This window comes from Somniosus microcephalus, chromosome 22 (genome assembly GCF_052327205.1).
Source record: "Somniosus microcephalus isolate GS21.2 chromosome 22, FLI_Smic_1.0, whole genome shotgun sequence".
NCBI classification, from domain to species: Eukaryota; Metazoa; Chordata; class Chondrichthyes; order Squaliformes; family Somniosidae; genus Somniosus; species Somniosus microcephalus.
In genome coordinates, this window is record NC_141008.1 from 47,270,539 (window position 1) to 47,342,171 (window position 71,633).

Below are 71,633 nucleotides of genomic sequence, written 5' to 3' on the forward strand. Positions count from 1 at the left end.
AACAGAGTACTAACCAACACCACGCAGAGTACTGGAACAGGGTACTAACGCACACCACGCAGAGCACTCGAACAGGGTACTAACACACACCACGCAGAGCACTCGAACAGGGTACTAACACACACCACGCAAAGTACTGGAACAGTGTACTAACACACCACGCAGAGTACGGGAACAGAGTACAAACGCACACCACGCAGAGTACTGGAACAGAGTACAAACGCAGGCCATGCAGAGTACTGGAACAATGTACTAACGCACACTACGCAGAGTACTGGAACAGGGTACTAACACACGCCACGCAGAGTATTCGAACAGAGTACTAACGTGCACCACGCAGCGTATTCGAACAGAGTACCAACGCACGCCATGCAGACTACTCGAACAAGGAAGTAACACCACGCAGAGCACTGGAACAGCGTACTAACGCACGCCATGCAGAGTACTGGAACAGGGTACCAACGCACACTACGCAGAGTACTCGAACAGGTAATAACGCATACCACGCAGAGTACTGGGACAGAGTACTAACGCAGGCCACGCAGAGTACTGGAACAGGTAATAACGCACACCACGCAGAGTACTGGAACAGGGTACTAACACACCACGCAGAGTGACATGAATCAGTCATTCATGAAAGACTTATTAAATAATACTGAGCGGCCGGCGGGTGGTGCTGTCCATGGAGAGTATAAATACTCGGGCACGGGCCCAGCTTGCGCAGGACATTTTTAACAGGAATTAGTGAAGGACACAACTAGACAGCCATGTGTTGTAAAAGAGTTGATTAAAGCTTTAACACTTAGTCCAAGTGACTAGTAGTTTTATGTCACAGAGTACTAACACACGCCACGCAGAGTACTCGAACAAGGAACTAACGCAGAGTACTGGAACAGAGTATCAACAAAAGCCACGCAGAGTACGCGAACAAGGAACTAATGCACACCACGCAGCGTACTCAGAGTACTAACGCACACCACACAGAGTACTCGAACAGAGTACAAACACACACCACGCAGAGTACTCGAACAGGGTACTAACGCACGCCACGCAGACTACTCGAACAGAGTACTAACACACACCATGCAGAGCACTGGAACAGAGTACAAACACACACCACGCAGAGTACTCGAACAGGGTACTAACGCACGCCACGCAGACTACTCGAACAGAGTACTAACACACACCATGCAGAGCACTGGAACAGAGTACTAACGCAGGCCACGCAGAGTACTGGAACAGGGTACTAACACACCACGCAGAGTGACATGAATCAGTCATTCATGAAAGACTTATTAAATAATACTGAGCGGCCAGCGGGTGGTGCTGTCCATGGAGAATATAAATACTCGGGCACGGGCCCAGCTTGTGCAGGACATTTTTAACAGGAATTAGTGAAGAACACAACTAGACAGCCATTTGTTGTAAAAGAGTTGATTAAAGCTTTAATGCTTAGTCCAAGTGACTAGTAGCTTTATGTCACAGAGTACTAACGCACGCCACGCAGAGTACTCGAACAAGGAACTAACGCAGAGTACTGGAACAGAGTATCAACAAAAGCCACGCAGAGTACGCGAACAAGGAACTAACGCACACCACGCAGCGTATTCAGAGTACTAACGCACACCACACAGAGTACTCGAACAGGGTATTAACACACGCCACGCAGACTACGCAGAGTACTAACACACACCACGCAGAGTACTGGAACAGAGTACTAACGCACGCCACACAGTGTACTCGAACAGAGTACAAACACACGCCACGCAGAGTACTCGAACAGAGTACTAACGCACGCCACGCAGAGTACTGGAACAGAGTACTAATGCACACCACGCAGAGTAATGGAACAGGTTAATAACACACCACGCAGAGTACTCGAACAGGGTACTGACGCACACCACGCAGAGTAGTGGAACAGAGTGCTAACGCACGCCACGCAGAGTACTGGAACAGAGTACTAATGCACGCCACGCAGAGTACTAAGGCACACCATGCAGAGTACTGGAAGAGTACTAACGCACGCCACGCAGAGTGCTAGAACAGAGTACTAACCAACACCACGCAGAGTACTCGAACAGAGTACTAACGCACACTATGCAGAGTACTGGAACAGGGTACTAACGCATACCACGCAGAGCACTCGAACAGGGTATTAACACACACCACGCAGAGCACTCAAACAGTGTACTAACACACCACGCAGAGTACGGGAACAGAGTACTAACGCACACCACGCAGAATACTGGAACAGAGTACTAACGCACACCACGCAGAGTACTGGAAGAGTGCAAACGCACACCACGCAGAGTACTCGAACAGAGTACTAACGCACACCATGCAGAGTACTCGAACAGGGTACTAACGCACGCCACGCAGATTACTCGAACAGAGTACTAACGTACTCCACGCAGAGTACTGGAACAGAGTACTAACGTACGCCACGCAGAGCACTGGAACAGAGTACTAACGCACACCACGCAGAGTACTCGAACAGAGTACTAACGCATACCCGCAGAGTACTCAAACAAGGAACACACCACGCAGAGTATTCGAACAGAGTACTAACGCACACCATGCAGAGTACTCGAGCAAGGTACTAATGCACGCCACGTAGAGTACTGGAACAGAGTACTAACGTACGCCACGCAGGGTACTGGAACAGAGTACTAACGCACGCCATGCAGAGTACTGGAACAGGGTAATAATGCACTCCACGCAGAGTACTGGAACAGGGTACTAACACAAACCACGCAGAGTACTCGAACAGGGTAATAACACACCATGCAGAGTACGAACAGGGTACTAACGCTCGCCTTGCAGAGTACTCACACAGGGTACTGAGGCACAACGTGCAGAGTACTACAGTGCATCAGAGTACTAGAGCAGAGCAATGTTCCCTTTAAGCCACGCAGCGCTCTAGAGCCGGCTCACTGGCTTTTAAATGCAAATGTTGCGCATGAGCGGATTTTTGAATGGGCTGTGCAGCCCCCCAAAAATTAGGGGGAACATTGGAGCAGAGTGGTGAAGTGCAAAGTACTAAAACAGCACATGGAGTATTAAAGCACTTAACATAGTAGAGCAGAATTTCAAAGGATATTACGTAGAGTACGAGAGCATATGCCGAGTACTGAAGCACAGCACATAGCATCCTGCAGCTCAGTGCTCAGGCCGGTCGTGCAGTGTATTGAAAGAGTACCAAAGCACATTGTGCAGAGTGCTAAAGTAGCACAGAGTACGACAGCAGAGTATTAAAGATCATGCATTACAGAATAGTGATTCACATTGTGCAGAGTACTAAAGCCCTTCATGCCACGTACTAAAGCCTATTCCAAATGAGTCTCCTGCTAAAAATCCACATTTTATGTTTAATATAGACAAATACAAACCACAAGGGAATGATGCAACATCAGGTTATACCTCCTGCCCCGTTCCCACTTCCCATTGGTTCCAAGCTCCTGGTATCTCTGATGGAGAAAGCGGAGCAGCCAGGATTTTTTTTGTAGGCAAACAATTATTTGGAAATAAATTCAGCCCACAATTTGGCTACAAGGTTAAATTTAATTCAGTCAGAAGGTGAACTTAACATTGGTCGGGGGGGGGTGGAGGGGGGCTGTTCCAAACACAGGCACCTGTTTTCGGCTCGGGGCTGGCAATTGTCCGCGTCTGCCCCAGCGAGCTGCCACCTTTCTCCGCGGTGTCTCAGAGTTCGTGGCCAGGGTTTCAAGAGGTCAAGACTCGCTCTCAGAGGTGGAGCTCTCACGGCTGATTTCAATCTGTAGGGACGGGAGGTTATCTAATCGGCTCTTCTTGTGCGAGCGCTCCTTCTCTCTGATCAGGGCGCCCCAGGCTCGTTGAAGCTCTGTGTCGTCATCCTCGTCTTTCGCCTCCTCCCCTCCCTCCGCCACCACCACCTCTTCCTCCTTCTCCGCATCAGGTTTCTTCTCTGCCTCTTTTTCCGGCGTCTTCTCACGTTTCCCCGGGGCTTTGCCGAGACGACTCCATAAACTTCCTGTTGAGAATAGCGGAATAAAAATCAGCCCCGTGCTTTAGATAAAAAGATTTATTGACAGCCCTGAGAGTACTGAGCCGCAGACCAGAAGGGTCGAGGTCTCAATGCCCTGATTAGCGCCTTTCACAACCTCAGGACGTCCATTGGCTGTAAAGCGCTTTGGAAGTACTTCTGAAGTGTAGTCACTGTTGTAATATAGGAAAATCAGCAGCCAATTTTTACACAGCAAGATGCCAAAATTTGCAATATGATAATGACTAGATAATCTGTTTTAGTGATGTTGGTTGAGGGATAAATATTGACCAGAACACCGGGGAGAACTCAAAATAACAACAGGAAACGCTGGAAAAACTCAGCAGGCAGCATCCGTGGAGAGAGAAACCGAGTCAACGTTTCAGGTCGAAGAGCCTTTGTCAGAACTGGAAAAAAAGCAGGAACAGGGATAGATTTTAAAGCAAGTGGGGGCTGGGAAAAGGGGGAGGGGATGAAAGAACAAAAGGGAAGGTCAGAGATAGGATAGAAAGCGGGAGAGATTGAGAGACACTCAAGGAACAAAGGATGGCTCTAGATGAAGTGTGAATGGCCCTGGCAGAATGAAGGGCAGCTGCCCTGTGGGAGGGAAGAAAAAAGCCCATCGAAAGTGTGGATTAAAAAAAGGGAAAATATATATATGTGATAGGGGCCGAGGTTATGATCTGAAATTGTTGAACACGATTTTGAGTCCAGAGGACTGTAGAGTGCCAAATCGAAAGATCAGGGGCTGTTCTTCGACCAGGGAGAACTACCCTGCTCTTCAAAATAGCACCATGAGATTTTTTACATCCACCCGAGGGGGAAGCCAGGGCCTCAGTTTAACATCTCATCTGAAAGATAGCCCCTCTGACAGTGGAGTGCTCCTTCAGTACTGCCCCTGCGACAGTGCAGCGCTGCCTCAGTACTGCCGCTCCGACAGTGCAGCGCTCCTTCAGTACTGCCCCTCCGACAGTGCAGCGCTCCCTCAGTACTGCCCCTCCGACAGTGCAACGCTCCCTCAGTACTGCCCCTCCGACAGTGCAGCGCTCCCTCAGTACTGCCCCTCCGACAGTGCAGCGCTCCCTCAGTACTGCCCCGCCACAGTGCAGCGCTCCCTCAGTACTGCCCCCGACAGTGCGGCGCTCCCTCAGTACTGCCCCTCCGACAGTGCAGCGCTCCCTCAGTACTGCCCCTCCGACAGTGCAGCACTCCCTCAGTACTGCCCCTCCGACAGTGCGGTGCTCCCTCAGTACTGCCCCGCCAACAGCGCAGCGCTACCTCAGTACTGCCCCTCCAACAGTGCAGCGCTCCCGCAGTACTGCCCCTCTGACAGTGCAGCGCTCCTTCAGTGCGGCGCTCCCTCGGTACTGCCCCTCCGACAGTGCGGCGCTCCCTCAGTACTGCCCCTCGGACAGTGCGGCGCTCCCTCAGTACTGCCCCTCCGACAGTGCGGCGCTCCCTCAGTACTGCCCCTCCGACAGTGCGGCGCTCCCTCAGTACTGCCCCTCCGACAGTGCAGCGCTCCCTCAGTACTGCCCCTCCGACAGTGCAGCGCTCCCTCAGTACTGCCCCTCCGACAGTGCAGCGCTCCCTCAGTACTGCCCCGCCACTGTGCAGCGCTCCCTCAGTACTGCCCCCAACAGTGCGGCGCTCCCTCAGTACTGCCCCTCCGACAGTGCGGCGCTCCCTCAGTACTGCCTCTCCGACAGTGCGGCGCTCCCTCAGTACTGCCCCTCCGACAGTGCGGCGCTCCCTCAGTACTGCCCCTCACCCTCAGTACTGCCCCTCCGACAGTGCGGCGCTCCCTCAGTACTGCCCCTCCGACAGTGCGGCGCTCCCTCAGTACTGCCCCGCCGACAGTGCGGCGCTCCCTCAGTACTGCCCCTCCGACAGTGCGGCGCTCCCTCAGCACTGCCCCTTCGACAGTGCTGCGCTCCCTCAGCACTGCGCTCCCTCAGCACTGCCCCTCCGACAGTGTGGCGCTCCCTCAGTACTGCCCCTCCGACAGTGCAGCGCTCCCTCAGTACTGCCCCGCCACTGTGCAGCGCTCCCTCAGTACTGCCCCCAACAGTGCGGCGCTCCCTCAGTACTGCCCCTCCGACAGTGCAGCGCTCCCTCAGTACTGCCCCTCCGACAGTGCGGCGCTCCCTCAGTACTGCCCCTCCGACAGTGCGGCGCTCCCTCAGTACTGCCCCTCCGACACTGCAGCGCTCCCTCAGTACTGCCCCAACAGCGCAGCGCTCCCTCAGTACTGCCCCTCCGACAGTGCAGCGCTCCCTCAGTACTGCCCCTCCGACAGTGCAGCGCTCCCTCAGTACTGCCCCTCCGACAGTGGAGTGCTCCCTCAGTACTGCCCCTCTGACAGTGCGGCGCTCCCTCAGTACTGCCCCTTCGACAGTGCGGCGCTCCCTCAGCACTGCCCCTCCGACAGCGCGGCTCTCCCTCAGTACTGCCCCTTCGACAGTGCAGTGCTCCCTCAGTAATGCCCCTCCGACAGTGCAGCGCTCCCTCAGTACGGCCCCTCCGACAGTGCAGCGCTCCCTCAGCACTGCCCCTTCGACAGTGCGGCGCTCTCAGTACTGCCCCTCCCAGCACTGCCCCTTCGACAGTGCGGCGCTCCCTCAGTATTGCCCCTCTGACAGTGCGGCACTCCCTCAGTACTGCCCTTCCGACAGTGCGGCGCTCCCTCAGTACAGCCCCTCCGACAGTGCAGCGCTCCCTCAGTACAGCCCCTCCGACAGTGCAGCGCTCCCTCAGTACTGCCCCTCCGACTATGCGACACTCACTCAGTACTGCCCCTGACAGTGCGGTGCTCCTTCAGTACTGACCCTCCGACTATATGTGGCGCTCCCTCAGCACTGCCCCTCCGACTATGCGGCGCTCTCTCAGTACTGCCCCTCCCAGCTCTGCCCCTTTGACGGTGCAGCGCTCCCTCAGTACTGTGCCTCCGATAGTGCAGCGCTCCCTCAGTACTGCCCCTCCGACAGTGCGGCGCTCCCTCAGTACTGCCCCTTCGACAGTGCGGCGCTCCCTCAGTACTGCCCCTTCGACAGTGCGGCGCTCCCTCAGTACTGCCCCTTCGGCAGTGCGGCGCTCCCTCAGCACTGCCCCTCCGACAGTGCGGCTCTCCCTCAGTATTGCCCCTCCGACAGTGCGGCGCTCCCTCAGTACTGCCCCTCCGACAGTGCGGCGCTCCCTCAGTACTGCCCCTCCGACAGTGCGGCGCTCCCTCAGTACTGCCCCTCCGACAGTGCGGCGCTCCCTCAGTACTGCCCCTCCGACAGTGCGGCGCTCCCTCAGTACTGCCCCTCCGACAGTGCGGCGCTCCCTCAGTACTGCCCCTCCGACAGTGCGGCGCTCCCTCAGTACTGCCCCTCCGACAGTGCGGCGCTCCTTCAGTACTGACCCTCTGACTATGTGGCGCTCCCTCAGCACTGCTCCTTCGACAGTGCGGCACTCTCTCAGTACTGCCCCTCCCAGCACAGCGCTCCCTCAGTATTGCCCCGACAGTGCGGCACTCCCTTAGTACTGCCCCTCCGACAGTGCGGCGCTCCCTCAGTACTGCCCCTCTGACAGTGCGGCACTCTCTCAGCACTGCCCCTTCTACAGTGCGGCGCTCTCTCAGCACTGCACTAGGCATGTCTGACAACAGGGGACGACGGTAAGATCAGCCCAACTGCATGCTGCAGCGCCCCCTGCTGGAAAGTCTGGGGATGTCAGCACAGAACAGGATGGGGCACAGTTGTGATGCCCCCCCCACAGCCAAAGAGCCGCCCGGACACTTGCTTTCCAGGTCTCACACATGACGAAAGGCCCCAATTGTGACGTACAAGGAGGTGGCCGGGGCTTGTGGAACTGAGTCCCTAAGCTATGTGCAGTGGGGTACCTGGGCTCGAGTCTCTGGAGTGGGGCTCGAACCCACCACCTTCTGACTGAGGTACGAGTGCGCTGCCCATTAAGCCACAGCTGGGGAGGGGAATAGGAGTCAGGATATCACCAAGTTTCTCTCTGTCCAATGACTCCTGTTGGGATATCAGGCATGACTGTGGTCTTACTCATCTGAGTGAATGCCAGAACAGTCTCGAGGGGCTCAATGGCTGACTGGTTCCTTTGCTCCTCTATATCCTCCCCCAACACCTCACTGACTGGCCGCGCACACAACCGCTCACTTGGCTGAGGTGGGGGTGGGGCAGCTGGCACTGTCTGAGGGGGAGGGGGAATCTCCTAAACACCCACCAGTTTTCTTGCCCTTGTCGGATGTGAAGCTCCTGCTCTCCTGTTTGGGAATCCCCAGCCTGCTGTGGACGTCTGTCTGTGGCTCTCGCCGGGTGACGGAGGCGCTGCCGGTCTGTGGGGAGTGCGGTCTCTTCCCCAGCCGCTGCCGGACACCTGGAGCCAACATAGGAGAAGCACATGGTCAGTCAAAGGTGCAGAGCATCCCACAATGGGCACCGCGTGTCAGCATCAAACTGTTGGACAAACAGGTCACCTGCCTGGTGTCACACTGAATCACACAGCACCGAAGGAGGCCATTCGGCCCATCGTGCCTGTGCCGGCTCTTTGGGAGAGCTCTCCAATTAGTCCCACTCCCCCGCTCTTTCCTCGTAGTCATGCAAATTTATCCCCTTCAAGTATTTATCTCATTCCCTTTTGAAAGTTACTATTGAATCTGCTTCCACCGCCCTTTCAGGCAGCGCATTCCAGATCACAGCAACTCGCTGTGTAAAAATTCTCATCTCCGCTCTGGTTCTTTTGTCAATCACCTTAAATTTGTGTCCTCTGGTTACCGACCCTCCTGGGAACATTTTCTCCTTATTCACTATCAAAAACCTTCATGAACACCTCTATTAAATTTCCACTTAACCTTATCTGCTCTAAAGAGAACAAGCCCAGCTTCTCCAGTCCGTACACATAACTAAAGTTTCTAAAAATGGCTTTAAATTGATTTCTCTCCCAAATGCGAGGGGTTTGCGGGACAGTTTCAGTTTTATAGTATCACACAGATTAAAAACCGAAGCAGCAACATCAGCATCCAAAATACAAACAGAAAATGCTGACAACAGACAGGCTGCTGGGCGTGGTGTATTCCCTGCCCTAAGTGTTGCTCTAAGCAGGCCGGAGTTTGGTAGGGGAGCGGGTGTGTATCGGTACCGGTACCAGTGCCGGTGACGGAGCTGCTGCCCGCTCCAGCTCCCGCGGGCAGCTGCCTCTCCGCCAGCTGCCGTTTCTCCTCCAGCAGCAGCCGCACGTCTGACACCTTCTCCGTCGAGAACCTGGCTCCGATCCGGTTCCTCACATTGCTAGACACAATCGTCGTGTTTGCTTCTGGCTTTATCGAGTTCCTAGAGGAGAGAGGGCAATAATCATTTTAAAAAACACAATCAGTGGAGGAGCTCGGCAAACGCTTCAGACTAACAGCTCTATCCAGCCCCGGACACACCCCACCTGGAGCACTGCCTTCAGTTCAGGGCCCCGCACCTCAGGAAAGATATATTGGCCTTGGAGGGGGAGCCGCGCAGACTCACCAGATCGATACCCGGGGCTAAAAGGGTTAAATGAGGACAGGTTGCACAGACTGGGCTTGTATTCCCTGGAGTTTAGAAGATTAAGGGGTGATCGAATCGAGGTGTTTAAGATGATTAAAGGAGTTGATCGGATCGATAGAGAGAAACTATTTCCTCTGGTGGGGGGAGTCCAGAACAAGGGGGCAGAACCTTAAAATTAGAGCCAGGCCGTTCAGGGGTGATGTCGGGAAGCACTTCTTCACACAAAGGGTGGTGGAAATCTGGAACTCTCTCCCCCAAAAGGCTGTTGAGGCTGGGGGTCAATTGAAAATTTCAAAACTGAGACTGACAGATTTTTACGATAGCAAAATACTGCAGATGTTGGAAATCCGAAATAACAACAGAAAATGCTGGAAAAACTCAGCGGGCCAGGCAACATCCGTGGAGAGAAATTTGAGTTGACGTTTCGGGTCGAACCCTTCTTCAAAACTGAAAAGAAAAGAAAATAGATCGAAGGCAGGGCTGCGATCGGACAAAAGAATTAAAAGAAACAAAAGAAGTAAAAGAGACAATAAAAGGTATTCGAAGCTAGACGAGATGGTGATAGGCTGAGATTAGGTGTGAAGTGTACTGGCAGGGCAAGAGATAGCTGCCAGGTGTGAGAGAGAAACAAAAGGAATGGGGGGGGGGGAAAGGAGTGGAAAAATTACAAGTAAAAATGTAATAGGGGCCGAGGTTATGATCTGAAATTGTTGAACTCGACATTGAGTCCGGAAGGCTGCAAAGTGCCTAATCGGAAGATGAGGTGCTGTTCCTCGAGTTTACATTGAGCTTCCGTGGAACAATACAAGAGGCCGAGGACAGTGAGGTCTGAGTGGGAATGGAGCGGAGAATTAAAGTGACAGGCGACCGGAAGCTCGGGGTCACCCTTATGGACTGAACGGAGGTGTTCCGCAAAGCGGTCACCCAATCTGCGTTTGGTCTCCCCAATGTAGAGGAGACCGCATCGTGAGCAGCGAATACAGTATACTAGATTGCGAGAAGTACAAGTAAATCGCTGTTTCACCTGGAAGGGGTGTTTGGGTCCCTGGACAGTGGGAAGGGGGGAGGTATAGGGGCAGGTGTTACATCTCCTCCGCTTGCATGGGAAGGTGCCAGGCGAAGGGGAAGGGCTGTTGGGGGTGATAGAGGAGTGGACTAGGGTGTCTCGGAGGGAGCGGTCCCTACGGAATGCTGAAAGGGGAGGGGAAGATACGTTTGGTGGTGGGATCACTTTGGAGGTAGCGGAAATGCCGGAGGATGATCCGTTGAATGTGGAGGCTGGTGGGGTGAAAGGTGAGGACAAGGGGAACCCTATTGTGGTTCCGGGAGGGAGGGGCAGGGGTGAGGGCAGAAGTGCGGGAGATCGAACTGACACAGTCGAGGGCAGTGTCAACCACGGTAGAGGGGAATCCTCGGTTGCGGAAAAAGGAAGACATGTCTGAAGCACTGGTGTGGAAGGTGGCATCGTCGGAGCAGATACGGCGGAGACGGAGAAACTGGGAGAATGGAATAGAGTCCTTACAGGAATATTCACTACAAGCCCACTGACTCCCACAACTACCTGGACTACACTTCCTCCCACCCCGCTTCCTGTAAGGACTCTATTCCATCTCATCTAGCTTCGAATACCTTTTATTGTCTCTTTTACTTCTTTTGTTTCTTTTAATTCTTTTGTCCGATCGCAGCCCTGCCTTCGATCTATTTTCTTTTCCTTCCAGTTTTGAAGAAGGGTTCGACCCGAAACGTCAACTCAAATTTCTCTCCACGGATGTTGCCTGACCTGCTGAGTTTTTCCAGCATTTTCTGTTGTTATTACTGACAGATTTTTGTTGGGTAAGGATAGCAAGGGGTATGGAACCAAGCGGGGAGATGGAGTTAAGATGCAGATCAGCCATGATCTGATTGAATGGTGGAGCAGGCTCGAGGGGCCGAATGGCCTCCTGTTCCTAATGGAATTCAGTCGACAATAGAGCGCTTCACAGCCAGAGCTCGGTCCCAGTGCAGGCGGCCGGGTGTGCTGGTAGATAACAGGTGCCACAGGAGACTGACTAACACAACACTCGGGAGTGATTCCGATATTCCCTGGCCAGTGGAGTATGCAGCAAGATTGAAGCAATACAACTACTGCAACTTAGAATCACACAGTACAGGAGGCCATTCGGCCCATCATGCCTGTGCCGGCTCTTTGAAAGAGCTCTCCAATTAGTCCCACTCCCCCGCTCTTTCCCCACAGCCCTGTGAATTTCTCCTTTTTCTCCTATTTATCCAATTCCCTTTTGAAAGTTACTATTGAATCTGCTTCCACCGCCCTTTCAGGCAGCGCGTTCCAGATCACAACAACTCGCTGGGCCAAACAAAACTCCCCTCGTCTCCCCTCTGGTTCTTTTGCCAATCACCTTCAATCTGTGTCCTCTGGTTACCGACCCTCCTGCCACTGGAAATAATTTCTCCTTATTTACTCCATCAGAACCCTTCATGACTTTGATCACCTCTATTAAATCTCCCCTTAGTCTTCTCTGCTTTAAGGAGAGCAACACCCCAGGTTGTCCAGTCTCTCCACGTAACTGAAGTCCCTCATCCCTGGTACCATTCCAGTAAATCTGTTCTTGCACCCTCTCTAAGACCTTGACATCCTTTCTCAAGAATTGGACACAATACGCCAGCTGAGGCCTAACCAGTGTTTTATAAAGGTTTAGCACAACTTCCTTGCTTTTGTACTCTGCCTCTATTTATAAAGACAAGGATCCCGTATGTTTTTTTAACAGCCTTCTCAACTTGTCCTGCCACCTTCAAAGATTTCTGTACATTCACCCCCAGGTCTCTCTCTTCCTGCACCCCCTTTAAAATTACACCATTTAGTTTGTATTGCCTCTCCTCATTCTCCCTGCCAAAATACTAATTTCCTTCTAATCACCACCCAGTGGTTGCTGCTGGACAGTGGGGGCACTGGGCGAGGAGCAGTTGATGCCCTCCAGCCCATCACAAGGCCGGGCGACTCTCACTGTTCAGAGAGAGGGCACTTCGGTAATCATCAACGCAGCAAGGAGTCATTGCCTTCAGGAGAGGAGGGGGGAAGCTCAGGGTGTTTGGGGAACGCCCACCTAATAGTCTTTAGCCGGGCCTCCACCTCGTCTGCATACATGGTCATCTTCAGACTCTTCTTGGGCGATGGCATCGAGATCATCTTCAGCTCCAGATCATAGTCCATCTCGTCGGAGTCCGAACCCCGGGGGCTGAAGTGCCCTCCCGTGCGACTCTCATTGCGATATTCCACCACCACCCTGTCATCTGCCTCCATATCCTGCTCCGCTTCATCCTCGTCCTCATCCTCCTCCTGGATCGGCTCCTCGGGAACGTTCCCCAGACCTGCCAACAATGAAACGCATCAGCCCGGCATCGAGCATAGCCCAAAGCCTTCGACAAGTGAGTTACGATGGTAAATCAGCCACACCCTGGTCCGCTCCTCAATCATCCCCAGCACCCCTTCCCACGGCACCTTCCCCTTCCCTCGGCACCTTCCCCTCCCCACGGCACCTACCCCTCCCCACGGCACCTTCCCCTTCCCACGGCACCTTCCCGTGCAAGCACAGGAGATGCAACACCTACCCCTTTTACCTCCTCCCTTCCCACTGTCCAGGGCTCCAAACACTCCTTCCAGGTGAAAGAATGATTTACTTGTACTTCTTTCAATCTAGTATACTGTATTCGCTGCTCACGATGCGGTCTCCTCTACATTGGGGAGACCAAACGCAGATTGGGTGCCCGCTTTGCAGAACACCTCAGTTCAGTCCGCAAGCGTGATCCCGAGCTTCCGGTCGCCTGTCACTTTAATTCTCCACTCCACTCCCACTCTGTCCTCGGCCTCCTACACTGTTCTAATGATGCTCAACGTAAGCTCGAGGAACATCACCTCATTTTTTGATTTGGCACTTTACAGCCTTCTGGGCTCAACAACTTTAGATCTTGACCACCGCTCCCATTTTCTCACGGACATTCTGTAAACATTTACACCTCCTCTGGACCCATCTTTTGTTTCTTTATCACTTCCTTGCACCATCATCTCTTTTGTCATTTAATCACTCCTGCCCTCTAAAACATTGTGCTATTCCTGTCCCCTTTCCCCGGCTCTGGGCTTGCTTAAAAACTGTTCCTCTCTAACATCTTCCAGTTCTGATGAAAGGCCATCGATCTGCAACGCTAACTCTCTCTCTTCACAGATACACCCGCACAACTCTGCTGCGATTCCCCCGCCCGCATCCAAGCTTCCAGCCCGCTCGAATACCGACTAACCGGAATGATGGTGCTTGTAACGTGATGCCAGCCCCACGTCATCTGGCAGGAAGGTCTTTTTCTTCAGGACGTCCCGCTGGATCCGTCGCGCGTGATACCGCCGCTTCCTGTGGAAAGGCAACGTTACCAAATCAGCAGCAAGCCAGGGCTTCGTGCAACAATGCACAGAAAGAACCAGGCTGATTCTCAGCGTCTACAGTGAAAGGAGGTCCTCGTTGGCCTCCAGAACTGTCAGTTTGGTTTGCCTGTGCGCCAGGAAGCTACACCGAGGGGGTGCCGCCCTTCAGATGAGATGTTAAACTGAGGCCTCAACTGCCTGCTCAGGTGGATGTCAATGATCCCATGGCATTATTTGAAGAGGAGCAGGGAGTTGGGCTGGTGCCTTGGCCAACATTCCTCCCTCAACCAACACCACCAAAAACAGATCATTCATCACGAGTTCAAATCCCAGCACAGCTTTTCGAGATTTAAAATTCAGTTGAAAAAAATCTGGAAATAAAAAGCTGAGGTCAGTAAAATTGACCATGAAGATGTCGGATTGTCATAAAACCAAACTGGTTCACTGCTGTCCTTACCCGGTCTGGGCCTATTTGTGACTCCAGTCCCACACCAACGTGTTTGACTCCTAACCAACGTTCCCTGTAAGCCGCGCAGCTCTTTGCCGGTCCCACGCAGCCCGGGACCTGCTTTTCCAATGTTAAATGCGTGGAATTGTGAATAAGCCGTGCAGCCCCTTAAAGGGACCACACACACACACACCCAAAAAATAAATTAGGGGGAACATTGCTCTTAACTTCCCTCGGAAGTGTCCCAGCAACACACACTGACGTAAGAAAACCACTAGGCACTTGGTCTAAGCGTTAAACAAAGCTTTAATTAACTGTTTTACAACATGGAGGTCTAGTTGTGTCCTTCACTAGTTCCTGTTAAGAATGTCCTGCGCAAGCTGGGCCCGTGCCCGAGTATTTATACTCTCCCTGGACAGCGCCACCCGCAGGCCGCTCAGTTGATTCATGTCACACACCATTGTATCAAAACTGCTACAAATAACAAGACCACACAGACGGCAGAGTTTCAAGGCGGGAGGTCACCACCACCTCCTCAGGGAAACGAGGAATGCGCCAGAAATGCTCACATCCCGAGAATGAACATTAATAATAAATACAAGTCCGGATCAAGGAAAGACGGCATCCCGTTCCCAGCCGCCCCACAGCACAGTGCGTCATCAGACCCCACTGTTACACCCCGCTAACATAAACACGCACTGGTGAGTACACTGTACGCTGGGTATCGCTCGCCTGTCCAGCCCCGACACACGTTACTCACCAGGAATTCGACAGGATCCCCTTCATGCCCCCGTAATTCGGATTTCCATATTTCATGTAATACTGACTCCGTCGCGCCGCTCCCAATTCCTTCTGATCATCTGGAAGATAGCACAAGCCGTCAGTAACAGCCTGGCAGACCAGAAGAGAACCCCAGCAACAAGTCAACTTCCAGAACTACCTGGGAATCCCCCCACCCCCCCCAAAGCTATGGGGTAAAATACCCGTCACTGAACCACACTGACCAAGATGGTGCCAGGTCCAATCCTTGACCTGTGCTGCATGAGTGGGTTAGTGGGAGGGGCATTACCAATCAACTTCAGTGCCCTGCGTTACATAGGAACAGGAGGAAGCTATTCAGCCCACTGAGCCGGTTCTGCCATTCAATTAAATCATGGCTGATCTGCACCACAAATCCATATACCTGCCTTTGCTCCATTTACCTGCCTTTGCTCCATTTACCTGCCTTTGCTCCATTTACCTGCCTTTGCTCCATTTACCTGCCTTTGCTCCATTTACCTGCCTTTGCTCCATATACCTGCCTTTGCTCCATATACCTGCCTTTGCTCCATATACCTGCCTTTGCTCCATTTACCTGCCTTTGCTCCATATACCTGCCTTTGCTCCATATACCTGCCTTTGCTCCATATACCTGCCTTTGCTCCATTTACCTGCCTTTGCTCCATATACCTGCCTTTGCTCCATATACCTGCCTTTGCTCCATTTACCTGCCTTTGCTCCATATACCTGCCTTTGCTCCATATACCTGCCTTTGCTCCATATACCTGCCTTTGCCCCATATACCTGCCTTTGCTCCATTTACCTGCCTTTGCTCCATTTACCTGCCTTTGCTCCATATACCTGCCTTTGCTCCATATACCTGCCTTTGCTCCATTTACCTGCCTTTGCTCCATATACCTGCCTTTGCTCCATTTACCTGCCTTTGCTCCATTTACCTGCCTTTGCTCCATTTACCTGCCTTTGCTCCATTTACCTGCCTTTGCTCCATTTACCTGCCTTTGCTCCATTTACCTGCCTTTGCTCCATTTACCTGCCTTTGCTCCATTTACCTGCCTTTGCTCCATATACCTGCCTTTGCTCCATATACCTGCCTTTGCTCCATTTACCTGCCTTTGCTCCATTTACCTGCCTTTGCTCCATTTACCTGCCTTTGCTCCATATACCTGCCTTTGCTCCATTTACCTGCCTTTGCTCCATTTACCTGCCTTTGCTCCATTTACCTGCCTTTGCTCCATATACCTGCCTTTGCTCCATATACCTGCCTTTGCTCCATTTACCTGCCTTTGCTCCATATACCTGCCTTTGCTCCATTTACCTGCCTTTGCTCCATATACCTGCCTTTGCTCCATTTACCTGCCTTTGCTCCATTTACCTGCCTTTGCTCCATATACCTGCCTTTGCTCCATATACCTGCCTTTGCTCCATATACCTGCCTTTGCTCCATATACCTGCCTTTGCTCCATATACCTGCCTTTGCTCCATATACCTGCCTTTGCTCCATTTACCTGCCTTTGCTCCATTTACCTGCCTTTGCTCCATATACCTGCCTTTGCTCCATATACCTGCCTTTGCTCCATATACCTGCCTTTGCTCCATTTACCTGCCTTTGCTCCATTTACCTGCCTTTGCTCCATTTACCTGCCTTTGCTCCATATACCTGCCTTTGCTCCATTTACCTGCCTTTGCTCCATTTACCTGCCTTTGCTCCATTTACCTGCCTTTGCTCCATATACCTGCCTTTGCTCCATATACCTGCCTTTGCTCCATATACCTGCCTTTGCTCCATTTACCTGCCTTTGCTCCATTTACCTGCCTTTGCTCCATATACCTGCCTTTGCTCCATTTACCTGCCTTTGCTCCATTTACCTGCCTTTGCTCCATTTACCTGCCTTTGCTCCATTTACCTGCCTTTGCTCCATATACCTGCCTTTGCTCCATATACCTGCCTTTGCTCCATATACCTGCCTTTGCTCCATTTACCTGCCTTTGCTCCATTTACCTGCCTTTGCTCCATTTACCTGCCTTTGCTCCATTTACCTGCCTTTGCTCCATTTACCTGCCTTTGCTCCATTTACCTGCCTTTGCTCCATATACCTGCCTTTGCCCCATATACCTGCCTTTGCCCCATATACCTGCCTTTGCTCCATTTACCTGCCTTTGCTCCATATACCTGCCTTTGCTCCATATACCTGCCTTTGCTCCATATACCTGCCTTTGCTCCATATACCTGCCTTTGCTCCATATACCTGCCTTTGCTCCATTTACCTGCCTTTGCTCCATATACCTGCCTTTGCTCCATTTACCTGCCTTTGCTCCATTTACCTGCCTTTGCTCCATATACCTGCCTTTGCTCCATATACCTGCCTTTGCTCCATATACCTGCCTTTGCTCCATTTACCTGCCTTTGCTCCATATACCTGCCTTTGCTCCATTTACCTGCCTTTGCTCCATTTACCTGCCTTTGCTCCATATACCTGCCTTTGCTCCATTTACCTGCCTTTGCTCCATATACCTGCCTTTGCTCCATATACCTGCCTTTGCTCCATATACCTGCCTTTGCTCCATTTACCTGCCTTTGCTCCATATACCTGCCTTTGCTCCATATACCTGCCTTTGCTCCATATACCTGCCTTTGCTCCATATACCTGCCTTTGCTCCATTTACCTGCCTTTGCTCCATATACCTGCCTTTGCTCCATTTACCTGCCTTTGCTCCATATACCTGCCTTTGCTCCATTTACCTGCCTTTGCTCCATTTACCTGCCTTTGCTCCATATACCTGCCTTTGCTCCATTTACCTGCCTTTGCTCCATTTACCTGCCTTTGCTCCATTTACCTGCCTTTGCTCCATTTACCTGCCTTTGCTCCATTTACCTGCCTTTGCTCCATATACCTGCCTTTGCTCCATATACCTGCCTTTGCTCCATTTACCTGCCTTTGCTCCATATACCTGCCTTTGCTCCATTTACCTGCCTTTGCTCCATATACCTGCCTTTGCTCCATATACCTGCCTTTGCTCCATATACCTGCCTTTGCTCCATTTACCTGCCTTTGCTCCATTTACCTGCCTTTGCTCCATTTACCTGCCTTTGCCCCATTTACCTGCCTTTGCTCCATATACCTGCCTTTGCTCCATATACCTGCCTTTGCTCCATATACCTGCCTTTGCTCCATTTACCTGCCTTTGCTCCATTTACCTGCCTTTGCTCCATATACCTGCCTTTGCTCCATATACCTGCCTTTGCTCCATATACCTGCCTTTGCTCCATATACCTGCCTTTGCTCCATATACCTGCCTTTGCTCCATTTACCTGCCTTTGCTCCATTTACCTGCCTTTGCTCCATTTACCTGCCTTTGCTCCATATACCTGCCTTTGCTCCATATACCTGCCTTTGCTCCATATACCTGCCTTTGCTCCATATACCTGCCTTTGCTCCATTTACCTGCCTTTGCTCCATATACCTGCCTTTGCTCCATATACCTGCCTTTGCTCCATTTACCTGCCTTTGCTCCATTTACCTGCCTTTGCTCCATATACCTGCCTTTGCTCCATTTACCTGCCTTTGCTCCATTTACCTGCCTTTGCTCCATATACCTGCCTTTGCTCCATATACCTGCCTTTGCTCCATATACCTGCCTTTGCTCCATATACCTGCCTTTGCTCCATATACCTGCCTTTGCTCCATATACCTGCCTTTGCTCCATATACCTGCCTTTGCTCCATATACCTGCCTTTGCTCCATTTACCTGCCTTTGCTCCATATACCTGCCTTTGCTCCATTTACCTGCCTTTGCTCCATATACCTGCCTTTGCTCCATATACCTGCCTTTGCTCCATTTACCTGCCTTTGCTCCATTTACCTGCCTTTGCTCCATATACCTGCCTTTGCTCCATATACCTGCCTTTGCTCCATATACCTGCCTTTGCTCCATATACCTGCCTTTGCTCCATTTACCTGCCTTTGCTCCATTTACCTGCCTTTGCTCCATATACCTGCCTTTGCTCCATATACCTGCCTTTGCTCCATATACCTGCCTTTGCTCCATATACCTGCCTTTGCTCCATATACCTGCCTTTGCTCCATTTACCTGCCTTTGCTCCATATACCTGCCTTTGCTCCATATACCTGCCTTTGCTCCATTTACCTGCCTTTGCTCCATTTACCTGCCTTTGCTCCATATACCTGCCTTTGCTCCATATACCTGCCTTTGCTCCATATACTTGCCTTTGCTCCATTTACCTGCCTTTGCTCCATTTACCTGCCTTTGCTCCATATACCTGCCTTTGCTCCATATACCTGCCTTTGCTCCATATACCTTAATATGCTTATCTAACAGAAATCTATCGATCTCAACCTTGAAAATTTCAATTACCCATAGCAGCCAGTCTTTTGGGGGAGAGTTTTCAAGATTTCCACTACCCTTTGTGTGAAAGTGTGCTTCCTAACATCACCCCTGAACGGCCTGGCTCTAATTTTAAGATAATATCCCCGGGTTCTGGATTCCCCCCACCAGAGGAAATAATTTCTCTGCATTGACCCCATCAAATACATTTAACATTTTAAACATCCCAATAAGATCAGCCCTCAATCTTCTATACTCGAGGGAATACAGGCCAAGTTTATGCAACCTGTCCTCATAATTTAACCCTTTGCACCCAGGTATCGATCTGGTGAATCTGCGCTGCACCCCCTCCAAGGCCAATATATCCTTCCTGAGGATCGGAGCCCAGGACTGAACGCAGTTACTGCAGGTGGGGTCTGACCAGAGCTCAGTACAACTGAAGCATCACTTCCTGCACTTTGTATTCCAGCCCCCTCGAGATAAAGACCAACATCCCATTCGCCTTTTTAATTACGGAAACAATATTTCAGTGAGCAAGTGGTCAATTTATGGAATGGACTCTCATGCGAGAGACGGTGGAAGCAGTTAGTGTTGATTCATTCACATGCAAATTAGAGAGATTTATTTCAGAAAATAACATTTTGGGATCCAGTATATGAGTAACTTGATCAATATTAAGGGAATCAAGGGATATGGGAATAGTGCGGGAAAGTGGAGTTGAGGTAGCAGATCAGCCATGAATGGTGGAGGGGCCTCGAGTGGCCGTATGGCCTACTCCTGCTTCTTTTGTTCTTATGTTGAGACATGACATGTGAAGTGTAGCGTGTTCAGGAGGAATCAGAGAAATTTATGGCACAGAAGGAGGCCATTCGGCCCATTGGGTCTGTGCCAGCCAAAAAAGAGCTATCTAGCCTAATCCCACTTTCCATCTCTTGGTGTGCAGCCTTGTAGGAGCAGGTGTCTGTGGACCTCTGGTTCCCAAAGCTCTCCACCACTGGGGGTTTTCCTCACCTCATGTCTGGGTCTGTTGTAGACTCACTGATAGAGATTGATCGCTGTGATTGGTCAATAATTCCATTATCGTTGGATCATGTGACGACCGGGGTGGTAAAAGGTGAACTAGATGGATCTGGGTCTTTTATCGTCTAGCAATTCCCATGTTCTTATTACTTTTTGTACCCATTAGCTTTGAGTGATGTGTACGCAGACATCCTAATCCCTTTAGTCCTCCACAACTCCCAGTCTCACCATGAAGAATCTAGGGAAAGGCAAACCAGCCGGGGCTGCTGCTCCTCACCATCATACACACGCTAAACGAGGAGAGGATTGGGGAGACTGCCTGCCCATCTTCACCCTGGGTTAGCAAGCCATGTCCCTGCGAGAGGGGGCGACTGGACCGTACTGCACTCACCTTTGGTGGCGAACCTCACTTGCAGCTTGTTTCCCCGAGGCGCCCGGAGTGCTGGCCGCAGCTCGTTTCGCAGGATGGAGGCTTGCTCGGCCTGTGACAGCGTGTCCAACTAGCCAAAGAGAGAGAGAAACGACTTAACGGCTCAGTTATCTTTGCTCAGTAATGGCCGAGGCTGTATCGCAAGAGAGAGAGGCCTGAAGTATGGTTGGAAGCACACAATGCCATCGCTCTCACAGGACTCTCGGGGTGGGGGATGATGACTGGGGGAGCTCGGCGATGAAGGAGAGGGGTCGGGGGAACATCAGCTCTCCCACTGCCACACCCGTACTGAACAGGAAAATCTCAGAGGGATGAAGGGAAATGACCAACAATGGTGAGGTGGTTTATAAGTTGTAGACATGAAGGGGGGAATGTGAGAGAGGGATCAAGAGGCCTGTTTGGTGTCTGGGGGTGGGGGGGCGCAGGTGAAGGAGATTCTATGAAGAACATAAGAATTAGGAGCAGGAGTCGGTCATACGGCCCCTCGAGCCTGCTCCGCCATTCAGTAAGATCATGGCTGATCTTTGACCTCAACTCCACTTTCCTGCACTATCCCCATATCCCTCGATTCCCCATGAGTCCAAAAATCTATCGACCTCAGTCTTGAATATAGTCAATGATTCAGCATCCACAGCCCTCTGGGGTAGAGAATTCCAAAGATTCACAACCCTCAGAGAAGAAATTTCTCATCTCAGTCCTAAATCCTGAGACTATGCCCCTAGTTATAGACGCTCCAGCCGGGGGAAACAACCTCTCAGCATCAACCCTGTCACTCTCCCTCAGAATCTTGTACGTTTCAATGAGATCAGCTCTCATTCTTCTAAACTCCAGAGAGTATAGTGACAGCAATTCTGGAGAGTTGGATCCCGATGTGGGTACAGAGGCAGAGGGCAGGGACTTTGAGAGCATGCTGTGTGAGGAGGGTCTGGAGTGTATGGGTGTGCCGAGTGACCCAACACAAACATGAGAGAAACATTGAGAGAGACACTAGCATTGTCCTGGAAACACTGTCTACATAGAGAATACACTCCAACTGCACTTGTACACAAGACAGAGAAAACAACAGGAGACCGCAGTAGCATAACCGCCACATCTTAATAGCCGACCACTTTATATCATCAGAACCCGTGGGCACAGCACCAGAACTGCAGAGTACTTACTGCTGAGGATAACAGCAAAGAGAATGTTATTGTGAATATAGATTTTTAAGGCACAGTACGTTGGGGTGGTAGGAGAGTGAGATCGCAAGCACAAAACCGGTATCACCGGGGAAAGAATGAATGTCCTGAATGGGAGTCTGGAAGGTCCCGGAGCCACACTGGCCCCAAGTAAGGCTGCACAAGGTTGGGATTTCCACTGTGATGAAGCAGTTCGGTTCTGGGCAGATTCCCACCCAGCTGAGAACAGGCTGAACTCGAGTGTGGCTGGGAGAGGGGCAGTGTCACCGGCGACGGGACAGGAAGAGAAACAGTCGACAGCATTAAGCCACATGCCTGTCACGTACTATTGTAGCACAGGAGATGTACGCAGAGCGGGTGCTCAATTGGCACAGCGGCCTGAGATTTGCAGCACACAGACAGGGTGAAGCTGATCTTGGGTGGTAGCACAAAGCAGGCGATAGCGAATTAGACGCCCATTACTAGGTCAATGTATCATCGCTGCTTAAACCTTCAGTCTGAAGGTGTTTGAAGTGTGGATGAGGGTGATTGATACCAGTGACAGGACTGAGCTGAGGGAGTAAGAAGCAGAGATAACCCCAAGTACAGTCTCTATGTTCCTCTCATAAGTCTCCCTATTAAGCATGTGGATAGACTAGGAGACAGCAGCAAAGAGCAATACAACAAAGAGTGTTTCCACTTGTGGGGAAGAGCAAATCTAGGGCCCATCAATATAAGATCGTCACTAATAAATCCAATAGGGAATTCAGGAGAAACTTCTTTACCCAGAGAGTGGTGAGAATGTGGAACTCGCTACCACAGGGAGTGGTTGAGGCGAATAGTATAGATACATTTAAGGGGAGGCTGGACAAGCATATGAGGGAGAAGGGAATAGAGGGTTATGCTGATGGAGTTAGATGATGAAAGATGGGAGGAGGCTCGAGTGGAGCATAAACGCCGGCATGGACTGGTTGGGCCGAATGGCCTGTGTAATCCTCTGTAATTCTATGTAGTACTAGTCCCCTTTACATTTAACTATTGGCACATTTATTCCACAGAAAGGATTTGAAAATGAGTTACATTTAATTTTTTTTCTTGGAAATTGTATTCCTACAAGGTTTAAAACGGCTTCTAGATGGAAGCTAGTTAATATCCTAACTGGAAATTGTTTCCCCAGAGTCTAAACAATAAGCAATTTATCTGGGTTATCGCAAAAACCACATTCAAATGTGTTAGAAAACCCGTTGTCTTTGCCTGTGGAGCGAGAGATAAAAGACTGGGGAAAGCTTTAGTAAGAGAGAAACTGCTGAGGCAGAGGCAGGCTCAATTAATTAAAGACGACCCACTGATGTGGGGGAACGTAGCATGTTCTTTATTTTATATTATGTGAAGACCAGCTGTATCGATTAAAATAAATGAAACTGATCCTAATGGTTGTTCTGTATGTTCATCTGATGCATAATAAAGCAACAATTCGTATCAAGACTTGCTTCACCAAGTGTTCGCTCAGCCACCTCCAGAGGGATTGAGGTAAGCCACATTTAAAAGACACATCTACTGTATATCTGGTCCAGATCGTAAACGGCTGCTACTGTTACATCACTAGATCATGCTATCACACAAGTTGCTATAGGGCAGTGAGAGATCATTTCCATAAAGTCGTTTAGATCACGAACAGGAGCGACTTACCCCACGGAACCAGAGGCAGAACCTCAGCAGACACCAACTCAAAGAACATTTTCCAGGACAAGTGAAATTCACAACGAGAGTAAATATTTAACCCGTCTCACCAATTTTCGCTCATCTTCTACTGAAAGTGCCAACTCCTTGTTGGGGTACGGTTCCATGGGCACAAGAGACCTTTCTGGGCTACGATTCCATGGGAACCAGTTCCTTATTGGGTTACTGTTCTAACAAGTCTACAGGCACCCCACAGTCATGCATGAACCTAGAGCATGGGAACCAAGTGTGCTATTCGACTGTGAAGGGCACCACACAAAGCTCAATCCTGTCCTCACAAGTTGTCCAAACACGTGCCCTTCCCAGCAGAGGTCAATGGCTGGAGATCAGGAGGGGGAAGAACCCCCACTTAATGAACCTCCCTAAACTGGAGCACGGAGGCTAGTTGTGACACCCCTACCAACTGCCCCTGACAGGGAGCACACCTTGGGCCTTCCCGATCTCCGTGGATCAGCGATTCGAGGAGAAACTGGCTGAGCCAGTGGGGAAAGCTCCTCTCTGCAACTTTCTGATGCCAACTGTTAAAAGCCAGGACAGGACAAACGTGCAAGATAGGATCTGAAAATAAGTGATGCATTTTACACCGGTGTAAGTGTCACTGCAGTGCCGCGGTAATCCAATCTCAAACACTCAGACATACCTCGCTGTCTGCTGTGGCTGGCTTGCATCCCACTTCTTCAGAGTCTCTGGACTCCTTCTCCTCTAACTCCCCCTCTTCTTCCTCCTCCTCCTCATCATCGTCATCATCGTCATCATCCTCGTCATCGTCGTCGTCATCATCATCGTCGTCGTCGTCATCATCATCATCATCGTCGTCATCATCATCATCGTCGGTCCTTTCAGCCGAGTCATGCTCATTGGGGCCGTCTGCAGTGAAACATTGCAAATCATCAGCGGAGAAGCGTTAAAAGCGTACAGGATTCATTCAGGGCAATCTGCAATATTGCCAAATATGACCAAGTGGAGCGTACAGATCGGAGTTACGTCAAACAGGCGCAGAACACCTGGCAGTCCGTCCTGGCAGGGTAGGCCTGGCAGTCCGTCCTGGCAGGGTAGGCCTGGCAGTCCGTCCTGGCAGGGTAGGCCTGGCAGTCCGTCCTGGCAGGGTAGGCCTGGCAGTCCGTCCTGGCAGGGTCGTCCTGGCAGTCCGTCCTGGCAGTCCATCCTGGCAGGGTAGGCCTGGCAGTCCGTCCTGGCGCTCTTCAGTGTTTGGCTCCAGCCCAAGCGGATTAAAACAAGGCCAATCAAATTTACAAGAGAGTGAATTTCGAACTGCGTAACACTTGGACGAAGTACCGTCACTGAGGGGAGCAAGTTCAGACTATGAATTAGGCACATCGCACAAGAAACGTGTCGCATTATCAAAGCAGAATGGCGCAAGAATGGCACCAGTGCATTAAACATACCCAGGGGAAAAGCGAAGGGACAGTCGCAACAGAAATGTATTAAAGAACTCTCTCGGTGGGGAAACGCAGTGCCTGGGTGCAGCTGCAAGCCACAAAAATCAGGACGGCTAGGGTTCCACTTCCTGGTCTGTGCTGCACTCATTGACTGCAGCTGAGGCAGCATTTCCACTCTGACAACTGACCTCGGCGCCCCCGGGGAGGGTCCGAGAGAAGGGAGGGGGGAACGGTAAGGACAGGGCTTGGTTGCGATGCCTTTCACAGTCAAATATCCCACTGAAATTCACTTTCTAGGCTCACATGGGAAGATTGGACACTTGGGGCAAAGTACTGGATGGTCACCTCACCCGCCCCCTCCCTGTGAATCTGTGGCGCAGCAAGAGTCGGTCTTTCAGGAGGAAGGGGAATCATAGAATAATACAGCACATAAGGAGGCCATTTGGCCCATCGTGCCTGTGCTGGCTCTCTGATAGAACAATCTAATTAATCCCACTTCCCCCTGCTCTTTCCCCAGAGCCCTGCAAATGTTTTCTCTTCAAGTATTTGGAAGGAAAACATTTTTACAAAAGAAAAAGCAAATGATGAGGAAAGACTGAATGGGCTGGGGCTCTTTACTCTAGAACAGAGAACACTGAGAAGTGACCCGACAAGAGGTCTTTAAAATGATGCAGGGGTTCAATAGGGTAGACTTAGAAAAAGGAATAGGAGGGGGCAGCTCGTGTGGAGCATAAACACCAGCATAGAGTGGTTGGGCCGAATGGCCTGTCTGTGCGCTGTAAATACTGCGTAATTCTACTGGAGGGCATGGTGTTATCTGCAGCGCATCGACCGTGAAACACGACAGGATCTTTACAGGAAAGACTTCAGGAGCCAGGGACAGCGGGAGGCAAAATAATGGTGTAATGCCGAAAGTGATCTGCACTGTAGCAGAAAGCCACCTCTGTCCTTCAGCTTCACCAGCCTGTTCTCAGTTTCCCGGGACTGTTGCTAGGCAACTGTTTAATCAGCAGCATTCAGGGGATTACCTCGCTTTATGGAGTTGAGTTCGCCTTCGACCGCAGCCTGTGTGCGCGCGCCGGCATTCAGGTCCGCACCGACACTGAGGTTGATCATGGCGCGGGCGGCTGTGACGTCATCCAGCCACACCACGTTACCTAGGAAACAGCCAAGGAACGAGACCATTCAGAAATAAACCAAAACATCATTGTAACAGCTGCACTTCAGAGGCTTCCTCGCCTGCACCCGAGCCCTCCTCCCAACACATGGGTTTAATCAGCACAGACTCGCTGGAAAGACTTGCATTTCTATAGCCCCTGTCACGACCTCATGACGTCCCAAAGGGCTTTACAGCCGATGAAGTACGTTTGAAGTGTAGTCTCTGCTGTAATGTAGGAAACGCAGCCGACAATTTGCACAGAGCAAGATCCCACAAACAGCAATATGATAATGACCAGGTAACCTGTTTCAGTGATGTTGGTTGAGAAATAAATATTGGCCCCAGGAGAACTCCCCTGCTCTTCTTCGAATAGTGGCCATGGAATCTTTTACGTTCTCCTGAGAGCAGACGGGGTCTCGGTTTAATATCTCATTGAAAGACAGTGCAGCGCTCCCTCAGTACTGACCCCTCCGACAGTGCAGCGCTCCCTCAGTACTGCCCCTCCGACAGTGCGGCGCTCCCTCAGTACTGCCCCTCTGACAGTGCGGCGCTCCCTCAGTACTGCACTGGGAGTGTCAGCCTGGATTAGAGGCCCGAATCGACTGTAAAAATCCGTTAATGCTTCAGAAGAGCAGCGGATAGAGATGGGGCCGGGGTGAGAGTTGGGCGAGGGAGGCCCAGCCGAGTGAATCAGTTGCTTGGTGAGAACCATTTTGTTGAGCAATGTGCTCAATTTTAAGGTGCTTTCACATTCCAGCCCCATTGTGGAGGAAGGAGGTGAGTAACCCCCAGTCTCTGTGCCCAGTTTTACTGAATAAGTCACCAGGGGCTGAATCCTCGTGTGGGATGGGAAAGCGTTGACACACCAAGATGGGGAACCAACTCACGGGGAGAGGAAAATCAAGAGGCAGGAGGTGGAAATCGAAACAAAAATAAAGTGAAACCAAGGGAAGAATTTTCGTGCTGAGTTCGCACATCAGACCTCGGTCTCCACAGCCGATTAATCAAGAGCTCACTCACAGGAGGAATCATCGATCCACTCGATGCTGGACGGAGGGTACTCCTTAAAATAGGTGAAGATCTCTTCGGTGCTCATCTCATCGACCCCGGTCACGTGAAGCGCCTCCAGGCGAATCTTGGGGATTGCTGCAAAATACACAGCAGCAACAGGTAACCACAGCCAACAGACATCGCAAGATTCAACAACAACTTGCATTTATATAGCGCCTTTAATGTAGTAAAGTGTCCCAAGGTGCTTCACAGGAGTGTAATCAGGCAAGATTTGACACCAAGCCACATATGGAGATATGAGGGCTGGTGACGAAAAGTTTGGTCGAAGAGGTCGGATTTAAGGAGCATCGAGATGCGGGGAGGTTTAGGGAGGGAATTCCAGAGCTTGGGGCCCAGGCAGCTGAAGGCACGGCCACCAATGGTGGAGCCATGGAAATTGGGGATGCGCAAGAGGCCAGAATTGGAGGAGCGCAGAGATCTCGGATGGTTGAGGCAATGTTCCCTCTAATTTTTCTTCAAAGGTCCGCACAGGCTCGTTTTTTTCAATTTAAAAACCAGTTCACCGGCTGCGTGGGACCCCCAGAGCGCTGCGCGGCTACGTGGGAACCCTGGAGTGCTGCGCGGCGACCCCCTGGAGCGCTGCGCGGGACCCCCCCGGAGCACTGCGCGGCTGCGTGGGACCCCCGGAGCACTGCGCGGCTGCGCAGCTTAAAGAGAACATTGGTTGCAGGGTTGTCGGTGGTTACAGGGATAGGGAGGGGCGATGCCATGGAGTGATTTGAACACAAGGATAGTTGAAGACATTTTTTTAAACTGGCTCAATGTAAACACTGATAGTCTGAAATTTCAGTACACAGGCCTCATGGTATAGGATAATGCAAGGATACTGTACAGATTGGACTAAATGAACCTCAAAGACCCAGCTCAGTACGCTGACATGATGATACAATTTGAATAAATATCCAGGGACCCTCTGTAAATAATTAAACAAGTGATTGCTGAATGACCTCAGCCTCTGTTTAAAGAAAGAATTAGATAACTTGTGACATCTGAAATGTGACAGATATCTGAAAGGCACCGTCTAGAAAATGAACACGTACACGAAGTTTTTATATTGCTCACTGATTTCTATATACAATTCTGTGAAGCCGTTATTTTATATATCGTTTACTTATGTATTTAATTCTTATTTCATCTCATTTTCAAAGCTAAGGATACACTGCTAGAGGTAGCAGTTAGAGGGAGGTACCTGGGCTAACAGCAGCAACAACAACTTGCTTTGATAAAGCGCCGATAGCTGCAATGGGTGTGGTCCTGGACTGTGCTGGCACAGGTGGGGAATTTGCCAGAAGCAGGGTGAGGGTGCTGCAGTTTGGCAAAATGGAGGCATGTTTGGCACTACTGTGGCCGGGGGAACCTGGGGTATGACAGAACTGGGGAGGGGAATATGGGGTGCGGTTCACTGATGGTTCACAAGTTTCTAAGAGATCTCTGTGTTTTCTGACTGATTCCTGGACACGTGACTCTCGCTGACCATCTCCGTCTTTGTCTCACTGCTGGCACTAATTAGAATATTTACACTTTCTAACTACCAAAACATAGGATATGGTAACCAGAGCTTTCAAAATGCAATTCATCTGTTTTTAATTTTGGGAAAAGAAAAAAAATAATTCAAACTAGGCGGAAGACACCGTTTGTTCTCTTCCTGTTTCTTTCTCATTGTCTCTCTCTGCTTAACATACTTTCTGATCAACGTTTCCTTTAAGCTGCTTTTAAATAGGAAAAACTGTGCATACGCGGTATTTTGAATGGGCCGCGCACCCAAAAAAAAATTAACGGGAACATTGTCTCTGATTTAAATAAAAGCTATTAATTTTTTTAATTATTATTTTTTTTTTTTTTTTAATAACAGGTTTACTTGAAAATCTACACAAACTCACCACCCAGTTAGTATTCAAATCATTTTCAAAAGTATGCAAACTGAAATTATGCTAGACATAACTTGACTTTAGCAGATAAAAATAAGACTTTTTATAATTGGAACATAAAAAGCTACTAGTGTGTAATAAGTACTGTCTGCCACATTTGAAGTGGATCACTCCCTCACATACAGACAGCGTCTCTTTACATATTTAAAACCTCAAATTGTTATACACGCAAGTTGAAAAGCTTTCGAAATTTGCCCCACAGCTTTACTTCAAACCATTTTGAAAAACCACCCAAGCCAATATTGCTGGAAACTGAAGAGAGAATTTCCAGCAGTCGGCTGACCACATACTCCTGGTTCATCCTCGGAAACCGAGGACGTTGCACAAGCCCAGCCCGACAGAGTCACCGTTCAGGGCAAAACTATTCAAGTCCAAGCTCAGGCTTCAAGTAAAAACTTTAATGACAATTGAGAGGAGTATGAAAATAAACTTGCAAGGGATATCAAAATCAATACAAATTTTTTTTACAATTATATTAGGAAAAAGAGGGTGGTCAGGAGCAATGTGGGCCCCTTAAAAACTGAAAGTGGCGATATGAAATGGCGAACATGTTGAATAATTACTTTGCGTCAGTATTTACAGTAGAGGAAGAGGATAGCATGCCGGACATTTCAAGGAAACTAATATTGAATCAGGGACAGGGACTCAATAAAATTAACGTAGTTAAAATAACAATAATGTAGAAAATAATGGCACTAAAGAATGACAAATCCCCAGGACCAGATGGTTTCCATCCCAGGGTTTTAAAGGAAGTAGGTGAGCACATTGCAGGTGCCCGAACTATAATCTTCCAAAGTTCTCTCGATTCAGGAACCGTCCTTTTAGATTGGAAAATTGCGCATGTCACTCTGCTTTTTTAGAATGTTGAGTGGGACAAACTAGGGAATTATAGACCAGTTAGCCAAACATCTGTTGTCAGGAACATGCTGGAGTCTATAATTAAGGATAGGGTGACTGAACAACTCAAAAATTTTCAGTTGATCAGAGACAGCCAGCATGGATTTGGGAAAGGTAGGTCATGCCTGACAAACTTGACTGACTTATTTGAAGAGGTGACTAAAGTAGTGGACAGGGGAATGTCTATGGATGTTATTTATATGGACTTCCAGAGTCATTTGATAAAGTCCCACATAAGAGACTGTTAACGAAGGTAGAAGCCCATGGAATTGAGGGCAAATTATTGAACTGGTTAGGAAATTGGCTGAGCGGCAGGAGACAGAGAGTAGGGATAATGGGCAGGTACTCAAATTAGTAGGAGGCGACTAGTGATGTCCCACAGGGATCTGTGTTGGGCCTCAACTATTCACAGTATTTATTAACGACTTAGATGATGGCATAGAAAGTCATATATCCAAATTTACCAATGACACAAAGATAGGCGGCATTGTAGGCAGTGTAGATAGAAGCATAAAATTACAAAGGGATATCAACAGATTAAGTGAATGGGCAAAACTGTGGCAAATGGATTTCAATGTAAACAAATGTGAGGTCATCCACTTTGGACCTAAAAAGGATAGAACAAGGTACTTTCTAAATGGTGAAAAGCTAAAAACAGTGGAGGTCCAAAGAGACTTGGGGGTCCACGTATATAGATCATTAAAATATCATGAACAGGTCCAGAAAATAATCAAAGAGGCTAATGGAATGCTGGCCTTTATATCTCGAGGACTAGAATACAAGGGGGTAGAAGTTATGCAGCAGCTATACAAAACCCTGGTTAGACCACACCTGGAGCACTGTGAGCAGTTCTGGGCACCACACCTTAGGAAGGATATATTAGCCTTGGAGGGAGTGCAGCATAGGTTTACCAGAATGACACCTGGACTTCAAGGGTTAAGTTACAAGGAGAGATTACACAAATTAAGGTTGTATTCCCTAGAATTTAGAAGGTTAAGGGGTGATCTGATCAAAGTTTTCAAGCTATTAATGGGGACAGATAGGGTAGATAGAGAGAAACAATTTCCGCTGGTTGGGGACTCTAGGACTAGGGGGCATAGTCTAAAAATTAGAGCCAGACCTTTCAGGAATGAAATTAGGAAACACTTCTACACACAAAGGGTGGTAGACGTTAGGAACTCTCTTCCGCAAATGGCAACTGATGCTAGATCAATTGTTAATTTTAAATCGGAGATTGATAGCTTTTTGTTAACCAAAGGTATTAAGGGATATGGGCCAAAGACGGGTATATGCAGTTAGGGCACAGATCAGCCATGATCTCATTGACAAGTGGAACAGGCTCAAGGGGCTGAATGGCCTCCTCCTATTCCTATGTTCCTAGAGGGTAAATTTAACCATGCTATTCTGAAATATATAATTTATGATTTTATTTTGATTAAAACCTTATTTTAGACATTAGAAATTTCAGTTACTGAGAAACAAAATGGCGTCCAATTTTTTCCCTCAAAAGGCGTTTTGTGTAATTCAATTGTTTCACCTTCTTTGTCTTTTTCTTTTACTTGGCAAGCTCTGCTTCCTTGTCAATTCAGGATTGGTGTTTCCATAAGTCCTTACTAGTTTCTCATTGGCAGTTTTCTAGGCTTTGGATTCACACGCTCCCCAGCTCTAATTTGCTGCGGTTTTACTTCGAGCCATTCAACAAAGCGTGACAGTGGGAGTAAAAATTCGACAAAAAAACTAAGTGCTGCACAAAATGATGTGCACTCAGATGCAAGACCTTTTAATAAATAACATACATAAATCTGATTATATAGGCCTATAGATGATGTTATATCGGTGCACTACTGAGACTGCAGAGTCTGGGTGACTCTTACTAGTTAGACCAAGTGTGGCACTCCGCACCGTGCCCAATACTCCAACAAAGGACAGGGAAGAAAACCTATTTTATAAAACTGCCAAACACAACCTTCAGTTTTTCAGTCTACAGGAACGAAACAAAAGCAAATTGTCACCTTCCTTCAGGATCTCCTTGTCTAGCACCACCTTCCGCTGAGTGACGTTCACCTCTGCCCGGAAGTGAAATCTCCTCGCTCGCTGTTCCTTCCTCTCCACCGCTTCCTGTGGAATCAAATAAATTAATAAACGCTGAGGTGGGGGGAAAGAGAGCAGCTCACAAGTATGATGTCTGTCCCCCTGCCCTGCCCCACCCTGCACTGATTTCCAGAGAATCAGAACCAAGCGCGATCAATGTACTCGTTTCCCTGTGTTTTGTGGAGTGCCAGTGTTCAGTGCCGTGCTTGGTTTTACATAGATGCTACAGCACAGAAACAGGCCATTCCGCCGGTGCTTATGCTCCACACAAGCTTCTTCCCATTCTATTTACTTCATCCCACCCTATCAACTGTTCCTTTCTCCCTCATGTGTTTATCCAGCTTCCCCTTCAATGCATCCCTACTATTCGCCTCAACCACTCCCTGTGGTAGCGAGTTCCACATTCTCACCACTCTCTGGGTAAAGAAGTTTCTCCCGAATTCCCTACTGGATTTATTAGTGACTCTCTTATATTTATGGCCCCTAGTTCTGGTCTCCCCCACAAGTGGAAACATCTTCTCTACGTCTACCCTATCGAACCCTTTCATAATCTTAAGGTCACCCCTCAGCCTTCTCTTTTCTAGAGCAAAGAGCCCCAGCCTGTTCAATCTTTCCTAATAGTTATAACCTCTCAGTTCTGGTATTATCCTTGTGAATCTGTTTTGCACCTTCCCCAGTGCCTCGATATCCTTTTTATAATACCGAGACCAGAACTGTTCACAGTGCTCAAAGTGTGGTCTAACCAAGGTTCGATACAAGTTTAATATAACTTCCCTGCTTTTCAATTCTATCCCTCGAGAAAAGAACCCCAGTTATTGCCTTATTAACCTGCGTTGCTACTTTAATGATTTGTGAATCTGTACCCCCAGATCACTCTGCTCCTCTACCACATTTAGACTTTTCCAAGCCGTATCTGGCCTCCTTATTCTTCCTACCAAAATGCGCCACCTCACACATGTCTATATTGAAGTTCATTTGCCAATTACATGCCCATTCCACAAGTTTACTGAAGAATTGCTTGCTGCATCACAGAGTTCAGGCTGCAGGTTCGGTCGCTTTCTAAGAGCAGGGCAACTCCACCTGTACAACAGGTTGCCGATTTCAGCCATCCCATCATAGCAAGCCACACAGCGCAAACCTCTTCACAGGTGGGCCTCTCGCCTAGACAGAATGATCAGAGTGCATGGGCGGTCCCTCTCCTCCAGCAGCGTCCCCCGAGAGAGGAAGTACCACACGGAGTGAACCAGTATCTTGAAGGGACTTAATCACTAACACCCTGGGGCCCACGGCTAGAAACCATTCCATCATTCATTCATAATAAATATTCCCCTGCCAGATTGTTAAATCACATCCCAAAACTGGAGAGAGATGGAATGGGTTCGTACCTTTGAGGTGACATCAATGCCAGTGATGAAAGTCCCAGCCTTGTTCTCATAACGCCTGCTTGTGTCCTGTGTGAAAGGAAATCAAAGGGAAAAAATGATTAAGTCACTACACGTTGATGATCAACCAAGGCTCTTGAAATCCCATATTACCAAAAACTGGCAGAGTCCCAATACACCAGATTCAATGTCTAGACTTCAGCTCAGAACCCATTTGTTCCTCTCCTGTAGGTGCTGACTCTCACAGGGGTACAGTTCCTGAAGGTGCTGACTCTCACAGGGGTACAGTTCCTGAAGGTGCCGACTCTCACTGGGGTACAGTGCCTGAAGGTGCTGACTCTCACTGGGGTACAGTTCCTGAAGGTGCTGACTCTCACTGGGGTACAGTTCCTGAAGGTGCTGACTCTCACTGGGGTACAGTTCCTGAAGGTGCTGACTCTCACTGGGGTACAGTTCCTGAAGGTGCTGACTCTCACTGGGGTACAGTTCCTGAAGGTGCTCTCACTGGGGCACAGTTCCTGAAGGTGCTCTCACTGGGGTACAGTTCCTGAAGGTGCTGACTCTCACTGGGGTACAGTTCCTGAAGGTGCTGACTCTCACTGGGGCACAGTTCCTGAAGGTGCTGACTCTCACTGGGGCACAGTTCCTGAAGGTGCTGACTCTCACTGGGGTACAGTTCCTGAAGGTGCTGACTCTCACTGGGGCACAGTTCCTGAAGGTGCTGACTCTCACTGGGGTACAGTTCCTGAAGGTGCTGACTCTCACTGGGGTACAGTTCCTGAAGGTGCTGACTCTCACTGGGGTACAGTTCCTGAAGGTGCTGACTCTCACTGGGGTACAGTTCCTGAAGGTGCTGACTCTCACTGGGGTACAGTTCCTGAAGGTGCTGACTCTCACTGGGGCACAGTTCCTGAAGGTGCTGACTCTCACTGGGGTACAGTTCCAAGGGCATCGGCCATTCTCATCCTCATTGCCATTCTTTAGATGTGACCCGACAATGAGTGCCAGCAGATTATTCGACTGTGGGGCAATCATTGCACGAGCCCTGACTTCTCCTCAACCAACACTCAAGCATCAAAGGAACAGGAGGAGACCATTCAGCCCCTTGAACCTGTTCCGCCATTCAATTCGATCATGGCTGATCTTTACCTCAACTCCATTGCTCCTTTGCTCCGTATCCTTCAATACCCAGACCCAACAAAATTCGATCGATCTCAGTCTTCAAAGCTCCAATTGACCCCCAGCATCCACAGCTTTTTGGGGTGAGAATTCCAGATTTCCACTCCCCCGTGTGTGAAGAAGCGCTTCCTGATTTTCCCCCTGAACGGCCTGGCTCTCATTTTAAGGTCACGCCCCCTTGTTCCGGACTCCCCCACCAGAGGAAAGAGTTTCTCTATCTCGACCGTATCGAATCCTTGATCAAATCATCCCTCGACCGTCTAAACTTGGGAATACAAGCCAAGTTCAGGCAACCTGTCCTCATAATTTAACACTTTAAGCCCCGGATTTCCAGCAGGGGTTGACACACAGTGATTATCAACACGGACCCTGCCTGACAGGCCTGGGCTGCCGAGATCAATCCCGATACCCACTATCCTGGCTGCGATGAGCTAATGAAACACAGACCAGGGCTGAAACCTGGGCACCCTGCGGCCTCAGTACTACACTGCGTGACGCATTCCCCACAGAGCCACCTTGGATGGTCCTGCTGGGATAGAGTCAGAGTCATAACGGCACAGAAGGAGGCTATTCGGCCTATCGAGTCCGTGCAATCCAGTCAGTCCCATTCCCCCGCTCTATCCCCGTAGCCCTGCAAGTTTATTTCCCTCAAGTGCCTATCCAGTCTCCCCTTGAAAACATTGAGTGTCTCCGCTTCCACCACTTCCGTCGGCAGTGAGTTCCTCCTCTCCCCTCCTAGTTTTGTTCATAACAGGGCTTGCTCATCAATTTCCATTTCTGAGGAAGAGTTTACCCGATAAACATTAGCCTGTCTTGTCTTGTTTCGTTTCAGAGGCTGACGGGCCTGCTGCACATCTGTAGCATGGTGCTGTTGCATACTTCAGTGCAACATCCTGTAAGAGAGCCTCCTGAACAGGGACTAGTTTTAGTCCATTCTTGTCGCCGGTACGGTCGGCAGTTATTGCTCATCCCTAGCTGTCCTGAGAAGGTGGTGGTCATCCTTCTTCTTAAACCGCTCTTTGTTACAAATTCTTTGTAGTGGTTTTGATACAACTGAGGGGCTTGATAGGCCAGAGGGCAGTCAAGAGTCACCACGTTGCTGTGGGACTGGAGTCACCTATAGGCCCAGACCGGGTAAGGAGGGCAGATTTCCTTCCCTAAAGGACGTCAGTGAACCAGCTGGGTTCTTACAACAATCCGACAGCTTCGTGCTCACTTTTACTGATCCCAGCTTTTTATTTCCAGATTATTAAAAACCGAATTCCAAATTCTCAAACTGCTCGCGGTGGGATTTGAACTTTCATTCTCTGGATTACTGGCCCAGTAACATAAATTACCACTGGCGTTCCCCAGTCCCTCAGCTCCCGGAATCGATTACTGTGCCCTAGCAAAGGTTTGGAGCCTCTTAATATCATCAGGAGGACTTTGGGCAGCTCCTAGCTGCGTGAGTGCGATGAAGCTTATGGAAAGCACCGCGGGCCATGAAAGTTCTCCCAGCCTCACCCGCTTGATGTAGTGAAGATCCATTCATGCCCCCACCACCCCCCCCCCCCACCTGAATTTAAAGGACCGCTACAAACCAGCTGGAATTCCGGTATCACTGGGCTCCACCCCAAATTCCTGGTCCCTCCCTGGGTGGAATGAGACTGACTGGATTGCTCTACAGAGAGCTGGCACAGACTCGATGAGCTGGCACAGACTCGATGGGCCGAATGGCCTCCTTCTGTGCCGTATGACTATCAATTCGGGCCTGCCGCTCTCCTTGGCCACAGGAAATTCAGGGTGTGTGTGTGGACTCTGACTGAGACTCCGCGCTCTGGGTTCCTAATCGAGTAACGGATCCACACTGCTGCACCGCTAATCATTGGGAAACGGATTGCTTTTCTCAGCCTCAGATACATCAACTGCAGAGGCTCCTTCTCACTGGGTTAGCTGCCCATTGGCTGACTCCAAGAGCAGTGTGTGTGTCGGACAATCCCACCCACTTAGCAAGGCGTAGGGGTGAGCAACAGAGAAACACAAACCCTAAACATTCAGTAACAAAGAGCAAAACACAGCCGATCGCCAGTGGTGAGCTGACCTTTCCCTGCAGCATGTTGGTGCTTAATCTTAACTTATCAGCCATCCAGCCCTTCACACTTTCCAACACACCCACCAGCTCTTCGCCCAGTGTCAGCACTCGCAACCCAGAGTCAAAAAGTCATGGGTTCATGTCCCACACTCATAATCCAGGCCGACACTCCAGAGCAGTACTGAGGGAGCGCCGCACTGTCGGAGGGGCGGTACTGAGGGAGCGCCGCACTGTCGGAGGGGCGGTACTGAGGGAGCGCCGCACTGTCGGAGGGGCGGTACTGAGGGAGCGCCGCACTGTCGGAGGGGCGGTACTGAGGGAGCGCCGCACTGTCGGAGGGGCGGTACTGAGGGAGCGCCGCACTGTCGGAGGGGCGGTACTGAGGGAGCGCCGCACTGTCGGAGGGGCGGTACTGAGGGAGCGCCGCACTGTCGGAGGGGCGGTACTGAGGGAGCGCCGCACTGTCGGAGGGGCGGTACTGAGGGAGCGCCGCACTGTCGGAGGGGCGGTACTGAGGGAGCGCCGCACTGTCGGAGGGGCGGTACTGAGGGAGCGCCGCACTGTCGGAGGGGCGGTACTGAGGGAGCGCCGCACTGTCGGAGGGGCGGTACTGAGGGAGCGCCGCACTGTCGGAGGGGCGGTACTGAGGGAGCGCCGCACTGTCGGAGGGGCGGTACTGAGGGAGCGCCGCACTGTCGGAGGGGCGGTACTGAGGGAGCGCCGCACTGTCGGAGGGGCGGTACTGAGGGAGCGCCGCACTGTCGGAGGGGCGGTACTGAGGGAGCGCCGCACTGTCGGAGTAGTGCCGAGGGAGCGCTGCACTCTCAGAGGTGCCATCTCTTGGATGAGACGTTAAACCCTGTCCATCGGTGGATGTAAAAGATCCCGTGGCACCTCCTTGTAGTAGTACAGGGCGCTTTCAGTGACCGAGCCAACATTTCTCAATCAATCAACAGGAGATTAACCACTCATTCCTCTCCGTTCTGTCTGTGGGACATTTCTACTGTGCTTGTCCACTTACTAAGCAGAGTATTTGTAAGTAATTTGTGGTATTAAGTGCTTTGAGACAATTTCATAATGTGTTATATTACAACAGTCTGCCCACATTACAACAGTCTGCCCACATTACAACAGTCTGCCCACATTACAACAGTCTGCCCACATTACAACAGTGACTACACTTACTTCATTGGCTGTAAAGCACTTTGGGACGGCCTGAGGTGGTGGAAGGTGCTGCAGAAATGCTCTATTATATAAATACAAGCCGTTCTATTTTTCACCTTGCAGCCCGTTTGTCTCGCAGTGCCCCGTGAGTTTGCTGTGAGTGGAGGCAGGGCAAGAGCGGAGCTGGGTCCTGTGGACCCCCAGTACACGTTGCAACATCGTTAGCCTGTGTGAATAACAACAACTTGCATTTATATCGCGCCTTTAATGTCGTAAAACATCCCAAGGTGCTTCACAGGAACAAAGGTTTGACACCGAGCCACACAAGAGATATTGGGACCGCTTGGTCAAAGAGGGAGGTTTTAAGGAGCGTCTTAAAGGAGGAAAGAGGTAGCGAGGCGGAGAGGTTTAGGGAGGGAATTCCAGAGCTTACGGCCCAGGCAGCTGAAGGCACGGCCGCCAATGGTGGAGCGATGGGAATCGGGGATGGGCAGGAGAGCAGAATTGGAAGAACGCAGAGATCTCGGAGGGTTGTGGGGCTGGAGGCTAGAGATAGGGAGGGGCAAGGTCATGGAGGGATTTAAAGTAAAGGATCTGAATTTTAAATTTGAGGCGTTGCCAGACAGGGTGCCAATGTAGGTCAGCGAGCACAGGAGTGATGGGTGAGCGGGACTCAGTGCGAGTTAGGACACGGGCAGCAGAGTTTTAGATGAGCTTAAGTTTACAGAGGGTGGATGACATTGTTCAATAACGTCCCTCCGCCTGAGCCAGGAGAGCTGCAGTGTTAGCTGCGAGCACAGTGAAGGCACGTGGAGAGACAGCAAGTTGCCTGCACATTATATGCAGCTGCTGTGGGAGCCTAGAGGTGGACCCCAGTGCAGCGTGTTTCAAGTGCTGCTGTCACCCCCACCCTGAGCCGTGCCACTGCCTTGTAATACACCACTGGCTGTACCACTCTTTGTAACAGGGTCACACACAAGGACACAGACAGTAGAGACGAGGCTTGTACAGACAGATGGCCAATGTCCGGATCAGTGAGTGATATTGGATTCCAATCCAATGCAAACGGTTAGCAGACCTCATGAACATGTTACATCTCAAGAGAAACTATTTCCTCAGGTGGGGGAATCCGGAACAAGGGGTCACAATCTTAAAATTAGAGCCAGGTCATTTTGGAGTGAAATCAGGAAACACAAAGGGTAGTGGAAATCTGGAACTCTCTTCCCCCAGAAGGCTGTGGATGGATGTTAGTGGGTCAATTGAAATTTAAGACTGAGATCGATAGATTTTTGTTGGGTAAGGGTATCAAGGGATATGGAGCAAAGGCGGGTAGATGGAGTTAAGATACAGATCGGCCATGATCTAATTGAATGGCGGAACAGGCTGGAGGGGCTGAATGGCCTCCTCCTGGTCCTGTGTGACATTACTCCATAATGACAACGCTATGAGAGAACCTGCCTCGTAACTGCAAACACTTAAACAACTCACCGCCAGACAATCTTTTTAAAAATAAGAGTTTTTGTTTGCAATGGAGATCCTAGTGTGGCCATAAGAATTACAGCAGAGGGAGGCCATTCGGCCCACCATGGCTGTGCCAGGACTTTTCGACCACAGCTTCTAATCACACTTCCATGGAAAATTGCTCAAAATTGTCTGACTCGACCTAGTTACAGTATATGGCGCTTCCGGTATCTTGTGTGCCAGTTTGTGTGGTTTAAGTCAGTCATGAAGAGGGAGGAAACTGAGATGTGCTCACACAAAAATACAAGAAAACCAAAAATAGGAACAGGAGATTTGCTGGATGCAAAAACACCAAGGGCCATCTGGTCCATGTTTTACCATCCCGGTTTCCCATTCCTTATATTCTTAATGGGGAGAGATGAGAAGCTGTGGCGGAGCAAAGGGATTTGGGAGTTTAGGTACACAGATCACCAAAAGCTAGTGCACAGGTACAAGAAGGATTAACATAGGAACGATAGCAAAATACTGTGGATGCTGGAAATCCGCAATAACAACAGAAAACGCTGGAAAAACTCAGCAGGCCAGGGCAGCATCGGCGGAGAGAGAAACAGAGTCGACGTTTCAGGTCGATGACCTTTCGTCAGAACTGGGAACGCAGTCCTAACGAAAGGTCTTTGACCTGAAACGTCGACTCTGTTTCTCTCTCTGCCGATGCTGCCCTGGCCTGCTGAGTTTTCCCAGTGTTTTCTGTTGTTATTTAACATAGGAATTGTTGGACGAAACAGACCCAGGCCCATCTAGTTCGCCTTCTCCAACCCCGGTAGTCGCATGAACCAATGATACATAGAAACATAGAAGATAGGAGCAGGAGTAGGCCATTCGGCCCCTCGAGTCTGTTCCGCCATTCAATGAGATCATGGCTGATCATCCAAATTCAGTACCCTGTCCCTGCTTTCTCCCCATATCCCTTGATCCCTTTAGCCTTAAGAAATATATCCAACTCCTTCTTGAATATATTTAATGAATTAGCCTCCACTGCCTTCTGTGGTAGAGAATTCCACAAGTTCACCACTCTCTGGGTGAAGAAATTCCTCATCGCTGTCCTAAATGGCTTACCCCTTATCCTTAGACTGTGACCCCTGGTTCTGGACTCCCCGACCATCGGGAACATCCTTCCTGCATCTAGTCTGTCTAGTCCTGTTAGAATTTTATAAGTTTCAATGAGATCCCCTCTCATTCTTCTAAACTCCAGCGAGTATAAGCCCAATCGACTCAATCTCTCCTCATACGTCATTCCTGCCATCCCAGGTATCAGTCTGGTGAATCTTCGCTGCACTCCCTCCATGGCAAGAACATCCTTCCTCAGATAAGGCGACCAAAACTGCACACAATATACTCAAGGTGTGGTCTCACCAAGGCCCTGTACAACTGCAGCAAGACATCCATGTTCCTGTACTCGAATCCTCTCGCTACGAAGGCCAACATACCATTTGCCTTCTTAACCGCCTGCTGCACCTGCATGCTTACCTTCAGCGACTGGTGCACAAGGACACCCAGGTCTCGTTGCACTTCCCCTTCTCCCAATCTATTGCCGTTCAGATAATAATCTGCCTTCCTGTTTTTGCCACCAAAGTGGATAACCTCGCATTTATCCACATTATACTGCATGGAATTATTAACCAATCACAGCGATCAATCTCCATCAGTGAGTCTACAACAGACCCAGACATGAGGTAAGGAAAACCCCCAGTGGTGGAGAGCTTTGGAAACCAGAGGTCCACAGTCACCTGCTCCTCCTGAGCACGCTACGCTCACCGCACGTCATGTCTCAAATTACTCCGATACTGTGACCCAAAATGCTGGAAGAGCACAACAGGTGAGCGGGATAACACTCGGTCTGCTCCGCCCCAAACATTAGCTCGTCTTCGCACTTTTTAGATTTTCCAATTTTATCTCTGCTCATTCTCCCTCAGCTCCTCATTACCCCGGTCACTAAACAAACACTGCAAAAAATTTCTTTAAGATGTAAATAAAAGTGCAGGACAGAGTGAAGTCAGCCGTTTCTATAAGTGACCTCAGGACGTCCCAAAGCACTTTACAGCCAATTAAGTACTTTTTGAAGTGTAGTCACTGTTGTAATGCGGGAAATGCGGCAACCAATTTACACACAGCAAGATCCCACATACAGCAATGTGATAATGACCAGATAATCTGTTTTAGTGATGTTGATTGAGGGATAAATATTGGCCAGGACACCAGTGAAAACTCCCCTGCTCTTCTTTGAAATAGTACTATAGGATCTTTTACATCCACGAGAGCGCAGACGGGGCTTCGGTTTAACGTCTCATCTGAAACACGACATATCCGACAGCTCCCTCAGTACTGCCCCTCCGACAGTGCGGCGCTCCCTCAGTACTGCCCCTCCGACAGTGCGGCGCTCCCTCAGTACTGCCCCTCCGACAGTGCGGCGCTCCCTCAGTACTGCCCCTCCGACAGTGCGGCGCTCCCTCAGTACTGCCCCTCCGACAGTGCGGCGCTCCCTCAGTACTGCCCCTCCGACAGTGCGGCGCTCCCTCAGTACTGCCCCTCCGACAGTGCGGCGCTCCCTCAGTACTGCCCCTCCGACAGTGCGGCGTTCCCTCAGTACTGCACTCCCTCAGTACTGCCCCTCCGACAGTGCGGCGCTCCCTCAGTACAGCCCTTCTGACATTGGGCCATTCAACCATGGGGTGCGGCACCGCACGCCCTCCTTTCGCCGCCTGGAGCCCGAGGCCCGGGGATCCGCCGCTCCCGCTGGGCCTCAGGCCTGGACCTGGCTCCCCCGCCTCGGGCTCGCCCGCCGCCTCCTCACCGGGATCAGGCCCCTGAGCGACCGCTGCACCGACACGGAGGGGAGTTTCTCAGGCTCGATCTCGCCCTCTTCCACCTCCATCGGCTCCTCCTCCCGCTCCCGCTCCGACTCGGAGGCTGAGCCGGGCACCCCGGCCCCGGCCTCGGCCTCAAGCTCAGGCTCGGCGCTCAGCCGCAGGCCCCGCACCGCCGCCATCGCAACCAAGGAGCGGCCAGAGAGACAAGAGCGGCCGCGCCAGAGGACCATCCAAAGCCAACGAGCGCGAAATGCGGCCAAGAAGAGAAAACGCGGCTCAACCGGCTTCAACTGAGAAGGCGCAGGCGCCACCTGGCGGCCCAGAGAGTAACTGAAGCCCCTCACAGCAAGAAAATCCCAGACTGAATCCCCTTCCATTCCCATTTTCACCCTCAGCTCAGCTTCCGACCCCTAGGACAGAGATGAGGCGGAATTTCTTCACCCAGAGAGTGGTGAACCTGTGGAATTCTCTACCACAGAAGGCAGTGGAGGCCAATTCATTAAATATATTCAAGAAGGAGTTAGATATACTTCTTAAGGCTAAAGGGATCAAGGGATATGGGGAGAAAGCAGGGACAGGGTACTGAATTTGGACGATCAGCTATGATCTCATTGAATGGCGGAGCAGGCTCCTCCTGCTCCTATCTTCTATGTTTTATCCTCTCCGTCACTATTCCAATACGCTCCCAGCTTCCACCCTCCATAAACTTTTTTATATTCGTTTATGGGAAGTGGGTGTCACTGGCAAGGCCGGCATTTATTGCCCATCCCTAGTTGCTCTCGAGAAGGTGGTGGTGAGCCGCCTTCTTGAACCACTGCAGTCCGTGTGGTGAAGGTGTTCCCACAGTGCTGTTAGGGAGGGAGTGCCAGGATTTTGACTCAGCGACGATGAAGGATCGGCGATATATTTCCAAGTCAGGATGGTGTGTGTGACTTGGAGGGGAACTTGGAGGTGGTGGTGTTCCCATGCGCCTGCTGCCCTTGTCCTTCTAGGTGGAAGAGGTCGCGGGTTTGGGAGGTGCTGCCGAAGAAGCCTTGGCGAGTTGCTGCAGTGCATCTTGTAGATGGTACACACTGCAGCCACGGTACGCCGGTGGTGGAGGGAGTGAATGTTTAAGGTGGTGGATGGGGTGCCAATCAAGCGGGCTGCTTTGTCTTGGATGGTGTCGAGCTTGTTGAGTGTTGTTGGAGCTGCACTCAATCAGGCATCACGTCAGCTTCAGCTCATCCAAAACTCTGCTGCCCGTGTCCTAACTCTCACCAAGTGCCGTTCACCCATCACCCCCTGTGCTCGCTGACCTACATTGGCTCCCGGTCCAGCAACATCTCGATTTTAAAATTCTCATCCTTGTTTTCAAATCCTTCCATGACCTCGCCCCTCCAGCCCTACACCACCCCCCCCCCCCCCCCGAGATCTCTGCACTCCTCTAATTCTGGCCTCTTGAACAGCCCCGATTTTAATCACTCCACCGTGCCTTCAGCTGCCTGGACCCTGAGCTCTGGAATTCCCTCCCTAAACCTCTCCGCCTCTCTCTTCTCCTTTAAGAAGCTCCTTAAAACTTAGCTCTTTCACCAAGCTTTTGGTCACCTGCCCTAATATCACCTTATGTGGCTCGGTGTCAAATTTTGTTTGATAATCGCTCCTGTGAAGTACTTTGGGACGTTTTACTACATTAAAAGCGCTGTATAAATACAAGTTGTGTCTCAGCTGGCGCAGTGCCTCGGGCTGCCATTGGCCTCGATGATACCTCTGGATTAAGGAGTGAAATCAGCCTGGGTTCCCATTCCGAATCTCTGGAAAATGCATCTGTATCGTTGTCAGGGCAGGACATAATTGGACTCTGCTGTGATGCACCCCTGGTTCAGATGCCCTGCCAACACTCACCAAGTTCACAAACAAAGGGCCACATGACTGAGGTACGGGAGGGCAGCCAGCACCCGCGGAACCCGCTCCCCGCCGAGAGTCAGTGCCTTCAGGAGAGGAACAACAGAAATCCAGGCTTGGGAAATCTCGTGTATGTGTAAAAAAAAAAAATCCCCATTTCTTTCAGAGACACTATCATCATTGCAGAGGCCCCCGGCCACTGTCTCAGGCCAATAACCAGACCGGTAACAGTAGCGGCGTCCTACTCTACACTGAGCTGGGCTTCCGACCCCATATCCTCGCCGTCACAGATTTGTTGGAGCGTTTCTGTGGGTGTTTATTTGGGGTGGGAATTCAGGTTGTACTGTCAATGATTGTGGAGTAAGTGACCGATTACTGCCGCACACAGCCAGCACCAGAGGGCGGCGCCGAGCAGAGGCTGACTCTCCCTGGGCAGGGCTCAGTGCAGGGGGGTGACGGCCTCCCGGGGAGCGGGGGCCTCTCAGCAGCTTCAACCAGATTACAGCTGCTGTGGACAGCCCTCGTCCCTTTCCAGTTCAACAACCCCGTTGGTTCTCCCCGCAGCCCCCCAGCTCCCTGCCTTTCTACCCCCACCCACCCATACCATAGCAGGGACCAGAGGCAGTGGCACCCGTGCCCCAGTGAGAGTCAGTGCAGCCCTGACCTAGACTCAGTCCTGATCCAGACACGGTCCTGATCCAGACTCGGTCCTGATCCAGACTCGGTCCTGATCCAGACACGGTCCTGATCCAGACTCGGTCCTGATCCAGACTCGGTCCTGATCCAGACACGGTCCTGATCCAGACACGGTCCTGATCCAGACTCGGTCCTGATCCAGACTCGGTCCTGATCCAGACACGGTCCTGATCCAGACATGGTCCTGATCCAGACTCGGTCCTGATCCAGACTCGGTCCTGATCCAGACACAGTCCTGTAGTGTCCGTGTGTAGATAAAGACACTGAAGACAGGAGTTGGTTCATAGGTATTTACTAAGCAAGTCTGGGGGGGGGGGGTTCTAAAGGATATACGCAATACACCGGCATTACGCACACCTGGGGCTCTTAAAGGCACATACACCACAATTCCTCCCCTTCTAGCTAACTAGTACATCATATTTTAAGTAATTATTAATTACATGTTATATGCAAAATAATATACATTGCTGTATTAATTAATTATAAGTTAGTCTCTCAGGAGGCTTCCTGACTCGGTCCGGATAACGCCTCGGGGGTGTAGTAGTTTCTGGTGGTGTAGTAGGTTCTTCTGGCAAGGCTGATTCGGCTTGAAGGCCAGTGTCGGGTTCATCGGGTTCCAGTATCACCGGATCGGAGGTAGATATGGGTATCTCTACTTCATCGTTAGATGTATAGCGTGGTGGTGTAGGTTGTCCCTTTTCGGATGACTTGATGATTTGGTCAGCATGGCGCCTTATTATGCTTTCTCCGATGTCCACGGTATACATCAGTGGTCCTAGTCGTGTGCAGATAGTTCCAGGCTGCCATTTCTCGGTACGGTAGTCCCGGGCCAAAACCGGTTGGCCTATCTGGAAGGCCCTAGTTGGCCTTTCATTCATGCCCTGAAACTGCCGGTTCTCCACGTCCCTTCGGATGTTGGGCTTGACCAAATCCAGCCGGCATCTTAGGTTTCTATTGTAGAACATCATGGCGGGAGTTTGGTTTGTAACCATATGTGTTGCATTCCTATATGCAAATAAGAAGTTATCCACCTTGTGCTGAAGTTTTATGTCTTCATTACCCATGGCCTTCTTGAAGGTCTGGACAAACCTTTCAGCCAATCCATTGGTGGCGGGATGGTATGGGGCGGACGTGTAGTGCTTTACCCCATTGTTCTTTAAGAACTTTCTGAATTCTTCGGACACAAATTGCGGTCCATTATCAGAACATATCTGTTCCGGCAGCCCATTCCTGGCAAATATGGTCCTTAATACTGTGATGGTTTTTTCCGTGGTGGTGGAGGACATCTTTATTACCTCCGGCCACTTGGAGTGTGCATCAACTGCGATTAAGAACATTGAGTCCATAAATGGACCAGCAAAGTCGATGTGCACCCTTTGCCAGGGAGATGAGGGCCACTCCCATGGATGTAGAGGGGCCTGTGGCGGAGCATTTTGGACCTTCTGGCATCCGAGGCAGCTCTTGGTCATGTCTTCGATGTCTCCATCGATACCTGGCCACCATACAAACGCCCTAGCTAGGTTCTTCATTTTCACTCCACCCAGATGCCCCTCGTGAAGCTCCTTTAGCACTTTATCCTGGAGTTTGGGTGGAATCACCACTCTGGATCCACACATCAAGGTTCCTCGGCACACTGAGAGCTGTTCTCTTCTTTGTGAGAATGCTGGCAACAGTGGTTCGCCATGTGCTGGCCATCCCTTCATTGTTAAATCGTAGACCCGAGAGAGAGTAGGGTCATTTCTGGTCTCCCTTTCAATGGCAGAATTTGTCACCGGTAGACATTCCACTATGGTAGAGTGGAATATCTCTACTGGGTCTACTGTAGGTGCCTCTTCTATCGTTGGCAACGGCAGGCGCGATAAACCGTCAGCATTCCCATGCTGTTTTGACCCTTTGTATTCAATGTTGTATTGGTGTGCCCCTAGAAAAAGGGACCACCTCTGTAGTCTTTGTGCCGTCATAATGGGGACACCTTTCTTAGGGTTGAATATGGAGATGAGGGGTTGATGGTCAGTCAGCAAGGTAAATTTTTGTCCGTGTAGGTAATGGTTGAATTTCTTCACTCCCCATACCAGGCTGAGTGCTTCCCTGTCTATCTGGGAATAGTTACGCTCAGCTGAGTTCAATGAGCGTGACGCAAAAGCTATCGGCCGTTCCGAGCCATCAGGGAATCTATGGGACAATACCGCTCCTATGCCGTAAGGGGATGCATCGCACGCCAGTCTGATTGGTAGTGATGGGTTGTAATGAGCCAAAACTTTCTCGGATGTGATTAAGTCTTTACATTTATGGAAGGCACGTTTACAGTCTTCGTTCCATTTCCAAATCACTCCTGTGTGTAGAAGATCATTAAGAGGGTGTAGAATAGTTGATAAGTTCGGTAAAAATTTATGATAGTAATTTATTAATCCCAGGAATGACCTCAATTGTGAAACATTTTCAGGTGCTGGGGCTTTTATAACTGCTTCAATTTTTTCAGGTGACTTATGCAACCCTTCCTTATTAATTATGTGGCCACAATATGATATCTGATTTTGGAAAAATTCGCACTTGGGGCGATTTGCTCGTAGGCCCCGTTCTTTCAGCCTAGTGAGCACCTGCTCCAAATTGGCAAGGTGCTCGTTGTCGTTTTCTCCTGTTATAAGGATGTCGTCTAGGTAGCATTGAGTCCCCGGAATCCCTTGCAGGACTTGCTCCATAGCTCTTTGCCAGATGGCTGGAGCTGATGCTACTCCAAAAACCAGTCGATTGTACTGGTACAGGCCTTTGTGTGTGTTTATTGTGAGATACTTTTTAGAGGTCTCCTCAACCTCCATCTGTAGATATGCCTGTGCCAAGTCAATTTTTGTGAAACGTTTTCCTCCGGATAGTGAGGCGAAAATATCTTCTATCCTCGGAAGAGGATACTGTACCGTGTGAAGGACCGGGTTTACAGTCACCTTGAAGTCCCCACAGATGCGAATTTTTCTCTGTTCCTCAGAGTTATTTTTCAATGCTTTTTTCATGACTGGAACGATGGGTGTTGCCCATTCGCTCCAATCTATTTTGGATAATACGCCTGCCTTTTCCAAATTCTCCAGCTCTGCCTCGACTGCCGGACGTATTGCGTATGGCACCGGTCTTGCCTTAAAAAATTTTTGGAATTGCTGCATCTTCCACTTTTATTGAGGCGGTGATGCCTTTCAAGGTTCCTAGTTTCTCTTGAAACACTTCTTTGGCGTTGGCCAAGATGTCTTTTAATCGTTCAGGTATGATGTCATCATTGTTTTTTTCCTTACTGGTCACCGTCAGTGCCTGAATGGAGTGCCAGTCTAAACGTATCTTCCTTATCCATTCACGTCCCAACAACGGTGGACCACCATCTTGTAGAATGTATAAATACAACTTTTGTATTTCTTTGCCGTTGTATACCACAGGCACCTTTATTTTTCCTTTGGGGTATACTTTCTGCCCCGTATATGTTTTTAAGATAATGGATGTGTCTTTTAGAGGTATATGCGAAAATAGCCTCTCGTAATCTCGTCGATTTATTACGGTTAGAGCTGATCCTGTATCTAGCTCCATTTTAACTGGGGACCCTGCTATTATGAGGGTAACCCAAATGGTCTGGTAATCTTCATTGGCAATTACATTATGTAATTTGAGAGAGCTTAGTCTCTTGTTCCCGGAGTCGCTATCGCTCTTCTGGTCTTTGGAGCTACTGTCCGTCATCATTTGTACCTTTCTGTGCTTTTCCTTATTGATTCTTTTCCCGTTAGTGGATTTTTTATTTTCAGATCGGCATACATGTGGAATGTGTCCCATCTTTCCGCATCGCCTGCATGCTTTTTCTTTGAACCAGCAATCCCTCTGGTCATGGTTGGATCTGCCGCAGCGATAACATCTCTCGAAACCCCGTGTCATTTCATGGGTGCCGAAGTCCTGTGGCCTTTGCTGTATCTTTGCCGCTCCTATTGCACTGAAAGCCTTGTCCAGTGTTAAATCTTTTCCAGAAGATACCTTTTTTTGTGTTTCTACACTTAGGGGATCGCAGATGAATTTGTCTTGCAGAGAATCTGCCAGTCCTGCCTCGAATTGGCAGTGTAGGGTATCAACAATCTCCTCAAAATTCTTGTCCATCGGTTTGGCTGGAGTGATTAAGTTGCGTAACAGCTTGTATGTTTCTGCGCCCATTAGATCCAGAAGCACTGAAGCTTTTTTTTCATCTTCTATTCCATTTGCGGTGCAAAACGCCTCCACTCTTTCTACATATGTGGTCCAATCCTCTATCTTGTTATCAAAAACATCAATATTGCCAAAGTTAGGCTCTGTTTCGTTATCAAAAGCATCAATATTGCCAGGCTTAGGCATTTCAAAAAAGATATGGCGCTTCCCGTGCTTTTTTTTTCTCTCTGTAGCAACGATATGGCGCTTCCTGCGCTTTCCCGCCGCTGCTACCGATAACAACGCTGTTTTACTGTGGTTTCCGTTTATTCACTGTTGGAGACTCGTTCCCGACGGATGTCTAAACGCTGACCTGCTTGCCGCGCCGGCCGTCTCCCGAGTGCACCCTCCCAGTCCGTTATTGCTTGCCTCCGATTTCGCTGCCTGTCTCAGCTGTAGAGCCCGCCGCTGGAGCCCCAGCCTGACGCCCAGGAAGGATTAGCGCAGTACCTGCCACCAGCTTGGCCAGCTGGTGAAACCACAGTTTCTATTACTTCCTTGAGTCTTCTGGACGCTGGAGGAATCGATGTCCTTGAGGTGCTGCCGAATTGCAGGTAAGTCCGTTTCCACTTCGTCGCCACTGTAGTGTCCGTGTGTAGATAAAGACACTGAAGACAGGAGTTGGTTCATAGGTATTTACTAAGCAAGTCTGGGGGGGGTTCTAAAGGATATACACGATACACAGGCTTATATAGCCCAAGTGGCAATTACCGGCATTACGCACACCTGGGGCTCTTAAAGGCACATACACCACAATTGCTCTTAAAGGCACATACACCACAAGTCCTGATCCAGACACAGTCCTCATCCAGACACAGTCCTGATCCAGGCGTAGTCCTGATCCAGGCAGGATTTTGATTCCACACAATGCTAATCAAAGTTTGCGATTTCCTGGCAGACGATGTGTTTGGGCTCCTGGTGAAACTCTCTCACAGCTATAAAGCTGAGGAACTCTTTCTCTAAACTTAGGTCCCTGATGGAGAGGTTTTATGACAGCTCGGAACTCAGAACCTCATAAACTCATTCCATCCCACGCCAGAGGTGGCTCCGAGCCACATTCAAACAGCTCAAAAACAGACAGGCACTTGTGAGTGAATTACACTCGACATGGCAGAGACCGGAGATTGTTTAATTACAGTTCACCCTCCCCGAAGGTGCTGATTCTCACTGGGGTACAGTTCCTGAAGGTGCTGATTCTCACTGGGGTACAGTTCCTGAAGGTGCTCTCACTGGGGTACAGTTCCTGAAGGTGCTGACTCTCACTGGGGCACAGTTCCTGAAGGTGCTGATTCTCACTGGGGTACAGTTCCTGAAGGTGCTCTCACTGGGGTACAGTTCCTGAAGGTGCTGACTCTCACTGGGGTACAGTTCCTGAAGGTGCTGACTCTCACTGGGGTACAGTTCCTGAAGGTGCTGACTCTCACTGGGGTACAGTTCCTGAAGGTGCTGACTCTCACTGGGGTACAGTTCCTGAAGGTGCGGACGCTCACTGGGGTACAGTTCCTGAAGGTGCTGACTCTCACTGGGGTACAGTTCCTGAAGGTGCTGACTCTCAATGGGGTACAGTTCCTGAAGGTGCCGACTCTCTCTGGGGCACAGTTCCTGAAGGTGCTGACTCTCACTGGGGTACAGTTCCTGAAGGTGCGGACGCTCACTGGGGTACAGTTCCTGAAGGTGCTGACTCTCACTGGGGTACAGTTCCTGAAGGTGCTGACTCTCACTGGGGTACAGTTCCTGAAGGTGCTGACTCTCAATGGGGTACAGTTCCTGAAGGTGCTGACTCTCACTGGGGTACAGTTCCTGAAGGTGCTGACTCTCTCTGGGGTACAGTTCCTGAAGGTGCTGACTCTCACTGGGGCACAGTTCCTGAAGGTGCTGACTCTCACTGGGGTACAGTTCCTGAAGGTGCCGACTCTCACTGGGGTACAGTTCCTGAAGGTGCTGACTCTCAATGGGGTACGGTTCCTGAAGGTGCTGACTCTCACTGGGGTACAGTTCCTGATGGTGCCGACTCTCTCTGGGGCACAGTTCCTGAAGGTGCTGACTCTCACTGGGGCACATTTCCTGAAGGTGCTGACTCTCACTGGGGCACAGTTCCTGAAGGTGCTGACTCTCACTGGGGCACAGTTCCTGAAGGTGCTGACTCTCACTGGGGTACAGTTCCTGAAGGTGCTGACTCTCACTGGGGTACAGTTCCTGAAGGTGCTGACTCTCACTGGTGTACAGTTCCTGAAGGTGCTGACTCTCACTGGGGTACAGTTCCTGAAGGTGCTGACTCTCACTGGGGTACAGTTCCTCAAGGTGCTGACTCTCACTGGGGTACAGTTCCTGAAGGTGCTGACTCTCACTGGGGTACAGTTCCTGAAGGTGCTGACTCTCACTGGGGTACAGTTCCTCAAGGTGCTGACTCTCACTGGGGTACAGTTCCTCAAGGTGCTGACTCTCACTGGGGTACAGTTCCTGAAGGTGCTGACTCTCACTGGGGTACAGTTCCTCAAGGTGCTGACTCTCACTGGGGTACAGTTCCTGAAGGTGCTGACTTGTGAAGGAATAAGCCATATTTCAGAAAAATACACCATCATATGAACAGATTTCTGATATTATTAATAACGTGACATTGTAGGAACGGAGGTTTCTAGCGAAAAGATGGAGTTCGACTCAGGCAATTAAAACAACGAACTTTAATGGAACAAAACAGGTTTTAACTGGAAACTGCTGGAATACATCGAATACGGGTCTGCTCTCTTTGAAGGCTCCACGAGGACTGCTTGGCTGGTCCGAAGGCTGACGTCATGACGTCATCATGTTCTTCCTGCCATTGAGGGATCACGTGACGAACGGCATGACGTCATCACGTTGAAACCGCAGTGTAAAGGTAACTAGACATAGTACAGTTAAACAGTGTAATTAAAGGTACAGACACAGGCTGCAACTACATTGCTGTTAAAGGAATTATGTACAACTGCTCTGAGTCCTTTGGTGGCTCCGCCACACGCGCCCCCCCCCAGAATTGTCTTTAACAGAAAAAGTGAGACGAGGAGGAGGTCTGACAAGTCTGTCCGATCGACTTCGATAACCTGGCAGAGGAAGTTGATGACCGGTGGTCGAGCTGGCAGGCGACTGTGGTTGAGCTGGTGCAGCGGGTGTAGTCGAACTGGCGGCGGCTGTGGTTGAACTGGCACGTCGGCTGCGGGCGGACGGTCACGTTTCGGTGGCTGAGCGATGACAACTGGGCTATCTAAGTCCAGATGAGCCAGCTTCAAGCGGTCCACCGAAATGTGATCCGGCTTCCCACCGACATCGACCGCGAAGGACTTGTCTCCTGGTTCGATGACACGGAAGGGACCAGTGTAAGGAGGCTTGAGCGGGTCCCGGTGAGCGTCATGACGGATGACGACGTACTCGGCGCTCTTCAGCTCAACTGGCACGTGGGAGCTCTGTAGGCTATGGTTGGATGTAGGCACCGGGGCGAAACACTTGGCCGCTTCCTGGTGGCTGGCAAGCTGCTGGGAGGCGGACCATGGCTCCGTGGGAGAAGGGAGGAAATCACCAGGAACTCGGAGTGGCTGGCCGTAAACAAGCTCTGCTGAAGAAGATTGCAGGTCGTCCTTGGGCGCCGTGCGAAGGCCCAGCAGGACCCAAGGGAGCCTGTCCACCTATCCCGCACCTTGAAGACTGGCCCATAAGGAGGCTTTAAGCGACCTGTGGAATCGTTCGCACAGGCCGTTCGCCTGTGGATGATAGGCGGTGGTGCGATGAAGTTTGGCGCCGAGCCCCTGAGCTACAGCGTTCCAAAGCTCCGAGGTAAATTGTGGCCCCCGATTGGAGATGTCTGCCGGCACCCCGAAACGAGCCACCCAACAGAAGATGAAGGCTCTAGCGATGTCTGCCGAAGTGGTGGAAACCAGAGGAATTGCCTCTGGCCACCTGGTGGTGCGGTCCACCACGGTGAGGAGATGAGTAAAACCACGGGAAGGCGGTAGTGGTCCCACAAGGTCCACATGTACGTGGTCGAAACGACGCTCCGGAACAACGAACGGAGCCACTGGTGCTTTGACATGCCGTTGGACCTTGGCCTTCTGGCAGACCACGCAGGTGTTGGCCCAGTCCCGGACATCCAGGTGCATACCCTTCCAGACGAATTTCGTCGACATTAGACGTTGTGACGCCCGCAAACCAGGGTGTGACAATCCGTGTATTGCGTCGAAAACCTTCCGACGCCATGCGGCTGGCACAATAGGTCGGGGAACGCCCATGGAGACATCGCAAAGGAGCGTGGTGCCTGCGGCCTGGAAGCTGACGTCGGCCGGTTGGAAACTCGACGGGACGGTTCAATAGGATTGAACCTCTGGGTCCGAAATCTGATCCTCAGCCATGCGAGCGTAGTCAATTCCAAGATGGATCGCATGGACCGTCGCGCGGGAGAGGCAATCTGCCACCAGGTTGTCTTTACCAGACACATGTTGAAAGTCCGTAGTAAATTCAGAAATGAACGTCAGGTGACGTTGCTGACGAGCGGACCACGGTTCGGTAGTCTTTGACATGGCGAAGGTCAGCGGCTTGTGGTCGACAAAAGCCGTGAAGGGACGTCCTTCTAACAGAAACCTGAAATGGCGGATGGCCAGAAAAAGGGCCAGCAACTCCCAATCGAAGGTGCTATATTTTCTTTCGTTTTTTCTCAGCTGCCGGCTGAAAAATGCCAGCGGTTGCCATGTGCCATTGACCCATTGCTCCTGTACTGCACCTATGGCGTAGTCGGACGAGTCTGTAGTAAGGGCGATGGTGGCGCCTGGAAGAGGGTGTGCCAACATGGTTGCAGCAGCCAAGGCGCTCTTGGTGTTCCCGAATGCCTGGTCCATCTCGGCCGTCCAGCCGATTGGGTCTTTGCCAGACTTGCCCTTGAGGGCCCCGTACAAAGGCTGCATAAGCAGAGCCGCCTTGAGGACGAATCGGTGGTAGAAATTCACCATCCCAAGGAACTCTTGGAGGGCCCTGATGGTCTGCGGGCGCGGGAAAGAAGTAACAGCCCCCACCTTCGTCGCCAGGGGGACGGCGCCGTCCGAGGTGATGCGGCGTCCCAAAAAATTGATGCTTTGCAGGCCAAACTGGCACTTGGCCGGGTTGATGATTAACCATGCTGGCTAAGACGTGTGAAAAGCGTATGCAAGTGACCAAGGTGCTCTTCCTTGCTAGCACTGGCGATGAGGATGTCATCGAGATAAACGAAAATGAAAGGCAGGTCTCGGAGCACAGAGTCCATTAGTCGCTGCATAGCTTGTGCTGCGTTCTTTACACCGAACGGCATTCGTAGGAACTCAAAAAGCCCGAACGGTGTGATAACAGTGGTTTTTGGAACGTCCTGCGGATGAACGGGCACCTGGTGATACCCGCGGACGAGGTCAACTTTAGAGAAGATGGAATTTCCCGCCAAATGGACCGAAAAATGTTGTATATGTGGGATCGGGTACCGATCAGGTGTAGTTGCGTCGTTCAGGCGTCGGTAGTCGCCGCATGGCCGCCAGCCGCCACCAGGTTTCGGCACGATGTGGAGAGGCGAAGACCAGGGACTATTTGATCGTCGAATAATTCCCAGCCGCTCCATTGTATCAAACTCCGCCTTCGCAGCCGTGAGCTTGCCAGGTTCCAGCCTTTGAGCCCGTGCATAAACCGGGGAGCCCGTCGTGGTGATATGGTGCTCCACACCATGCTTAGTGACCGAGGAAGAAAAAGTGGGCCTGGTCAGCTCCAGGAACTCGCCGAGGAGACGAGTGAATTCATCCGGGGATGGGTACGCGCAGGCAACAGACCACGACACGGCGGTGCTGCGGTGGCAGGGGATCGAGTGGAAAGTGGCCGCGTTGATCAACCGGCAGTGCCGGACATCGACGAGGAACCCGTTTGCACACAGAAAATCCGCCCCTAGGATGGCCTGCGAGACCTTGGCCGTGACGAACTCCCAGCAGAAGCGCTGACCGCCGAAGCACAGTTGGATCCGCCGCTTCCCGAAGGTACGAATAACCGCGCCATTAGCTGCTTCGAGGGAAAGGCTGTGCCCCCCAGCTTGGAGAGCAAGCCTCGACGCAGGCAAAATACTACACTGTGAACCGGTGTCACAAAGGAAACGGCGACCCGATAGGGAGTCTGTGATGTAAAGAAGCTTCCCTGAAGATCCGATGGACATCGCAGTCGCGGTGCGCCCTTTAGACCCGGTCCTCCTTCACAAAAAACGCTGCGGGAGCATTGTTGTTTTTTTTTGGGGCGAAAAACTGCAGGGAGGACGACAGCATCTGGCTTTCGCGCCAAAACGGGCGTGGTAGGAGCACCAGCCCGCCGCCTGCGGAGCTGGAGTCACATCTGTGGGGGCTGGGCGCCTCGTGGCCGCGCAGCACTGCTGGGTTACGGTGAAGATCTTATCGGCTTCTGCTGCGAGTCCAGCACAGTCTGTGATCGCAGAACTGGCTAAGGCCACTTGCACTGGTTCTGGAAGCTGGCAGAGGAACAACTCCCTAAAAAGGAAGCATTCCGGTTCAGCCCCTAAGAGCGTGAGCATTTGGCTCATGAGCTCGGACGGTTTGGAGTCCCCGAGGCCGGGCATAGCGAGAAGTCTGCGAGCGCGCTCCAACTTCAAGAGGCCGAAGACCTGCAGCAACCGCACCTTTAAAGTATCATAAGAACATAAGAAATAGGAGCAGGAGTAGGCCAATCGGCCCCTCGAGCCTGCAATAAGATCATGGCTGATCTGATCCTAACCGCCAATCCACTATCACAGAACCATCTCCTGAATCTACCAGAATTAGACACACGAAATAGGAGCAGGATCAGGCTACACGGCCCCTGGGCCCGCTCCGCTACCCACAGGGCCATGACCAATCCGAACCTAGACGCATGTCCAAATTCCTGCCCGCTCCCCATAACCCTTAATTCCCTTTACTTCTAGGAAACTGTCTATTTCTGTTTTAAATTTATGTAATGATGTAGCTTCTACAGCTTTTTGGGGCAGCATATTCCATGGACCTACCACCCTCTGAGTGAAGTAGTTCCTCCTCATCTCAGTTTTGAAAGAGCAGCCCCTTATTCTAAGACTATGCCCCCTAGTTCTAGTTTCACCCATCATCGGGAACATCCTCCCCGCATCCACCCGATCCAACCCCTTCACAATCTTATATGTTTCAATATCGTACTTGCCGTCATCCGGTGGGCTACCGAGGAGGCTGACGATCCGCGAGGCTGTGGCGCTGTCGAGGGCGGAGACCACGTAGTAGTAACGGGTCGAATCCGCGATGATGTTCCGGATGGCAAATTGAGCTTCAGCCTGGATAAACCACGCGGCTGGTTGTTGCTCCCAGAATTGTGGCAGTTTCAGGGTCACGGCATTCGTGTCCATGATGAATATCTTCCACGAATACTGTTCGCAGAAGTCGGGGTCACCAGTGTAGGAACGGAGGTTCCTAGCGAAAAGACTGAGTTCGACTCAGGCAATTAAAACAACGAACTTTAATGGAACAAAACAGGTTTTAGCTGGAAACTGCTGGAATACATCGAATACAGGTCTGCTCTCTTTGAAGGCTCCACGAGGACTGCTCGGCTGGTCCGAAGGCTGACGTCATGACGTCATCACGTTCTTCCCGCCACTGAGGGATCACGTGATGAACGGCATGACGTCATCACGTTGAAACCGCAGTGTAAAGGTAACTAGACATAGTACAGTTAAACAGTGTAATTAAAGGTACAGGCACAGGCTGCAACTACATTGCTGTTAAAGGAATTATGTACAACCGCTCTGAGTCCTTTGGTGGCTCCGCCACAACATACTGGGTTTAAAAATCTAAAGTCTCAATGACACAAGCTGTGCAAACAGGCTTCTGAGATGGGATGATTTGATAACACTGACGTAAGAAAACTACTAGGCACTTGGTCTAAGTATTAAACAAGGCTTTAATCAACTATTTTTCAACATGGAGATCGAGTTGTGTCCTTCACTAGTTCCTGTTAAAGAATGTCCTGCACAAGCTGGGCCCATGCCCGAGTATTTATACTCTCCCTGGACTGCGCCACCAGCAGGCCACCCAGTATTATTACATAAGTCATTTTCACATGAATGACAAGATTCATGTCAAACACCACAAGCTTTTGAAATGGGAATTGGTTAAAAATACTAAAACAATGGCCCTATTGAAACAGCAGTTTGGCGCTTCCAGAAGTTCTGGAGTTTGGGAGAAACACAATGGAATGAACCAAGTAAAGTGTTAAAAACTAACACGTTGAACAGGAACACAGAATATTAAAAAACCATGTGCCTTTGTAAAAGTAACATCAAATGAAACAGGAAACACGATGTAATATAACCAAATAAGATGGCTAGGAAAACAAACACCCTAGTTGAAGTGGTTTTAATTTACATGTTGTAAATATGATACCAACAGAACACTTTGAAAATATGACTTCAATAGATGACACCAAGCAAATACATTGTGTTTGTGTTGAACTTGGAACAGTTAGTAGACACGACGTCTGTTTTCAAACAGCAGAGGTGATTTGGAAATTGAATGGAAGACCTTCGATAAGAATGACATCAAATAAATACTACTGTCATATTGTTTTATGATAAGTTTTTGAAACACCTAAACAACAGACAGAGGTCTGAGAGTTGACAGCTGAAATGACAGTAAGAATAGTAAGAATTCAACAGAGAGAATGAATAATGATAATTAGCTTACATCAGCAGAAAACTTCAAAGAATATACCACTAAAAAAAAGGTATAAAAATAGAGCTTTCCAGATAGACAGTCAGAAGTCGCTGGAAAGGGCGAGCGATTCTCTCAACTTCAGAGGCACGCTCTGTAAGTTTTTAACTTTGAGTCTCGGGGATCACAAGGTACTTTTAATTTGATTTTGGTGGATATTCTGGATTAGAATTAAGAATAAGAAATGTAAAAATGTACGAAGTTAAGATTTGAGAATAAGAATCTCTGAGGTTAAGAAATGTAAGCTATTTGTTTTTGAACTGTTAAGTTGCGATTGACTCACAAGCTGTTAACTGTATGTCGGCTCTTAAATAAATTTATATATTTTTAGAATTCTGTCAGAGTATTTCTGTATCAAACTCGCGAACTCAATTTCTGTACACTCTTTTGTAAGGAGTTGCAGAATTCTAGGGGGGTTTTCCGGACCTTATAATATCCGGTAGGGTTACAGTCTAGTTAAACTTATTAGAAGTGCTGTCCGGAGGACGGTAACATCTTCAGTCGTTCCTTTCCTTTAGGGAGAGATAGCCTGGACCTTTAGAACCAATTAAGTGTCATACAGAAATTGGCTATCTTTAACTTTAGTTGAAGGTGAACGTCTGGGGAATACGCCTGATCTGGGGTAGCCCGAAAAGGGCTAGGACTAGTAATTATCCCTTCAGACTCTCACTGGGGTATAATTCCTGAAGGTGCTTTCACTGGGGTACAGTTCCTGAAGGTGCTGACTCTCACTGGGGTACAGTTCCTGAAGGTGTTGACTCTCACTGGGGTACAGTTCCTGAAGGTGCTGACTCTCACTGGGGTACAGTTCCTGAAGGTGCTGACTCTCACTGGGGTACAGTTCTTGAAGGTGCTGACTCTCAATGGGGTACAGTTCCTGAAGGTGCTGACTCTCACTGGGGTACAGTTCCTGAAGGTGCTGACTCTCACTAGGGTACAGTTCCTGAAGGTGCTGACTCTCACTGGGGTACAGTTCCTGAAGGTGCTGACTCTCACTGGGGTACAGTTCCTGAAGGTGCTGACTCTCACTGGGGTACAGTTCCTGAAGATGCTGACTCTCTCTGGGGTACAGTTCCTGAAGGTGCTGACTCTCACTGGGGTACAGTTCCTGAAGGTGCTGACTCTCACTGGGGTACAGTTCCTGAAGGTGCTGACTCTCACTGGGGTACAGTTCAAGACCTCACACCTGGCCTCACCCGACACCGGCACTCGCACTTTCCACTGGGAGTCACTGGGTGGTGATCTGCAACAGTCGGAGGGGCAGTACTGAGGGAGCGCCGCACTGTTGGAGGGGCAGTAGTGAGGGAATGCTGCACTGTCGGAGGGGCAGTACTAAGGGAGCGCCGCACTGTCGGAGAGCAGTACTGAGGGAGCGCCGCACTGTCGGAGGGGCAGTACTGAGGGAGCGCCGCACTGTCGGAGGGGCAGTACTGAGGGAGCGCCGCACTGTCGGAGCGGCAGTACTGAGGGAGCGCCGCACTGTCGGAGGGGTAGTACTGAGGGAGCGCCGCACTGTCGGAGGGGCAGTACTGAGGGAGCGCCGCACTGTCGGAGGGGCAGTACTGAGGGAGCGCCGCACTGTCGGAGGGGCAGTACTGAGGGAGCGCCGCACTGTCGGAGGGGCAGTACTGAGGGAGCGCCGCACTGTCGGAGGGGCAGTACTGAGGGAGCGCCGCACTGTCGGAGGGGCAGTACTGAGGGAGCGCCGCACTGTCGGAGGGGCAGTACTGAGGGAGCGCCGCACTGTCGGAGGGGCAGTACTGAGGGAGCGCCGCACTGTCGGAGGGGCAGTACTGAGGGAGCGCCGCACTGTCGGAGAGGCAGTACTAAGGGAGCTGTCGGAGGGGCAGTACCGAGGGAATTGTTGGAGTTGCCATCTTTCGGATGAGACATTAACCGAGGCCCCGTCTGCCCTCTGACGGGCAGTGAGTGTCCTGGCCAATATTTATCCGTCAATAAACGTCACTAAAAACAGATGATCTGCTCATTATCAAGTTGCTGTTTGCTGGATCTTGCTGTGCGCAAATTGGCTGCCGCGTTTCCTACATTACAACAGTGACTACACTTCAAAGAGTACTTCATTGGCTGTAAAGTGTTTTGGGACATCCAGAGATGGTGAAAGGCGCTGGAGAAATGCAAGTCTTTCTGCCTCCTGATTCTTGCCTCAACACCAGCCCCAGTGACGCAGTTAACGTCTGTCTCTTGGGGCCATCAGTGGTCCAGTTTTTATTTCTCCGCCGACATTGCCTGGCGATATAAGGACGGCTCAGACTCCAGTGATGTAAAGCTGTTATCTTCGCAGACCAGAGACTGACCAAAACTCTCTCCCTTTCTCACAGCACCTCCAGATAACAGAGTCCAGCCTGACAGTCCCGGCCATTATATTCATATCAGCTCCTTCCAGAATCCCAGCAAATGCAGACACGTTTCCAGCCTGCTAACGCATGGTTATCTTTGCGAGTTTTTCCGTAAGCAGCCTAAGCCCTGTTCCATTCCCACATCTCCTTAACCCTTCCAGTTCCTTCAGTGTCAGAATAAAACTGAAATGAGCTTCTAAATTTGCAACAACAATTTGCGTTTATATTTTTTCATTTATTCATTCTCGGGATGTGGGCGTCGCTGGCAAGGCCAGCATTTATTGCCCGTCCCTAGTTGCCCTTCAGAAGGTGGTGGTGAGCCACCTTCTTGAACCGCTGCAGTCCGTGTGGTGAAGGTGCTCCCACAGTGCTGTTAGGGAGGGCGTTCCAGGATTTTGACCCAGCGACGATGAAGGAACGGCCAATATATTTCTAAGTCAGGATGGTGTGTGACTTGGAGGTGGTGGTGTTCTCATGCGCCTGCTGCATTTGTCCTTCTAGGTGGTAGAGGTCGCAGGTCTGGGAGGTGCTGCCGAAGAAGCCTTGGCGAGTTGCTGCAGTGCATCTTGTAGATGGTACACACTGCAGCCACGGTATACCGGTGGTGGAGGGAGTGAATGTTGAAGGTGGTGGATGGGGTGCCAATCAAGCGGGCTGCTTTGTCCTGGATGGTGTTGAGCTTCTTGAGTGCTGTTGGAGCTGCACTCATCCAGGCAAGTGAAGAGTATCCAAGCACACTCCTGACTTGTGCCTTGTAGATGGTGGAAAGACTTTGGGGAGTCAGGAGGTGAGACGCTCACCGCAGAATACCCAGCCTCTGACCTGCTCTTGTTGCCACAGTATTTATGTGGCTGGTCCAGTTAAGTTTCTGGTCAGTGGGGGGAGGGGGGGTGCGAGGGAAGGAGGGGGTGAGGGTGGGGGGGGGGAGGGGAGGGGCGAAGAGGAGAGGAGAGGGGAGGGTAGGGTAGGGTAGGGTAGGGGAGGAGAGGAGAGAGGGGAGGAGGAGAGGAGAGGGGAGGGGAGGGGAGAGGGGAGGAGAGAAGAGGAGAGGGGAGGGGAGAGGGGAGGGGAGGAGAGGAGAGGAGAGGAGAGGAGAGGGGAGGGGAGAGGGGAGGAGAGGAGAGGGGAGGGGAGGGGAGGGGAGGGGAGGGGAGAGGGGAGGAGGAGAGAGTAGGAGAGAGTAGGGGAGGGGGGAGCGGAGAGGGGAGAATGTGTGGTTTTTGTATTGAAAAGTCAGCAAGCTGGCTGCTCGGCTCCCTGGAGCGCTGTGTGGCCACAAAACTTACAGGGAACATTGCAGGAGACCAAAAGCCTGGTCAAAGAGGTCGGTTTTAAGGAGTGTCTTAAAGGAGGAGAGAGGCGGAGAGGTTTAGGGAGGGAATTCCAGAGCTTAGGGCCTAGGCAGCTGAAGGCACGGCCGCCAATGGTGCAGCAACGGAAATCAGGGATGGACAAGAGGCCAGAACTGGAGGAGAGCAGAGATCTCGGTGTGGTGGGGGGGGGGGGGCGGTGGTGGGTGGGTGGTGTGGGGCTGGAGGAGGTTACAGAGATAGGGGGGGGGCGATACCATGGAGGTTATTTGAAAACAAGGATGAGAATTTTAAAATCGAGGCGCTGCCAGACCAGGAGCCAATGTAGGTCAGCGAGCCCAGGGGGTGATGGGTGAACGGGACTGGGTGTGAGTTAGGACACGGGGCAGTGAGCCCAGGGGGTGATGGGTGAACGGGACTGGGTGTGAGTTAGGACACGGGGCAGTGAGCACAGGGGGTGATGGGTGAACGGGACTTGATGAGAGTTAGGACATGGGGCAGTGAGCACAGGGGGTGATGGGTGAACGGGACTTGATGAGAGTTAGGACATGGGGCAGTGAGCACAGGGGGTGATGGGTGAATGGGACACGATGCAAGTTAGGACACGGGGCAGTGAGCACAGGGGGTGATGGGTGAACGGGACTGGGTGTGAGTTAGGACACGGGGCAGTGAGCACAGGGGGTGATGGGCGAACGGGACTCGATGCGAGTTAGGACACGGGCAGTGAGCACAGGGGGTGATGGGTGAACGGGACTCGGTGCGAGTTAGGACACGGGGCAGTGAGCACAGGGGGTGATGGGTGAACGGGACTTGGTGCGAGTTAGGACACGGGGCAGTGAGCACAGGGGGTGATGGGTGAACGGGACTCGGTGCAAGTTAGGACACGGGGCAGTGAGCACGGGGTGATGGGTGAACGGGACTGGGTGTGAGTTAGGACACGGGGCAGTGAGCACAGGGGGTGATGGGTGAACGGGACTCGGTGCGAGTTAGGACACGGGGCAGTGAGCCCAGGGGGTGATGGGTGAACGGGACTTGGTGCGAGTTAGGACACGGGGCAGTGAGCACAGGGGGTGATGGGTGAACGGGACTGGGTGCGAATTAGGACACGGGGCAGTGAGCACAGGGAGTGATGGGTGAACGGGACTGGGTGCAAGTTAGGGCACGGGGCAGTGAGCACAGGGGGTGATGGGTGAACAGGACTCGGTGCGAGTTCGGACACGGGGCAGTGAGCACAGGGGGTGATGGGTGAACGGGACTCGGTGCGAGTTAGGACACGGGGCAGTGAACCCAGGGGGTGATGGGTGAACGGGACTGGGTGTGAGTTAGTACACGGGGCAGTGAGCACAGGGGGTGATGGGCGAACGGGACTCGGTGCGAATTTGGACACGGGGCAGTGAGCACAGGGGGTGATGGGCGAACGGGACTCGATGTGAGTTAGGACACGGGGCAGTGAGCACAGGGGGTGATGGGCGAACGGGACTCGGTGCGAGTTAGGACACGGGGCAGCGAGCACAGGGGGTGATGGGCGAATGGGACTTGGTGCGAGTTAGGACACGGGGCAGTGAGCACGGGGGTGATGGGCGAACGGGACTCGGTGCGAGTTAGGACACGGGGCAGTGAGCACAGGGGCTGATGGGTGAACGGGACTTGGTGCGAGTTAGGACACGGGGCAGTGAGCCCAGGGGGTGATGGGTGAATGGGACTCGGTGCGAGTTAGGACACGGGGCAGCAGAGTTTGAGATGAGTTGAAGTTTACGGAGGGTGGGGAATGGGAGGCCGGCCAGGTGTGCGTTGGAATGGTTGAGTCTGGAGGAAACAAAAACAACTATCGCCCTTCTCCTCTCCTCCCCTCTCTTCTGTGCTTTTTCGCAATGAGGATGTTACATTGAGTGGGAATCAGAGTCGAGCTGGATCCTGTCCTCATGTGACATCCATTATTCCGCCAGCAGATGCTGGATGGCGATCGGGATCAGGAACCCGGGCTGATTTCCCCCACTCCCAGCCCGTGGACAGTGAAACTATTTCTAACGCAGTGCCTGACTCGGGCTCTGGGCTCTGGACACACTGGGGCTTGGACTCTGGGCCTGGACTCTGGACACACTGGGACTTGGACTCTGGGCTCTGGCCCACAGCTGGAAGCTGGCTTTGTCCTCAGTGCTCACGTTGAGCAAACATGAGTTCCCCAGGGAGAGGTTCGGCCGCTCAGGGGCAAGGGCGACTGTGCTGCGATGGAATGTTCCTCTAGTGATGGAGATGAGCTACGGCCAAGCTATCAGCAGCTCCTCGAACGCTCAGTTATGCCCAGCCTGGCTCCAGCCCTGCTGAGTGTGTTCACTCAGTGATGAATGAAGTTTCCTGTTAACCAGGGGAATTCCACCAGCCTTGGAGCGTTTGGTGACATTGCCTTTCACTGGATCATCTGCAAGGGGTCCTTGTGATGTTCACTGAGGTGAAAGACTCGGTGGGCGGACTGTCAATTCCCTATTTCCCTCTCAATCTCACTTAATTCCTCTCTCATTCCCTCACTCAATCTCTGAATGGTCACTCGGGTGAGGTGTGTGATCACAGGATAAAGTTGCCTGCAATGAGGAATATGAACGATGTTGCAGGAATGTGGAGCGGATAGACAGCGGAGCCGACTCCTGAGCTCATCCCAAATACCCATCGCCCATTGATGCGCTATCAATTACTCAAAAGACTGAGGTTAAGCGAGTAACTAACAGGCTTTTATTAACAAGGGAATGAAGGTGTGCCTCGAGTGGTCGACCAGTCCAGAATACAGAGGGACTGTGGAGCAGTCACCTTTATACCTGGACTCGTGGGAGGAGTCAGCCGAGGCATGTACAGACATGTACACAGTGGAATACAAACACCCGCACAGGCAGGTATAACAGTGGTTTACCACATTCACCTTGTTTAAAAATGAGTCTGGCGGGGTGAAGTGTATTAAAAGTTTGTGTATTGGAGTCTCTCCGGAGGTCTTGTCTGCCGCTGTGATCGACGTGGCGACGGCAGGGGTAGTGAAGCTTCCGGCGTCGAGTCCCGCGTAGGCTGGGGCACTGGTGTGTAGTCCTCGTAGGTGTCGAGCGGGTCGCGGGGCCCAGGCGTGCCGTCTGCTGGGGTTGGATATTGGATCGTGGGGGGGGGGGGGGGGTGGTAGTGGGTACTGGGTTACTGGGGCCCCCGAGGGTGCGAGGTCTCGTATGGAGACTGTGTCCTCCCGCCCGTCCGGGTACGCAATGTAAGCATACTGGGGGTTGATGTGGAGGAGGTCGACCCTCTCGACCAGGGGGTCCGTTTTATGGGTCCTCACGTGTCTTCTCAGTAGGACCGGCCCTGGGGACGCCAGCCATGGCGGTAGCGATGTCCCCGATGTGGACTTCCTTGGGAAGACAAACATTTTCTCATGAGGGGTGGCGTTAGTGGCAGTGCAGAGCAGTGACCGAATAGAGTGGAGCGCATCGGGGAGCACATCCTGCCAGCGGGAGGTCGGAAGGCCCCTAGACTTTAAGGCTAGCAGGGCGGCCTTCCAAACTGTCGCATTCTCTCTTTCCACCTGTCCGTTCCCCCGGGGGTTGTAACTGGTGGTCCTGCTTGTGGCAATACCCCTAGCGAGCAGGTACTGGCGGAGTTCGTCGCTCATAAACGATGAGCCCCGGTCGCTATGGATATAGCTGGGGAAACCGAACAGGGTGAAGAGGTCGTTCAGACATTTAATGACCGTGGCACTGGTCATGTCCGGGCAGGGGATGGCGAACGGGAAACGGGAGTACTCATCAATAATGTTGAGGAAGTACACATTTCGGTCGGAGGAGGGGAGAGGCCCTTTAAAATCAACGCTCAGGTGCTCGAAGGGGCGAGTGGCTTTTATCAGGTGAGCCCTGTCTGGTCTATAAAAGTGCGGTTTGCACTCAGCGCAGACTTGGCAGTTCCTGGTCATGATCCTGACCTCCTCAATGGAGTAAGGCAGGTTGCGGGCCTTGATGAAGTGGAAGAACCTGGTGACCCCCGGGTGGCAGAGGTCATTGTGGAGGGCCCGCAGTCTATCGATCTGCGCGCTGGCGCAGGTGCCACGCGATAGAGCATCCGGGGGTTCATTGAGCTTCCCAGGCCGGTACAAGATCTCGTAATTGTAGGTGGAAAGTTCGATTCTCCACCTCAAGATCTTGTCGTTTTTGATTTTGCCCCTCTGCTTGTTGTTAAACATAAAAGCAACTGAATGCTGGTCAGTGAGCAGGATAAATCGTTTTCCGGCCAGGTAGTGCCTCCAATGACGCACAGCCTCCACAATAGCCTGGGCCTCCTTCTCAACAGCGGCGTGTCTGGTCTCCGGGCCCTGGAGGGTTCGTGAAAAGAAGGCCACGGGTCTCCCCGCCTGATTAAGGGTAGCGGCCAGGGCAAAGTTGGACGCGTCGCTTTCCACCTGGAAGGGGATGGATTCGTCCACTGCGTGCATGGTGGCTTTGGCAATGTCTTCCTTGATACGGTGGAAGGCTAAGCGGGCCTCTGCCGTCAAGGGAAAAGAGGTGGACTTGATCAGCGGACGGGCCTTGTCCGCATAGTAGGGGACCCACTGGGCGTAGTAGGAGAAAAACCCTAGGCACCTCTTCAGGGCCTTGAGGCAGTGGGGCAGTGGGAGTTCCATAAGGGGACGCATCCGGTCGGGGTCGGGACCGATGACTCCGTGTTCCACAACACAGCCAAGGATGGCGAGGCGGGTTGTGCGGAATATGCACTTCTCCTTGTTATACGTCAGGTTCAGGAGTTGGGCGGTGCAGAGGAATTTTTCGAGGTTTGCGTCATGGTCCTGCAAGTCATGGCCGCAGATGGTCACATTGTCCAGATATGGGAAAGTGGCCTGCAACGCATTTTGATCGACCATCTGGTCCATCTCCCTTTGGAAGACGGAGACCCCGTTGGTGACGCCAAAGGGAACCCTAAGGAAGTGATAGAGGCGGCCGTTTGCCTCAAAGGTAAGCCTCATACTGGCGGTCCTCAGGGCGGATAGGGAGCTGGTGGTACGCTGATTTCAGGTCAATGGTCGAGAAGACGCGGTACTGCGCGATCTGGTTGACCATATCAGCTATGCGGGGGATTGGGTAAGCGTCCAGCAGGGTATAGCGATTTATTGTATGGCTGTAGTCGATGACCAGGCGCTGCTTCTCGCCGGTCTTAACGACCACAACCTGGGCTCGCCAGGGGCTGGTGCTGCCCTCAATAATCCCCTCCTTCAGGAGCTGCTCCACTTTGGTTTTAATGAAAACCCTGTCCCCGGCACTGTATCGCCTGCTCTTTGTGGCGATGGGCTTACAGTCGGGGGTGAGGTTAGCAAACAGTTGGGGGGGGGGGGGGGTGACTCTGAGTGTGGAGAGGTTGCACCTGGTGCGCGGCGGGCAGTTTGGAAGCTGCTGGCTGCGGACTGTGAGTGGGGGGAGGGGTCCACCGTACGCCATCGTAACACTTTTAAGGTGGCACTGAAAATCTAACCCCAGTAGAATGGCAGCGCAGAGGTGGGGCAGGACCAGAAGTTTAAAATTATCGTACACAGTCCCGTCTATTAAGAGTGTCACCACGCAGTAGCCGCCAATGTCCGCCGACTGGGACTCGGAGGCCATAGAAATCCGCTGGTGCGCAGGCAGGACTGGGAGAGAGCAACGCCGCACCGTGTCGGGGTGGATGAAGCTCTCCGTGCTCCCAGAGTCAAAAAGGCAGGTTGTTTCGTGACCATTTACCTTAATGTCCATTCTGGACCGGGCCAGTTGGTGCGGTCTCGCTTGGTCCAGCGTAACGGAGGCCAGCGTAGGTGTCGGTATGTCGCTGCGGGTATCAGATGAGGCGGTGTTGGGGGCCTGCTGCGTCCCGGCTGGCGTCCAAGATGGCGGCGTCCATGATCCCCATGTGGCTGGAGGCGTCCAAAATGGCTGCTGTTCCGGTGGTTCGCACATGGCTGGGGAGGCCCAAGATGGCGGCCCGCACGGCCCACATGCGGCGCTGCTGGGGTTCAGGGTGGCTTTGGCCCTGCAGACGCTGGCGTAGTGTCCCTTCTTCCCGCAGCCCGAGCAGATCGCATTTTTCGCCGGGCAGCGCGCTCTGGGGTGTTTGGCCTGGCCACAGAAGTAGCATTTCTGGCCTTGGGACACTGCTGCGGTAGTTGGGCCGTTGCTGGGATGTGGCTGGGGTGGCACGGCGCTATGAGACGGTCCTACCGTGTCCCAGGCTGTCGTTCCCCGCAGCGTCCACGGTGCAGAGGAGTAGGCATCCATGCCCCGGTAGGCTGCGTCCAATGATAGTGCGAGTTCAGAGGCCTTGTTGAGGTCGAGGTCACTCTGCTCCAACAGTCGCTGTCGGGTGTAATTGGACCTGTGGCCCGCTACAAAAGCGTCCCGGATAAGTTCCTCTGTGTACACGGCGGCCTTTACATCCTTACAACCACAGGCCCGGCCAAGCACAGACAGTGCCTGAAGGTATTCCTCGGTCGATTCCCCAGGTTGTTGTTTACGACTCCCCAGGAGGTGCCTGGCATACACCTCGTTCACTGGGCGCGTGTACTGGTCCTTGAGGAGCTTGAGAGCAGCCGTGTACAAGGTCGCGTCCTGGATGACCGAGTACGCTCGGTGGTTCACTTTGGAGGTCAGGACATCCAGTTTGTCCTCATCCGATTTGACCGTTGCAGCGGAGGCGATCAGGAATCTTTCAAAGCACCTAAGCCAGTGAGCAAACTTGGTGGATGCGTCCGCCTCCCGATGGTCTAAGTCCAGGCATGCTGGTGTGAGGATCTTCTCCATTATAAAAAAATCTTGTTAATAAAATTGATGCGCTATCAATTACTCAAAAGACTGAGGTTAAGCGAGTAACTAACAGGCTTTTATTAACAAGAGAATGAAGGTGTGCCTCGAGTGGTCGACCAGTCCAGAATACAGAGGGACTGTGGAGCAGTCACCTTTATACCTGGACTCGTGGGAGGAGTCAGCCGAGGCATGTACAGACATGTACACAGTGGAATACAAACACCCACACAGGCAGGTATAACAGTGGTTTACCACACCCTCCTAACCCAGGCGGCACGGAATCCAGACTCCGTACAGCCTGGGACCCCCCTCTCCCAGTTACTGGGGGGACACAGTGAGCCTCACACTGTCCCCGCGCTGTCCCCGTCTCCCCGCGCCGTCCCCGTCTCCCCGCGCCGTCCCCGTCTCCCCGCGCCGTCCCCGTCTCCCCGCGCCGTCCCCGTGCGCCGTCCCCGTCTCCCCGCGCCGTCCCCCCGCGCCGTCCCCGTCTCCCCGCGCCGTCCCCGTCTCCCCACGCTGTCCCCGTCTCCCCGCATTGGGTGAGATGGCCTGAGCCACTGACAGTGACCCTGGGCGACCTCCGTCCTGTGTCCCTACGTACACCAGTAATCTGTTGCTCAGGGGAAAGGATGACAGTATTGGGATGGAATGTGTTTTTTATGGAGTGAAATTAAGCTGCATGGAGATGATCTTTGATGCAATCACACTCCAGTAGGCTCAGGCTCCCTGCATCTGCTCAAACACTTAACTACGTCTTAAACCACTTTAACCTCCGCATCAATTACTGTCAAGTGCGTGTGTCTCATTAAACCCCGCCTCCCTTCGACTTAGTGTCAGCCGGGGCTCAGTGGGCAGCTCTCCCTCTAACCTCTGGGTCAGGAGGTTGTGGGTTCAATTCCCCACTCCAGTGACCTGAGCTCATAATCCAGGCTGACACTCCAGTGCAGTACTGAGGGAGCGCCGCACTGTCGGAGGGGCAGTACTGAGGGAGCGCCGCACTGTCGGAGGGGCAGTACTGAGGGAGCGCCGCACTGTCGGAGGGGCAGTACAGAGGGAGTGCCGCACTGTCGGAGGGGCAGTACTGAGGGAGTGCCGCACTGTCGGAGGGGCAGTACTGAGGGAGTGCCGCACTGTCGGAGGGGCAGTACTGAGGGAGTGCCGCACTGTCGGAGGGGCAGTACAGAGGGAGTGCCGCACTGTCGGAGGGGCAGTACTGAGGGAGTGCTGCACTGTCGGAGGGGCAGTACTGAGGGAGTGCTGCACTGTCGGAGGGGCAGTACTGAGGGAGAGCCGCACTGTCGGAGGGGCAGTACTGAGGGAGCGCCGCACTGTCGGAGGGGCAGTACCGAGGGAGCGCCGCACTGTCGGAGGGGCAGTACAGAGGGAGCGCCGCACCGTCGGAGGGGCGGTACTGAGGGAGCGCCGCACTGTCGGAGGGGCAACTCCCCCGCTCTTCTTCCAATAGTGGCCATAGGATCTTTTATATTCACCTGACCGAGCGGACGGGGCCTCAGTACTGCACTGGAGTGTCAGCCTAGATTTTGTGCTCAAGTCTCTGGAGTGGGGCTTGTACCCACAACCTTCAGACTCGGAAGTGAGAGAGAGAGAGAGAGAGCGACCCACTGAGACGTGGTCACCCACTACTACAGTGTTGGTGTAGCTCCAGCAGCGAGGCGTGTGGGCAGCTGTGGAGGAGCCGCCACTCACCAACCTTCCGTCCCAGTGCCCGAATCTGTTACTGATCAGGTTCAAAGGTCACTCAGCTGCTGTGATGAGTGCAGCCTGTAGGCAATGCAGACGCTCAAATAAACTGTGTGAAACGTGGATGTGTAGCTGGGCAAAGAATGTTCCGGAAATATCAATCTGGAAATTGAATTTTGGATATTGCCAGTGCTCTCAAACCTGGAGACTCCGCAGACATTCCAGGGCCTCACCTGGGTCCCAATGCTGCTCAGAGTGGTTTTGTTGGGATAAGATTTGCTGAAAATTCAGTTATAACAGATTTTGCACCTTCTCCGGTGCCTCGATATCCTTTTTATTATACGGAGACCAGAACCGCGCAGAGTGTACGTGTCCACAGGTCCAGAGTGTACGTGTCCACAGGTCCAGAGTGTACGTGTCCACAGGTCCAGAGTGTACGTGTCCACAGGTCCAGAGTGTACGTGTCCACAGGTCCAGAGTGTGCGTGTCCACAAGTCCAGAGTGTACGTGTCCACAGGTCCAGAGTGTACGTGTCCACAGGTCCAGAGTGTACGTGTCCACAGGTCCAGAGTGTGCGTGTCCACAGGTCCAGAGTGTACGTGTCCACAGGTCCAGAGTGTACGTGTCCACAGGTCCAGAGTGTACGTGTCCACAGGTCCAGAGTGTACGTGTCCACAGGTCCAGAGTGTACGTGTCCACAGGTCCAGAGTGTGCGTGTCCACAGGTCCAGAGTGTGCGTGTCCACAAGTCCAGAGTGTACGTGTCCACAGGTCCAGAGTGTACGTGTCCACAGGTCCAGAGTGTACGTGTCCACAGGTCCAGAGTGTACGTGTCCACAGGTCCAGAGTGTCCGTGTCCACAGGTCCAGAGTGTCCGTGTCCACAGGTCCAGAGTGTACGTGTCCACAGGTCCAGAGTGTACGTGTCCACAGGTCCAGAGTGTGCGTGTCCACAGGTCCAGAGTGTGCGTGTCCACAGGTCCAGAGTGTCCGTGTCCACAGGTCCAGAGTGTACGTGTCCACAGGTCCAGAGTGTCCGTGTCCACAGGTCCAGAGTGTACGTGTCCACAGGTCCAGAGTGTACGTGTCCACAGGTCCAGAGTGTACGTGTCCACAGGTACAGAGTGTGCGTGTCCACAGGTCCAGAGTGTACGTGTCCACAGGTCCAGAGTGTACGTGTCCACAGGTCCAGAGTGTACGTGTCCACAGGTCCAGAGTGTACGTGTCCACAGGTCCAGAGTGTACGTGTCCACAGGTCCAGAGACTCTGCTCCATACCCACCTCCTATACACACAGACACACTCACCCAGACTCAGTCACACACCCAGACACACTCACAGACACACACACCCAGACTCAGTCACACACCCAGACACACCCAGACT

General features: G+C 51.6%; 1 protein-coding gene across 2 annotated transcripts; it reads right to left on the reverse strand.

The window, feature by feature from the left end:
• Positions 1–3,547: 3,547 nt before the first annotated feature.
• On the reverse strand, positions 3,548–42,797 carry ncbp3 (nuclear cap binding subunit 3). 2 transcript variants are annotated; one of them, XM_085964624.1, is made up of 13 exons: positions 42,552–42,797; positions 33,829–33,894; positions 32,365–32,470; positions 27,477–27,602; positions 26,326–26,454; positions 24,538–24,764; positions 20,962–21,070; positions 15,187–15,286; positions 13,861–13,967; positions 12,672–12,936; positions 9,182–9,366; positions 8,261–8,413; positions 3,548–4,012 (listed from the first exon to the last, which is right to left on the reverse strand). In XM_085964624.1, the coding sequence occupies exons 1-13, from the start codon at positions 42,795–42,797 to the stop codon at positions 3,732–3,734; spliced, it is 2,100 nt and encodes a 699-aa protein (XP_085820750.1). In that variant the 3' UTR covers positions 3,548–3,731. The 2 variants fall into 2 exon arrangements, with proteins under 2 accessions (XP_085820750.1, XP_085820749.1); XM_085964623.1 differs by having other exon boundaries at positions 9,176–9,366.
• Positions 42,798–71,633: the final 28,836 nt, after the last annotated feature.

What these genes read in the sequence shown, in the direction of transcription:
- ncbp3 (XM_085964623.1), bottom strand. Translation starts at nt 42,797, where the DNA reads ATGGTCCTCTGGCGCGGCCGCTCTTGTCTCTCTGGCCGCTCCTTGGTT. An exon ending in CAAGGAGATCCTGAAGGAAG is followed by an intron (nt 27,603 to 32,364) that starts GTGACAATTTGC and finishes TGTATTTTGCAG; the next exon opens with CAATCCCCAAGATTCGCCTG. An exon ending in AGTGAGGTTCGCCACCAAAG is followed by an intron (nt 15,287 to 20,961) that starts GTGAGTGCAGTA and finishes GCTATCTTCCAG; the next exon opens with ATGATCAGAAGGAATTGGGA.